This window comes from Lontra canadensis, unplaced genomic scaffold (assembly GCF_010015895.1).
Source record: "Lontra canadensis isolate GAN:19392208 unplaced genomic scaffold, GSC_riverotter_1.0 scaffold3, whole genome shotgun sequence".
In the NCBI taxonomy this organism is placed as follows: Eukaryota; Metazoa; Chordata; class Mammalia; order Carnivora; family Mustelidae; genus Lontra; species Lontra canadensis.
The window spans coordinates 5,320,016-5,380,963 of NW_022630997.1; the positions used below are offsets into that span (position 1 = coordinate 5,320,016).

General features: G+C 37.5%; 1 protein-coding gene across 1 annotated transcript; it reads right to left on the bottom strand.

Moving 5' to 3' along the window:
- Positions 1–15,529: 15,529 nt before the first annotated feature.
- Positions 15,530–56,807, bottom strand: TRUB1 (TruB pseudouridine synthase family member 1). Its single transcript, XM_032879018.1, has 8 exons — positions 56,482–56,807; positions 49,837–49,935; positions 41,134–41,189; positions 31,798–31,879; positions 21,039–21,111; positions 19,217–19,356; positions 17,124–17,180; positions 15,530–16,377 (listed from the first exon to the last, which is right to left on the bottom strand). Exons 1-8 carry the CDS (start codon positions 56,765–56,767, stop codon positions 16,118–16,120), a joined length of 1,053 nt encoding a protein of 350 aa, XP_032734909.1. The 5' UTR covers positions 56,768–56,807; the 3' UTR covers positions 15,530–16,117.
- Positions 56,808–60,948: the final 4,141 nt, after the last annotated feature.

Here is a 60,948-nt window from a genome sequence, read left to right on the forward strand (position 1 = left end):
AGATCCTTGAAACCAAATGTGATCTCCCAGTTCTTTAAATCTTCATGGTACTACATAGATACATAAATCTCCCTTTTGAGATTTTTTTTTTTTTAGTAGTTCCTAGAACCAACATGGGGCTCAAACTCGTGACCCAGAGATCAAAAGTCCTGTGCCCTTCCAACTGAGCCAGCCAAGCACCCCCAAGATGTTTTAAAAGTATAAGATATTTCAAACATGCAGTTAATTGTTATAGACCAATGTTATAGGTATCTTTATTCCTATACCTGGCTTTAATGTATGTTCCTTTTTAATGGTACGTGCTATGTGGTACCATGTTTTTATTATTTCACTTTATTTCCTTGTATTACAAGAAGTGTCTTGAGGGCAGGGGTCACTCTCCCTTTGTATCTTGGAAACAACGTATACAGTGACTTTCACACAATAGGTCGCCCCACATATTTGCTGAATTGACTTGTGTTCTTGAAAGACCCCAGAAACCTTCAGGAAAAAGGAATGTGTGGTAAGCAGCATACACCATTCCTACAGATTTGAGGCTCTGCAGCTATTTTAAGGTATATGAATTCAGAAGGAATTACTGTAAGTGAAAATAGGACAGTGGCTGCATCTCGTGGCATGTAACAGTGAAAATATATTTCATTTGCTGACATCCTTGCCTAATGTTTCTGATTCTGGAATCAAAACCATAGGCAACCCAAATCCCAGCTCTCCCAGTAGGCAGTCAATTTCTGTGCCCTCCTTGGTACTAAGCACATCTGATTTATTAAGAAAGATGGTTAGCCAATAACAATAATTTACTGTCAGCTGTAGCGGGTTTATTAGACAATGTTTACACCCTTTGTTGAGTCCCAGTTGCTTTGTCTTCTGCCCTAACATGCCTCTTACCCGCTACAAATCCAGAAAAGTGGTATATTGCCTGATGTATTAGGATTCCTACCGTGTCACTCCTTGACACAGAGCTACATCAATGACTCATCAGAACCCTCAGAATTCCCAGAAGAATGTGCTGTATATCATAGTAAACAAGACCTTTAATGGAAGTTTCAAGCTTCCCAGTTAGGGTGACAATGGTACTGGGATCGTGCTGGATGGTCCCAGTTTCCAACTGTTGTAGATCAAGTGATGTTTTTAATCACTTAGCGTTCCCTTCTCACTCCCTGGGTTTAGATGGTAAGTTATATGGTCGCCCTATTGATCCCCGTACCTCAACTTTCCATGTCACCTGACTGCCTTATGTGGCTGGACTTCCCTTTTTCTTATTTGTGCAGTGTCCTGACATATGGGGAACAGAACACTCTCTGCGTGGTGAAAGGGAACCACACTAGAAATCACAAACAAGGCTCTATTTCTGGCAAGCTTTACCAACATAACACCAACTAAAATAAATCCGTTCACCCAGATGTTACCATCCCAAGTTGTGATGACAACACCATTGCCTTTCCACGGGGAAAGAGTAAACCACCACAAACAGTAGGAACTAAAACCAATTATGCAGTAAAAATGTTCAGCACTGAAAGTACAGGATTCTGCTGGCTGAATTTAAGTCAAAACCAGCTTAAATTTTTAAAACCACAAAATCTAGGGGGGCTTTTTATTAGACACAGAATTTCTCCCTCTTTTATTTCATCTGCATCAGCTCCAAAACAGAAAAATAATACAACATTGGAATAACATGGAGTTATAACTATATTTTCAGCCCAGCAATTTCAGTCCAATTTCCAGCAGTAACGTTCATTAGAATCAAACATTTCCTAGATGGTTTAAAAACACAATGAAAATCTGGCACTTTGGGAACTTATGTGAATACAGCTTTAACTTCTTATTTTCGAAGAAAAATGAGATTTAACATTAAAAAACTAAAGCAATGTCCCCAAAGCTTCTTAAAAAAAAAAAAAAAAAAAGGAAACTCAACTTGCTGTACACATTAAATAATTCAAATCGGTGATCCTTTTAAGCCCTTAGCAATGCATGAACCAATGGGGGCAAGCAATCTAATACTTCATGCATTTAGGGGACTGCATTAGAAAGACTTTAAGTCTGTTTCTGCTTTTATAAATGCAAATGTATGCAGAGCAGACAGATTGGGATCTGTACAATTTAGCAATGATCAAAACTTGTAATTTTTGAAAATGGGACAGATGTCCAGACTAGTTTTATTAAGATGCTTCTTATTGAGGAAGAAACCAAACAAACAATCCCATTCTACCTCCTCCTTAAAAAGGAAACACACAAACAATGCTACCACCAATTAGGGTAAGTTACATATCATCTTGTTTCTTTCATAGACTCATAACGTTGACAGGCAGCTTAGGGTAGTAGAATAAATATCTCTAGAATGTTATCACTGCATTACTCATCCTTCTGTCCCTAAGACACAGAAATGGGGAGGGGGGAGATATTTCCTCATTCAAGGACCAGCAATAGACTCAAGGTTAACTTAGAGGTCAGCTAGATCTCTGGTTCTGTGTATCATGCTCTCCTTGAACTACAGACAGGAAAGCAACCTAGATGAAAAGCAAACAGTAAATATGTGCTGCATAAATGTCCCTCACTTTATTCACTCAAAACCTGCTGAGTGCCCATCATCTTCCCATCCTTGGAACACCATAGCTCCCAAGGTTTATCTGATGATAATGAGGGCCTAGAATGTACCAGGCAGTGGGGAAATAGAGACAAAAACATAGTTATTTGCCCTCAAAGGGCCCACAGTTCTGGTGGGAAAAACAGGTCTGATTAAAACAGGGTGCTAAGCTACTGGGTATTTACCCTGAAGATACAAACATAGTGATTCAAAGGGGCACATGCACCCCAATGTTTATAGCAGCAACGTCCACAATAGCCAAACTATGGAAAGAGCCTAGACGTTCATCAACAGTTGAATGGATAAAGAAGATATGATACACACAGACACACAGACACACACATACACGCATACAAAATGGAATATTATGCAGTCATCAAAAAGAAAACTAAATCTTACCATCTGCAATAAAGTAGATAGAACGAGAGGGTATTATGCTAAGCAAAATAAGTCAATCAGAGAGGGACAATTGTCATATGATCTCACTGATTTGAGAAATTTTGAGAAATAAGACAGAGGATCAAAGGGGAAGGGAGGGAAAAATGAAACAAGATGAAACCAGAGAGGGAGACAAAACTTAAGAGACTTTTGGTCTCAGGAAACAAATTGAGGGCTGCTGGCGTGGAGGGGGTTGGGAGGGATGGGATGGCTGGGTGATGGACATTAGGGAGGATATGTGCTATGGTGAATGCTGTGAATTGTTTTTTTTTTTTTTAAGATTTTATTTATTTATTTGACAGACAGAGATCACAAGTAGGCGGAGGCAGGCAGAGAGAGAGAGGAAGGGAAGCAGGCTCCTTGCTGAGCAGAGAGCCCAATGTGGGGCTCAATCCCAGGACCCCGGGATCATGACCTGAGCTGAAGGCAGAGGCTTTAGCCCACTGAGCCACCCAGGCGCCCCATGCTGTGAATTGTTTAAGACGATGAATCACAGACCTGTACTCCTAAAAGAAATAATATATGTTAATAAAAAATAAAAATAAAATGGGGTATGTAAGTATGGTAATTAATGTATACATGAGGTACCATGACAACCAAGATGAGGGTGGATTCATTCTGACCGGGCCATCAAAAAGGACTTCATTTAAAAAAAAAAAAAAAAAAAAGACTTCATTATTATAAACTTTGAGTCTTAAAAACTGCTGGGTGGACAAAGGAAATAGCCACCTTCTGGGCAGAGCTCAAGTACAAAGGCACAGAGAGACAACTGGGAGAGAAGAGGCATTGAGCTTGTGTGCATTGGAGCAGATCACCACTGAAGAATGTCTACATGCCAGGCAAGGTGTGAGCACCAGGGAAATAGTAAAAACTAAGATGGTCCTTATCATACTTTATCCTGTAGGTGCTAAGAGTTTAAACAGAGAAGTGACACAATCAGCTGTTTCAGAATAGCTACTCTGGTTGGAAAGTGGAGAATAAAGGCATAAGAGGAGACTGGAGGCAAGGAAGCCCAGTTATGGCGACTGCAATAGCCGTGGTAGGAGATGATAAGGGCCAGGGATACGACAGTGACCCTAAGCTGGAGAAAGGATGTCTGGTCCTGGGATGGACTCAACTAAGCATGTCCACCATTCAGCCTCTGCTTCATTTTCAGACAGCACCGGTGTTTATAGGGTCCATCTTTACACTGAGCTGGAATCAGAGTCATTCCAATTGCCATGTGCTGGCCTAGTTGTGCACTCTGGAAAAATTCAGACATGACAGGTCCTCAAATAGTGGGTCTGTGTTCATGCTTGATTGCTACCAGTGAAATTCAGATAAAATATTTATATTCCTCTACAAACAAAAGAGCAGACTGAGGACATACACTCCAAAAGGTTGTTAAGTCCCCTGCCTGGAGAAGCTAAGGGAGAGAAGATGGTTTTTTAAAATCTATTTTTTTTTTTTTTTTACACTTCAGCTTCATAGATGATTGCTAGATTTTAAAATCTTTCACTTTACTAATTACCCCTCTTCTTATCTTTCAAACTCAACATACAAAAAGGGAAAGTGTTTCTTCATTGAAGAGATCAAGATTTGGCCATTCCAAGGCACCCAGACGTCTGTTCAATGGCCAGTATTTTCCATGAACTAGGGACCAGAGAGGTCAGTTATCAATAGTTTGAACAAACCTACTCTCTGTTCTTGCGCCTTAGAAATCCTACCTTTTGAAACTACCACTAGAGGCCTACAGATCAAATAATTTTCTTGGATTTCTATCTAAAGTTGTAGAGTCCTTCAGCCCAGTTCCATCTCCAATGCCAGAGCAAGATGGTGAACAGACACATACCCCTACACTGCAGGCCTTGGTCAACCAGAAGTCTGTCTATGACACAGTTAGGCTTTTCTGTTCAGGGAGGCCAGGGATTAATAGACTACTGAGTTTTGTTCAGGAAAATATAATTAAAATTTTTTTTATTATGGAAGTTTTCAAACACACAAAAAAGCGAAGAAAAAAGTAACATGAACTCACATGTTGCCTTCTCTCACATTCAACGCTATCAGCACTTTGACTCGCTGGCTTTATTCTCCTCTTTTTCTTCCATCTTTTTTCTCCCTCCCTCTCCTTTTCCTTGCTGTAGTATTTTTAAGCAAATATCTTACATCATGCGATTCTACCCTTATATTTCAGAAGAATTCTAAAAAGCAACATGCTCTTGTACGACCACAATACTATTATTAAACCTGACCGAATGAATAATAATCCTCTCACATCATCTAATTCCCAGTTTCCAGGAAAGTTTTAGAAGTCATAAGGCTAGAGATGTCTATTGCTTCTCTAGAGAAAGGCTATGCCACAGATTGCCTTCATCGATTATCAAGCAATTTTGCTTTATACTCAGCTTAAGTTTTCATCCTATTACTGCATATTATACTCATGAATCACACTAAATAATTAATCTTCCTTTTTAATGTTTACACATTTCAGATATTTGCATACATTTAGCTTGTTTTTCCTTAGTCTTTGCTTAGCTGAGCTATACATATTGAATTCTTTTAATCTTTCCTTATTAATCAATGCCATCAGCCTCTTAATCATTTTGGAGCTTTGCTTTGAACTTCGTCCAGCTGGTTTCCATGAGCCTGGTAATGAGTAGCGCAGAACCAGATGCAGCGTTCCAAGGGCAGTGTCGCCCAAATCAAACGGCTCCCCGTTTCTTCTATGAATGCTCAATCCCAAGCCGCGAGAGCCTTATTTTCTGTCATATTATAACAGAAATAAATGTCTTGTTTTTCTGCTTTTATGCCCAGTTATTTTTTGGCATTGCAGCATGTGTTTCATTCCTCCCACGAAACATCTGTGCTTCAGATCACTTTTCTCCAGATGTAATACAAACAGTATTTGGGAACCAGCTCTGCCAAGCTGGCTATGCGACCCTCTGCGAGTCACGTCATCCTCACGCCACTTCAAGGTCTTCACCTAAATGACAAGTGAAGACTGATCCTTCCGACGTCACGGGGTTGCTGGAGGATCAAATAAGAGGATAGAAATGCCAAAGGTTTACTAACCTGAATGACATGTGTGTTTGTGTTTGTGGGTGTGTAAATATATAGAATTAATACGCCTTAGTACACTTAATATACAAAAGGCAAGCAACTACGTTCTCTAAAGACTTCTACTTGCATCAGTAGCCTAGTGCACCATTTAATCATCTGTACTGTCAGGACTTCTTTGTTTTAGCTCAAGTCTTCCTACCAAAACAGTGTCTTATATAGCATTGTTTGAAATGTATTCTGTGAATTCATAAACTATGAGAATTTCAGGTTTATTCTTCTCCTACATATAAACCAGATATATGGCATTTGCTTCTGTTTACTAAGTTCTAAGTCATGCTAAATGCTTTACTTAAATTTATTTAAGTAAATTTAATTTATTAAATTTATTAATTTAATTATTTTAATTTATTTAAGTAAATTTAAATACTTACTAATTTAGACTTCATAATTCTATGAAGTAGATGCTATTAATATCCCCACTTTACAGAGGAGGAAGCTGGGGCTCACAAAAGCTAATTAACTTGCCTAAAGTTAATAGTGGGTGAAAAGCAGTAGAGCTTGGATAAACCTACAACCACGAGCATGATTTAATATTTAATATTTCACATGATTGCTGCGAATCCTCACCTATAGATGAAATCCCATAAACTTACTATGCGGCAGACACTGGAGAGAAGCGAGACGGCATGGCTCCTTCTAGGAGGTTGTTTGCTCACGACAGATTAAAAAGGAATAAGGCACAATGGTGGTTGTTACCACAGGCAATTACACCAATTACCCAACACCCAAGAAAATGCTACTCTTATACCAAATTTCAGCTTCATTCTCTTTAGATAAACTATCTGATGGCTACTGCTAATCATTTTGCCCTCCAATTTCCTGGCCCTCGACTCTCCAATAAATAAATTGAATAATGTCAATCTCCCTTTAAACTGTTCACTCAAACATCCATTATCTGATGATACTCTGATTTGGAGATCTTTATTATCTCAGTCCTGGATGAGTGCACGAGACTCAGTTCTAGCTGGGCTCTCTGCCTCCTGTTTCAACGTCTTCAGTTCCTGCCACACATCACTGCCGGATTAATCTCTTTAAAATAAAGTTTCCATGTAAACCAATCCCTCCCCTGAAGCTTTACTCATTTCTGGCTTTTAAGGTTCCAAACGACGTAATGCCAACCACAGAGTCACTCTTCCTTTCCTCACTGCATATGCCTTGTACACTGCCCTCTTTGCTGGAACTACTCTACTGCCCTAACTCCTCTCCTTAACTCTTTGAAAATTATCTATTCTTCAAGGCTCCCGTCCTCTTGCACCTATCCTGATCACTGGATATCCTATGTTCTCGCTCCTCTGTTCTCATTAGGAGCTTAACAGATGTTTGCAGAATTATTTATTGCTCCATTAAACATCACTAGCACTTTTTGGGAATACTATTCATTGATACTCATGTATTGTCTTGAACCATAGTTATTTTTTTATATGTAGTCAGTAAGCAAAGTAATTAAGTGAAACTTCTTAAAGGTCTGGATTATGTCTTCAAGACTTCTGTATGCTATACATTGTTTCCCCAGGCAAAGGTACTCATATTTGACAAGTAACATATCTATCTATCTATCTATCTATCTATCTATTTTTTATTTATTTTAAGATTTTATTTATTTATTTGACAGACAGAGATCACAAGTAGGCAGAGAGGCAGGCAGAGGGAGAGGAAGGGAAGCAGGCTTCCCGCTGAGCAGAGAGCCCGATGTGGGGCTCGATCCCAGGACCCCGGGATCATGACCTGAGCCAAAGGCAGAGGCTTTCACCCACTGAGCCACCCAGGTGCCCCAACAAGTAACATATTTAAATTATATAAGGCAGAACACCTATTCATCACCTTTCATTTTTTTTTTAATTTATTTTGACAGAGAGAGATCACAACAAGTAGGCAGAGAGAGAAGGGGAAGCAGGCTCCCCGCTGAGCAGAGAGCCCAATGTGTGGCTCGATCCGAGGACCCTGAGACCATGACCTGAGCTGAAGGTAGAGGCTTTAACACACTGAGCCACCCAGGCGCCCCATCACATTTAATTTTTTTAAAATATTTTATTTATTTATTTGAGAGAGAGAATGAGAGAGAGCACACAAGCATGGAGAGGGGGTGAGGGAAGAGGAAAAAAAGACACTCTGCTGAGCAGGGAGCCTGACACAGGGCTAGATCCCAGGACCCCAGGATCATGACCTGAGCTGAAGGCAGATGCCTAACTGACTGAGCCACCAAGATGTCCCTATTTGTCATCTTTGGATCATATGGGCAATTCCATGAGCCAAAAGATTATTAATGACTTAAGATATCTGGCCTCTAAGTTCTGTTCTTACTAAAGCATTAATTTGGAGTTAGGAAGCTGGAGAAAATATAAAAGCATCACTTAAGGTTCTGCTTGCACTTAGGACACAGCAAGCTTCAAAGGGGTGTCAGTCCCATCCTAATAGCGAGAAAAAGCTGGATAACTTTTAGAGCTTAACAGAGAAGTAAATGAATTCAAATGAGAGACAAGCTCCTCTGACAAGCGATGGGAAACTGAATTGTTTCACTCCTGGCACAGTACAGAAGAGGCAGTCATCAGAAAAGCAGGTTAAGACGAAAACAACTGAAACTGTAATAGATTCTTAAAGGCCAAGAGTGAGAGCTTAGGAATTTGGAGAGTCCCAGACACAAAGGAAGGCACTTCTTAGTTTTACCATGGGTCTCCACCTATAAGCAAGACTCGGGGCTGGGCAGGAGACCTGAAAGAGACCCTGTGGGTGGCACAAAGTAATGACACCCACCCCGTACATGACCCCTTCCCTCACGTGAAGCAAAAGCCATAAGCTTTGCAGGGAGAGACGAGGCCCAGGCAAAGATACATTGCCTTTGACGGCAGAGCAGAAACAAAAGTTGCTTGCCACTGTGGGAAGGGGCAAAAATGAACTTGGTTCAGGATCCTGCGCTGATACTAAGCAGAGATCTGTGACCCCTGGTGAAGCGGCAGAATTGTTGAAAAACTCCAGCCCCAAAGTCCAGGGGCACAAGGCCTAAGACCGTGAGGCTGGTGTGAGAGAACCAAGAAACACTTCCTTGAAGTCCACCGTGTAATAAGTGACAGCAGTTTCCCTCTGAGAGAGCTAAAAAAGCGTGGGTCAGATTCCTTCTGTGGCACAGGTAGAAAGGAATTGTTGAAATGTGAGCATGCAGGGGAAAACAGAAAAACCCTCCCACAATCCATGTGACCACTAAACAAAGCAGCAGCAGCAATTAGAAGGCTGGGGTGTGGATAGTCAGATTAACAACAAACCCAAACCTATCCCAACTACTGACTACAGTGCCCCAACACCCAACCTAATGGCTGGAGAGCAGATGTGTGCCCATTTCCAGATGTAAATACTATGTAGCTCAGGCTGTTTTATGCACAATATTTGGCATTCAATCAAGAAACATGAAACACACACACACAAGTAAGGAAAGACTATGTGACCAAGCAATTAAGAGAACTAGACTAAGATATGGCCCAGATGTTAGAACTATCAGACAAAGACTTTAAAATAACTTTAATATGTTAATGGACCTAGTGGAAATGCACAACATGCATAACAGATAGGGAATTTCAGTAGAAGGATAAAAACCAGAAAAAAATAATTAAATCAAAATACTAGAATTAAAAACATATCAGTGATGAAGAATTTCTTCAACAGGTGTATCACCACACTGCACTAACAAAAGAATTGGTGAACTTAAAAATACGTCATTAAAAACCACCCAAACTGAAATATAAATGTATTGGTGTACATACTATGGCATACAGATATAAATACTGGCACATAGGTTTTGGATGCCTGAAAGAGCAGGGCGTCCAATACCTGTGTGCCAATATCACATGGTTTAATATAATAGTTATTTGAGTCCCAGGAGAAAAAAGAAAGCATGGAGTAGAATAAATATCTGAAAAGATAATGGCTGAGAATTTTCCAGAACTGATGAAAGAAAACAAACTGAAAATGCAAGAAATTCAGAGGCCCAAAGGGTAAATACAAAGAAAACCACACCTAGACATATCAGAGCCAAACGGCTAAACACCAAAAATAAAACCTTGTAGGCAGCCGGAGAAACTACGCAAGTCAGAAGATAATTAAATGACATCATTAAAGTGCTGACTGAAAAAAAATAAAAGGTTAACCAGCCCAGATTTACATACCTAGCAAAAATAGCTTTCAAAAATGTAGGTGAAATAAACATTGTTCAGTCAAAAGCTGAGAGAATTCATTACTGTCAGACCTGTGTTAAAAGAGATATTAGGGGCATCTGGGTGGCTCAGTCAGTTAAGTGTCTGACTGTCGATATTAGCTCAGGTCATGATCTCAGGGTCCTGAGACTGAACCCTGCATTGGGCTCCACACTCAGTGGGGAATCTGCTTGGGATTCTTTCTCCTGCTCCCTTTGCCCCGCCCCCTGCTCACATGCTCTCTCTTTCTCTCAATAAATAAAGTCTTCAAAAAAAAATAAAAGATATTAAAGAAGTTACTCAGGAGGAAAAAGTATGATAGCAGTAGAAATTTGGTTCTATATAAGAAAAATGAAGAACTTTAGGATATAGAGAAATAGGAAAGATTTTTTTTTTTTAATCTCTTAAAGATGACTGTAAGTCTAAAGCAGGGGTTAGTAAGCTACAGCATCAGGTTAAATGTTATTTTATTGGAACATAACCACACCCGTGCATTTGTATGTATTGTCTATGGTTGCTTTCATGCTATACCGGCAAAAGTGAGTAGTTGCAAGAGGAACCATATACCTGCCAACTCTAAAATATTTATAATCACATTTTTTACAGAAAAATTTGCTGAACCACATAAAGTAAAAGCAAAAAACAACAAAAATAAAAGCCCAATATATTATAGGGTTTATATCATATGTTTAAGTAAGATGTATGAAAAAGGCACAAAAGATACTAGGAGATAGGAAATGGAAAGTTGTATTGCAAAGTTCCCACATATGAGGTGGTATAATGAAGATAATTTGTGATAAACTGAAGCTGTATCTCACAAATCCTCCAGCAAATGCTAAGACATTTTTAAAAAGGGTAGAATAAGCCAAAAATGAGACAGAATGAAATATAATGGAATACTAAAAAAAATACTCAAAGCTGAAATCTCATCAAATGCCCATCATTCAGTAGAATCAAGAAAGGGTGGTCTCTATTCACATAATGGAATACTGAACAGTAATGAGAATGAGTAACTTACAACCACAGGCAACAAGATGACAGAATCTCCTCACTGTAATCTTGAGCAAAAGAAGTCAGACATCAAAGAGTATATATTACACACTGTTTATATAAATCATGAAAGCAAATTAATAAGCTATGTTTGAAGTGATTATCCTTTGTGGTAGGGTGAGGGTCAGTGGCAGTGACTGGAAGAGAACTTTGGAGGGCTTTTGGTGGACTAGAAACATCCTATTTCTTGATTTGGTTGCTGGTTACACATGTGTCTGCTTTTTGGAAATTCATCAGTCTATACATTTATGGTATATGCAATTTACCATATAGATATTATCAGTTAAAGTAAAAAAAAACACAAATCGAAACTATATTTAAACATATATGTATTTAAACTAAAATCTGATGAAAGAACAAGATAACACACAAGAGGCATTTTGGGAAAAAGGTGATATTCTGGAACTTTTCTAAAAACGCAATAATCATTAAAATGAATATATAGGTAAAGAGTAAACTAAAATGGCAGAAGGAATTCATTGTCTGGAAAAGATTCCAGGAAATCCCCCAAGCTCCAGCACAGAGGGATAGAGATAGAAAATATAAGAGTAATTAGATACATAAAACAAAAGGAGAAGACAAGACATAATCTAATCTGACAACTGGATGGAAGAGATGCAGTATTCAGAGACGAAGGGTGAGAATTTGATGAACATGAAAATTCAGGTACAAGGAATGAGTTTCTGAACAGAATAAATACACATTTATTTTGGACTCAGAAGCCTACTATTTCAGAGCAAGGGAAATTCTTAGACAAGTCCATCCCTTTGTTTCAAAGATAAGAAAATGGAGGCCCCAAAAGATTGAAGTGATTTGCCTGGATCAAAAAGCTGATTAATAATAGGTAAAGAAGTGATCTTAATATATCTTAAGAGTCATGGATAAGAAGATATAGTTATTTCTGACTTTAACTTTCCTGCTGGTATCACCATTTACAACAGCAATCCGAAATATTCCCATTCATAGGATTTAACTCAAACTGAAAATACGAAGGCATTACTGATTCAAACACCACATAATAAGTATTTAACGAATGATACTTAATGATTAGGCCAGACCAGGGCTGCCCACACATAGTGTAAAGAAATAGTTTTAAGACAAGTCTTCTACAGATTTGACCATCACAAAGGCCATCACAATGATTTCAATACATAAACTATTATAGCCTCCTATTTAAATTTTTCAACATTTTAGAGTGCTTTTTGAATTAGATTTTCTCTATTATATACATAATGACAGAAGGTAAATTACTTTCTTCCTTTGAAATAGAACAACTCACAATCGAAATGAACCTCTAAGTGCCCACTGTAAGTCTGATACAAATTTCAAACTGGTCAGGAGTATAAAATGTACTGAAGACCTGATATAAAGCACTCTTTATTTTATTTTACAAAATTAATCATTTCTGATGATGGATTAATAGCTTGTATTAATTCAAGTATTTAAGAAGAAAAGATTTAGTCAGTATAGGAAAATGTGAGTTTAGCCCTTATTCAAATTTTATCACTTTGAATTAGCAGAGAGTAAAATCTGTATTATTCTAAAGTTCAAAAATTTTAAAATCATAAGTAAAATAATCCTAGGACCACCTTTGATGACTTCTAAGACAAAATATTTTTCAGAAATAAAAAAATCTAAAGTGTAAAAATTAAGTACTTTGGTATGTTCCAGGTTGAAACATTTTCAGGAAGTCCTTTTACTTAAAAGCAAAACAACTTTATCATATCACTAAACTTTAGACCTAGAACTACATAATGAAAAAAAACAAAACAGCTGGTACGTAAATGCTAGACTCTCAGAAGAAAACGAATTTATCGATGAGTCTTGAACCTTTCAGAGGACCTTGATCAGTTTCAGCTGTTTATGACAGTTAAGAATATTTTAAAGTTAAAAAATTTTAACTATTTATATCATAAATTTGACAACTACATAAGGGGAATAGTTACTAAAATTAATTAGCAAATACAGGAAAAATGAAAAATAAAATGAAAATTAAAAAGACAACAGGCCATGAAAATACTTCTACCAAGTATTTACTACATAAATAACTCATACAAATGTATAAACCATTAAGACATTTATTTCTAAAATGAACAGAGTATACGAAAAAGTCACAAAAAAGCAAATAAGAGCAATTCTGAACTTTTATACCTACTAAATTAGCAACAATATATATAAAACCCCTATCCAAAGCTGTAAACTTTTAATGAACTGATATACTCAAATGGTGCCACTGTAAAATGTTGTAACTCATTGGGAAAGTAATAAGGCAAACATATTAAGAGCCATAAAACTGTTCTTATTATTCCACTTAATAATCCCATTCCCAGGAATTGATCCTAATAAAATTGGGAAAGTAAGTGTGCAGCAATAAGGAAATGGCTTAAATAAACTCAATACGAAGTAATATGATTAATAAAAACTAAATACAAATAGAGTCTGATTATCATGAAATGAAAAAATAGTCAATTAGAAAATCTAGGTATCAAGACTGTGATCACATCAACAAAAAAACAGGGTAACAGGAATACAAAATTAAAGCTCTGAGGTCACTGCATCAGGATGGTGAGGACCCGTTGGTCATTTTTCCATTTGGCAAAACTTCCTTCAGTATTTTCAGTATAAAAAAAGATATAATCTCTACTCTTCACTAGTAAATGACATGTTAGTTTTTAAGTCGAGAAAGAGGACACAAATCCCCATCGTTCTCTAAAACTGGAATTTTCCTCTTTTTGACCTTAGTGGGCACTGCGGAAAGAAATCCTGGAAGCCCCGTGGTTCCAGCAGGCCGGAGGCCAACACCGCCACCTGCGGCTGATACGGACGGCAGGGCACGAGACGTGAGTAAGTAAAATTGTAAACTTTCAACTTATAACCTTTTGTGTTTGGTATCTTACGTTACTGCATCAGGAGAGCAAACTCTGTTCCCTATAGTTTTGTGTGTTGTACATACTTAGAATTAGTTTTAATATTTTCATTTGAAATACATTGCTGCGGGGTACCTGGGTGACTCAGTCAGTGAACTTTCGACCTCAGCTCAGGTCTTGATCTCAGGGTTGTGAGTTCAAGCCCCGTATTGGAGCCTACCCCGCTCCCAGCATGGAGCCTACTTAAAAAAATAAATAAATAAAAATAAATAAATAAAATACCAATTGCCAATATGACGAAAATGCTCTGCTGAGACATGTAACTTCTTATATTGAATTTATATTAGACTAACTACAAATAAAATCACATTAGTTTACATGTTTAAATTTCTGAGTTAGTGGTTGCGACAACTTTAAAAAGAAAAGCATTCCATAAAAACCTAGAAACTCCTATTTATGAAATTTCCAACTATTCTTCCTTTAGAAACTATATTTATCTGAATCAGTGAAACAGGATTTGGACATCTCTAAAGCCACATAATATATTGCTTTCCCATAACAAAAATATAAAGCACTCATTATATATGAAATTTGCTATTTTATAACATGACTATGTTTTTAAAATTATGTTAAAAACGGACCCGGAACTTCAGTAAGCTATTTGAAGGAAAATGTCTGAGAGGCGCCTCGGTGGCTCAGTTGGTTGAGCATCTACCTTCGGATCAGGTCGTGGTCCCAGGGTCCTGGGATGGAGCCCCGCATCACATCGGGGATGAGCAGGGAGACTGCTTCTCCCTCTGTCTTCCCCGTCTTGTGCTTGAACGCTCTCTCTCCCTCTCAAATAAATAAATGAATATGATCTTTAAAAAGAAAAAGAAAATGAGAATAGCTGTTTTTAAAATATTTAGAGCAGAAGAGAGTAACCAGAAATTCAGAGCAGCTACCTCAACATCTACAAATGTAATTTGAAACAGCAAACTAAAAAAAAAAAAAAAAGAAAAGAAAAACCAAAAACCAGTGTCATGGGGATTCATGCCCTGTATAGGTATAGGTATAAATACTAAAAAATAAAGAAAAGAAATTCTAAACTGAAGACACATTCTTTAGCTTACTTTTAAAAAATTATGCTACTTAATAACTTGGTACAGGCTGGTTTACAATCTTGATGAATTCATCAGGAAAAGATCACACGGCTGCCAAAATATAAGCCACAGGGCTGTCCTTTGCACTCATAGTAGAGGTGAATCTAATTAAATCTTTAGTCTCCTATTTACATTCTGTTAGTGGTAGCAGCAATAATCTAGTTACAAATATTTATTATAAAAGTTTATTAGTTTCTGAGATCTAAACAAACATACCTATTACCAGGGTAGTACAGCCTTATCAAATAAATGTTCTCAATAACTGTAAACTTCAAAACATGAGTTAAATAATGGCCTTTTCAAACATAAGGAATTCAATACAACAGAGCCACTAGAAAGCCAAAATAAAGTCAAAGTAACACTAATTTACATACACTTTTGTGACACCAAAGAGACACGTAGCTCGAGTTTCCTTTTTCTTTGATTAGAGTATGTGCTCAACTTTTTCTGGGAAAAGACTTTGAAGAAAGATCAAAATTAGAAGATTTGATTTTCCTGAATCCAATCTAACAACATAGTAACATCCTAAAAGAACACTTCATAGTAAAGCAAAGAACCGAACAACGAACCGCAAGCCTATTTATAATGAGCAGATAAAGTGTACACGACAGGAACTGTAAATGATGGACGTTTTTCTTCACACACAAAAAAATCATGCAGGGGACGGGGGGAGAAATAGTTGTCTTTTGCACGTAGCTTGTCATTCTGCACACAGGATTCAAATGTCAACCAAGAAATGATGACAATCCCAAACCAATCTTAAGATGTCTTAATTACATCATCTTCTCCCTTTGTCTCACTCAGAGTTATAGATTCACAGCTCAAAACCTGTTCATTAGACTCCTCAGGTTTCGATTTCTTAAGTGCCAGCTCTGCTGGGAGAAGTGATGAGCAATGTTCCAGAGACTGTGCAATGTCATCAATCGTCCATTTGTCTTCGGGAAGGGCATGCTCTTCTAGTGTAAATGGTCCCTGTTTGGTTCGGGTGAGCTCTAGGACATTGGCACAGGAAGAGAGTTCTACAGCAACAAAAGGGGAAAAGAAAATCCACAGGGGAAATGATTCAGTATTTCATAGTCATGATGAGGTTCAAATGACAGAAGATCTTGATTCAAACCTCTCCAAACCATCCCACATGTAAAACTGTAATAATCTAATCTAAGAACCAAGAGCTTTGAGATTAACAAATGATAAAATAGCAAAATAATATTTAGTAACTCACCTTAGCACTGCTTTACAGTCTGCGAGGAACTGGCACATACTTTTCTTATTTAGCCATGAAGCAAGCCCATGAGGTAACCATTCCTCTCATCTGCAGATGAGGTAATCTGGCCTGTCCAGTGCCACAGCTGCCAGCAAATGGCAGAGCTGGAATTGCAGCCTTCTAGCTGTTTGCAAGACTGTGGCTTCCGGTTTTAAAATTTTTTTTTTACTTATATCAATGAAAGTACCTTTTAGAAGGAGAAATCTTTTCATCTTATCCCTTTGCGTTAAAATATATCTGAAATAATGTTGGTTCTTACACTGATTATTCCCATCTTCATCTCCTGCTCCTCTCTTTCTCTTCTATTACAAGCATTTCACGGCAGCTGGTACGCTGATAATTGTACGCCATAAACCTTCAGTGCTTCTGAAGCTGAAGGCAGCAAGAGTACAGTTCCCTAAGGCCAGCACTCAGAGATATGAAAAATAGAAAATTCCCTCTTCCCATCAAAAAAGAATATTACTCTCTAAATGATAATTCATAATTCATCTTTATGCTTACCTTTGCCAATGTCACTGACCAAGCTTCTGATATAAAAACCTCCTCCACATTCAACATCTGGAATGTTAACAGTGACATGGTAAATTGCTAACCTCCTATGAAATCCACTTTACATAGAAATGATGCCCCAAACAAATGTAAAAATGCACTATGCAAACAATCGAGTGATAAAATATTTATGTGCTAAAACATAAATTATTCATCCAATAGCATATGTGTTTGTGAGATTGAAAAGTCGGAGCGTAGAGAAAGCAAACAGCAGAAACTCATGAACACATTTTAAATTAACTGGCAAGTCACACCAACGTTAATATTACAGCCTTGTTCATTTAATAGGTTTTAAATAGTTTGGAAATCTCAGCTTTGCTATTATGAGCTGTACATATAAAAAATATTTTCAGATTTGTACACCTTGTTCACTTAATTGGTTTTAAATAGTTGGACATCTCAGCTTTGCTATCAAGAGCTGTAGATTTTTATGATATTTTCAGATTTACACACTCAACAAATACATCAAACAAAATCCCTTATCAGGGACAGTAATTATGTTTGGGAAAATACACTACATTGAGAGCTCAGTCTATTTAAATGTTCTCTTGGAAATATTCCTAAAGAAATCATAAAATAACTAAAATTACACAATGTTCCAGAATGAATGCATATCTAAACATCTTCACACAGAATATTACACATTTACTGGTTAAGAGCAAGACTCTGGATTATTTTTATTCATCCACAAGATATCCTGAATTTCCACAAAAAAGAACTATACTCCTGCTGCTTATAGTCTTATCACATAAAAAAAAAGCCACTTGCGGGAATTAACCAGAACTCACTACGTGGGGATTTTAATTCTTTTTCCCCCCATCAGCTCAAGGCTGGGGGCCATGGATGAGATAAAAAATGACCACTGGGATCAAAGCAGGTATATAAACATTCTTGCACTGTATTTGACTTTGGTGAAAAGATAGCTCTTTGGGGCCTTACCATAACCTTCAAGTGAAAAAATAGGTATTTACGACTTAAATGCAATCAGAAAAATTCCAATTTCTCTTCCCTTCAGAGATAATATCTACTGTGCCAACACAGCTACTGCATTTTCATGGAATGAAATATTTTTTAGTATATTTTTCTCATTATTTGTTAAACATTTTAGAGTCAGGACACTAAAAGGAAAGAAGTGACTTAATTTTTTGACTGTACAAAGACCACATTCCATAGGAACTTTATATACATTAAGTAGAATGTCAAAGCAACTGAAGTTAGGGGAAAAAAAGTTTTAGGAAATTATTTCTAAAGGGAATTCTATTTAGTAGGCATTGTGAAATTAAGAGCAGGATCAGTTTAAGGAAGCCTAATTTAGAAAAACTACAGCTTTTAATTCTTCACAGTTCAAATACATGTTCATGACTTGAGCTACTACTTTCTGCAACTAGGAGATCATAAAATTTCCAAACCACAGAGACAAACTTTTTGATTTTTAAATTTATTTCAAATATAGATTTGTAGATAAATTCAAATTAATAACCTGAATTAAAGTTTACTGCATGTCCAAGAATACATTTTTGCCTTACCCATTATTTCCATATCGTCAGGATCCTTAGCAGTAACTTGCAGGTAACATAGAAAGGGAAGAAATAATCACTCCGCTCTTAGAATTTCTTGTCCAAAAACTGAAAATGCTTTGTTTTATAAGGGTAATTTAAATTTTAAAACTGAATGTAAACTACCAGGTACTAGCCAAAATGGGGGAACAAGCATCCATAAGAAAATAAAACACAAAATATAAAATTTTGAAAGCATATACCCCTTATCTACGCTTTGCCATTAGAGATCAAAGGTATGTTACTTCCAACTTCAGAAGACAGTATGATATATAAAAAACTCAGCCTATTTAGAAAAGTATTTCTAAACTTCCATGTAGCTATCAGTTTTTTCATTAAATAGGTATTAATAAATCCTAACCTTACTTAAAATCAAATTTTTAAAAATCTCCAATTCCTAGGATTAAATTAAATTAAATTACCCAAAAGTAGCCAAATGCAGAATAAAGGTACATGTAACTACAAGTGATTTCAAATTTCCCACCTTACCTAATGTGAAAAATGGTGGCTGGAATTTTTGAAGGGAGAGACTGTATACGGTAACAGGCCTGGCGGGTTTTGCTTCTACTACTTCACCTCTCTTCATTAAGGTTGAAAGTCTCTGTCCATCTTTCTTTAATGCAGAATAGCTTGCAAGATAAGAGAGGAAGAGAGGGAGTGAAGGAGAGAGAAAAGGTTAAGATAGAATGACAGAGAATAACTCCACATTACAGCATGGAAAGAAAGGAGGACCAGAAGCCCTTAAATTGAATCTTTCTAGGACATGAACTATTTTTTTCTTCTAATCTACTCCATGATGGCGCCAGAGACGGAGTTCCTAAATAGCTTTAAAGCTAAGCTCAGTCTGCTCCCAGTGAACAGTACTATCAATTTTACACTTTAACCTTCTCTCTGGAGATGGTCTGATCATGTGTTCACTGGTCCTGGTCTGGGTTAAGGGCACGAGGACTCTGGTCACAGTATTCTCTACTGTATTTCCTTTAAACAACTTCCATTACAATAATATTCATTTTCACATAAAATTTAATAAAATATTTCTAAAATGCAAATCGACTTAATAGATCTTAAGCTTTGTGTGATAAAATTTTATTAGATCACAAAATACTTGGAATAATCAACAGAGAAAAAATTTCTAAAACTGCTCTTATAAATAGATATAAATGTGCATGTTAACAATAATGATTAAAAAATAACATTTATTCATAGCTTGCACAATTTTTAAAACCTTCATTTGACGCAAAATTATGAAGACACATTTCCCTATAGATATTTCAGTGTTCTTGAAAAAAAATCAAGATATTAAAGTAAAACATAAATACAAAATTCTAGGGATGCCTGGGTGGGTTAGTCAGTTAAGTATTCAGCTCAGGTCTTGATCTCAGGGTCGTGGAGTTCAAGCCCCACATTGGGCTCCATGCTGGGCACAGAGCCTACTATATAAATTAATTAATTTTTATATATAAATAATATATGTATAAATAAAATATTAAATTCTAAAAGAACTGTCAGTCACCTCCAGACACATGATTCAGCCATTTTTTTAAAATAAAAAGCAATTCGCTTGAAATGGTAATGTGCACAAAAAATATGGTTAAGTGGTACTCAATATTCTTATACTTTTTTTTTAAAAGATTTTATTTATTTATTTGACAGAGATCTCAAGTAGGTGGAGAGGCAGGCAGAGAGAGAAAGAGAGGAGGAAGCAGGCTCCCCACTGAGCAGAGAGCCCGATGCGAGGCTCGATTTCAAGACCCTGGGATCATGACCTGAGCCAAAAGCAGAGGCTTAACCCACTGAACCACCCAGGTGACCCTATTCTTGTACTTTTAATATATTATAACTCTCATCTGTTTCATCTGTTGCAGAGATTTGTGAAGCGGATTCTGGGCCTAAAAGAATGGTCCCCACACTTGAAAAAAAGTACTAACTGGACTATGAATCATAGCTGAGACCAGTACTCTCCTGGACTGGTCCCTTCACAGCAACTCTGGGAAAACCGGCATCTCTGCACTCCAGAACTGCCCTGAGGTATACAGATGGAATCAGAAAGACCGATAAACTCTGGAATAGCATCGATGTCAGGCTGTGGCAACACCCAGAGACAGAGGAAACCACATTCCACTACCTCAGAGAGTGCTGGAAGCTCTGTAACTTGTCTAAATCAGGCTCACCTTTACTTGATCATATGTTATGTCAGATTAAAAGGTGCCTCATGATACATAAAAAGCCCCCCTTTTTTTCTCATTAAAGTGATATTAATCACTGAAAAATAAAAATTAAACATTTATCCAAATTCAATAACTGAACTTACAGGGGAGGTACTTGCATTATATTCCCAGTAAATTTCTGTAGAATGCCTTCAATATCTTCTTGTGTTATTTTATCTGCAAAAAAATGAATAAAAAATGGAATACTATAACAACCACAGAAATATACATGCTGTTTTCACAACACTGAAAGTTCTGGATATTCAATTAAAAATTGAATTTGTATGCCAAATTCTACCTTGTTTAGATGAATAAAATACATATTAATGAGATAAAAGGAGGAGAAAGTCTTGTATTGTGTAATATTAAGACTAAATTTCTTTCGCTTCAATTTTTTCTCCAAAACTGATCCAGTCACCTTGTTACATTTAGTTGGTTCTTACTATAGCCTTTAGAAGACGAGAAAATGTTGCATTAGCTATAGAAACAATACTGTCATATTAAAAAATGAGATCAGAAAGTAAGTAGAGAAATACAGGTAAGTCCTTTTTTTTCCTTAAATTGAAGTATAATTCAGGTGTACAACGTGGTGATCTGAAAAATATACATTACCTAGTGCTCATCATGGTAAGTGGTGATGGGTAAAACAGGTGATCGGGATTAAGAGGTACAGGCTGCCAGTTGTAAACTAAGTAAATTCTGAGAATGAAAAGTACAGCATAGAGAATATAGCCAATAATATTGTGGTAACTTTGTATGGTGACATATGGTAACCAGTGAATATCTGTTTTCCACCTGAAACTAACATAATATTGAATGTCAGCTACACTGCAATTAAAAAATAAATCAATTAGGGGCGCCTGGGTGGCTCAGTAGGTTAAAGCCTCTGCCTTCAGCCTCGGGTCATGATCCTAGGGTCCCGCGTTGGACTCTCTGCTTGGCAGGGAGTCTGCTTCCTACTCTCTCTCTGCCTGCCTCTCTGCCTACTTGTGATCTCTGTCTGTCAAATAAATAAATAATAATTTAAAAATCTTACAAAAAATCAATTAAACTTTTTAGTTAAAAAATTTTTTTTGAAAGGGGTTGTACCTGGCTAGCTCAGTTGGTGGAGTGTGTGACTCTTGATCTTGGGGTTGAGTTCAAGGCCACCTTGGGTGTAGGGATTACTTAAAAATAACATCTTATATAAGTTGCTTAAGTTTCTCCAGGCATCAAATACGATAAACAACTTAATGCAGTATTAAAAAAAGATTATTAAGTATTAACCACATTAAAAATTTCACCTGCTAGATTTCAAAACTGCTCTGTCGTATGGCATAAGACTGACACATTCACATTCGATTCTGTCCCCAAGTAAAGTTGTATTTACTTGTCTCCTTCTGTCCCTTCACTGCTTAGAATTTCTCTGTTCTTTTAAACAAACACTCCCAGGAGTCTGATTTTAAAAAATAAGCCAGTGCAAAAAAAGAATGTACATAGCAAAGATATGATTACTAAGCATTTTTAAAACAATGATTTTAGAAAATTTGAATGGAGACATAAAGCTTTCAGTTTCTGTTAGTCGCATTTTCAGCTTCTATTTAATACTCTTTTCAACAGACTATTTTTAACTATATTAATTAAAAAATACTATCACTATAATATTAAAGTACAGTTCTATGATTTTAACAAGTGAAAACTATAACACACTGAAATTCAGTATTTGGGATTTTCATACATATAGATGACTATATACATATTTCATACTCAATAATTATAGAAATATTCTATAATTTGTTTAGGTTATAGTCAATGGAAAAAAATTATACTTTTTTTAAAAGATTTTATTTATTTATTTGAGACAGACAGCACAAGTTGGGATGAAGATCAGAGGGCAAGGGAAAGGCAGACTAGCCACTGAGCAGAGAGCCCTGACATGGGGCTCTATCCCAGGACCCTGAGATCATAATCTGAGGGCAGATGCTTAACCAACTGAGCCACCCAGGTGCCCCTATAGAGCTTCTTTCTCCCTTTGTAGGAAATTTATTTAAACTTTTTAGTCTAATACATACATGCTACATTTGATTTTATTAAAAAATATTTTCAAAAATAATGTGCTTTGAGTTATCGTTGTAAAACCAGAACAGAGATTAAAAGAGCATGGAATACTGGATTCCGGTTTCAATATCAACACAAGAATCTTTACCTCAGGGTGACCTGGATCCTCAAGTTAAACACAAACAAAAGACTAGAATCTACTAGTCTCAAACAGAGAAGATCTACAGAACCCAAAGAGAATTTCTCCAACATCTAGTGGTCTATGAAGACAGATCTCAGATGGATGTTCTCTTCATACTGTTTTTCAAACAGATGTAGCTCATGATATGGTGAGTTTTTTCCATGAAAAATTTTCACTCTACTGAAGCATTAAAACAATTACTGGTGGCACCTTAGTGATGCAAAACTTCCAAATCAGACAGCCAATGCTACCTCCAAGGGGACCACTGCTAAAGATATGTCATTGCTGAGAACACTGCAAAACTTCATAACTTAGCAATACCTTTTCAAAACAAGACCAAACGCTTTCTACTTCTGCTAGGCTGGTCTCTTTACTAACATTCCTGCCAACGTATACTCCTATTCCTGCTTGGGTGGCTCTCCTTTACTGACACTCCCCAACACAAGATGATAAGATGTGCTCTTTGTCATTCTACTTCTGCCAAGATCTTTCTCCGACTTAACATCTCAGGCATTTCTGGTTTGTGCTGTTCATTCTGCAATTATTCATACACAATGTTTTTTTATTAAAGATTTTGTTTATTTATTTGTCAGAGAGAGCGAGCAGCTGGCAGAGGGAGAAGCAGGCTCCCTGCTGAGCAGGGAGCTTGAAGTGGGACTCAATCCTAGGACCCTGGGATCATGACCTGAGCAGAAGACAAAACTGAGCCACCCAGGTGTCTCAATCATACTCAATTTTTAATTATTACCTACTATATGTATGCAGGTATTATCTTGCCAATGAAACTCTAAACTCCTTAAAAGCAAAGGCAGTTCTTCTTATGTAATGTACACAATTATGGCGGCACTCAAGACATTCCTGCTGAATTAGCTGAGCAGTGACAGAATGTCAAAGTCAAAGGGCATTTAAAAGTCACCGAGGCCAATCATTCATCTGATGTTTGAATCACCATACAGAAAGCCTATGTAGCAAGTTGTTTTGCAATAAAAGTGAACATGATACAGTAGAATAAAACATGATTATTTTTTAACATATGATTATTATATTCACTATATGAGTATGTGTGAACCATGCTGGCTATCTCTAAAACTGGTATTAGTACAATCCAAATAATAATTAATAATAAGAATAAAGACTCAAGGCACACCTGGGTGAGCTCAGTCAGTTAAGCGCCCAACTCTTGGTCTTGACTCAGGTCGTGATCTCACAGTTGTGAGATCAAGCTCCATATTGTGCCCTATCCTATGCTCAGTGAGGAGCCTGTCTAGATTCTCTCTCCTTGTGGCCCTCCCCACACTTGTGTTTTCTCTCTCTCTCAATAAATAAATAATCTTAAAAAAAAAATACAGATTTTACCTACAAAGGATTTAAAAGAAGTGGAGAATAAAATCTCTAAAGCGATTATATCCAATAACAATCAAAAAAATTATATTTGATAAAAGAAGATGGGTATGATAAAAATGTCATAGGACTAGGGTAAGTATTCTTTTCTTAGGGACTAATAATTCATCAGTGTGCCAGTATTCATTTGAAATTAATTTTAAAAAGTCATTCTCATAAAATTAATATATGCAAGATCACATCACACATTATTATTTGCTTAAAATGTGTTGACTCTACTCATATCATGATAGCTGGTACTTAAATGAACTATGGAGTTAAAAGCAATATTCAGCCATGGTAGAGTTAAATGGTACCAGACAAGCATTACCACTATAAGCAACTACTTAACTGGAAAAAAATATATAACACACAACTGTTTTCGAACATTAGACAATAGACAGCAAAGATTATAATCCCTAAGAGAAGGGAAAGAAACAGGTGAGGCCCTTCTGAGGTTCACTTGCTTTCACTTGGAGATGCTTTCTGAGCCATGGTGCAAGGAGGGGAATAAGAGAACTGTGATCTTGCTAGAGTAGGGAGATAGACAGACATGAGCAGTGGGGGAGAAAAGAGGGTGGTGGACCCCCCTAGTCTCCACCCAGAGACCAGCCTATCGGCCTTAGAGCAACCCTTTTTGCTACATTTCTGGAGGATACTTCCCCTTTGCTAAATAAAACCTTTGCTGCTTTAATTCTCTCTCAGGTCTCTCAACAGAATTCTTCCCTTCAAGAAGACAAAAACCAAGGAATTTAGCAATCTCACTGAATAAAAATCAAGAGTTTGGGGAAGCAGCAGCAGCTGGAATTTGAGAGAACCACACAGAGAAAGAGATGTCTACAGGGGTCAACTAGATACTGACTACATTCCAAGCTGCACATAATACAGTGAGTTGCCACAAAATTAACCAAAGAACCACTGTCAAAGCTCTTACAAGGTGGTTCTTACAACCATCCAGAATGAAGAAACTTGGCTGAATACCCAGGGCATCTGAGACCTCAGAGAAGCCAAGTCTGAGAAGTAGGGCTCATTTAGACCCAGAAAAATGTCTACTTTAGATGTCCCCCTAACAAGGAATCTACACAAAAGTGACTCGAATTAGTGAGTCTAGCGAAGCTGAAAGACATAAGACCAATATTGAAAAGTTAACTCCTTTTCTCTATACTAGGAATGAATTATTAGAAAGTGAAATTTTTAAAATTCAACTTGTGATAGCATCAAAAAATATGAAGGACTTAGGGTTTCACATACAAAAGACATGAAAGATCTACATACTGAAAATGACAAAAATAGGTTTGATGTTATTTCAAAATAAAAAGAAAGGTCATAAAGAAATAGTATAAACAACTTTATACTAATAAGTTTGAAAATTTAGATGAACCAATTCCTAGGGTAAAAATTACCTAAAATGACACAAGAAATAAAAAATATTGTTTGATATTTAATAAAGAAGGCCAATCCATTACTAAAAACCTTCCTAACAAAGAAAACTCAAGATGTCTACCAGTAAATTCTACCAAGTATTAGAAAAAGAAATAATACCAATCTACACAAATTCTAGACATTAAAAAAAGAGATGAGAATACTCCCCATCCCATTTTATGAAGTCGGCATAACTTTGATATCAAAACCAGTCAAGGACATTAATAGGAAGAAAAATAGAGGGTAATCTTCACTCAGAGACAAAGATGCAAAAATCCTACATTAAATATTGACAAACTAAATCCAACAATTTATATAAAGGATAACATATCGTGGTCAATTTGGGCTTATTCTAGAAATGTAAAGTTAGTTTAATATGTGAATAAGGAGAAAAATCAACAGATACAGAAAAAGTATTTGATAAAATTCAATGTCTACTCATGATTTTTAAAAAAATACAACAGTTGGGAGTGCCCTGCTGGCTTAGTCAGCAGAGAACGTGACTCTTGATCTCAGAGTTTTGAGTTCAGGCCACACGTTGGGGGTAAAGCTTACTTAAAACAAACTAAGTAACAAAAAAGCAGTAAATTAGGTACAGAAAGCAACTTCCTTACTCTGACAAGAACGCTATAAAAAAACCAATAGAGAAAATCTTTAAAAAAACAGAAAGACTTGCTCTTTCAGATACCAAGATCTATTCTAAAACTATAGCAATTAAGATAGTTTGGTGTTTGGTGTTACCATAAGAACAGAGAGACCAGAGTGACAAAATAAATTCCAAACAAACCCGTATCTATAAGGTGCTTGAGTCGTGACCAAGGAGACAATGCAACAGGGAAAAGTGCTGGGCCATACAGAATACCCATACAGGGTGGGGGTAGAAAAAAGGGTGGATTGCAGATGTAATGTGAAAGGCAAAGCACCAAAACTTCGAGAATATAAGAAAATATCTTCATACTTTTGGGGTAGGAAATTATTTTTTTTTAAAGATTTTAATTTATTTATTTGACACAGAGAGAGAGATCACAAGTAGGCAGAGAGGCAGGCAGAGAAAGAGGGGGAAGCAGGCTCCCTGCCTAGCAGAGAGCCCGATGCAGGGCTCGATCCCAGGACCCTGAGATCATGACCTGAGCCGAAGGCAGAGGCTTTAACCCACTGAGCCACCCAGGCGCCCCATATTTTTTTAACTAGATACCAAAACGACTGGACTGATTACAAAGGAAAAGAGTTGATTAAGTGGACTAAATTAAAACTAAAAACTTCTGTTTTCCAAGACACAATTAAGAGAGGTAAAAGATAGGGGTGCCTGAGTGGCTCAGTAGGTTAAAGAGAGGTAAAAGATAAGCCACAGAATAGGAGAAAATATCCATAAGACATACAGCAAAAGAGCATATACCCAGAGTATACAAAGATCTTGTACAAATCATTATTTTTAAAAAGGCAACTCAATACAGAAAGAAAAAAACAAAAACAAAAGAAGAGGCAAGAGACCTGGACAATACAGAAAAGAATATGACTAAGAAGCCAAAGCACCGATGAGAAAGTGCTGAATCTCATTATAAATCAAATGAGAATCACAATGAAATACCACTACACACATCAGAACAGCCAACATTATTAACACTGTTAATACGATGTGTTGTCCAAGCAAGGGAAAGTCATTTACTGGTGGTAAAAACGCAGTTATACAATTATTTTGAAAACCTGACAATTCCCAGTACAGCAGGATTATCCTGTGACCCAGCAATTCCACCTGGGGGCATAGCCAAGAGAAATGAGTACATGTGTCTACCAAAAACAGGTACAAAACACACATAGCAGCTTTATTCATAAAGCCTCAAACCAGGGTCAGCCCAAATGTGTATCGACAGAAGAATGTTATATGGAATGGGGCTTGAAAGACGTCTCTAAGAATTTTCTATTTGATGACTAGACCGGGAGCTGCAGGGAGGTTTGCTTTGTGATAGTTCACTGAGCTGTAAATTTAAGCTTCATTCACTTGTCTTTATTTGTGTAACACTTCATAATAAAAAGGTTTAAACACAAACGAAAAGGCACCGTAAGATGACCAATGCCAGGGTACACAGCAGCCCTACTAGAGTGTGTGCCCTATTTGTTTAAATCACAACCTGAGACCCAATTCAACTCATCAGCTTCCTCCGAGAAGTGTGGGCAGCCAAGCACGGTCCAAGAGGAGCCTCTCCCATTAGACAGATCAGCTACATCCACTCGAAAAGACCTTGCTAAATCCTGTCTTGGGATCAGGGAGTTGCAGGGTTTAGACCAGAGGATTAGCACGAGATACCACTTTCCTTTCACATTTCTGGCCTCTCAATAAAAAAGCCACAAGAGAGATAGAAAAACCTATTCTTATCACAGAAGCAGTCCGGCCTTCCCAGAAACTTGGCCCACATCTGAGACAGCCTGGGACGCCACCACGGCCCTCGTGTCCTGAGCTCAGCAAAGGGCAGATGAGCACATCAAAGCCAAGTGCCCTCAGAGACGCCAGCAACTGTGCCTGAGACTTAACACCCAGACGTGGGTGAGGAAAGCGCCGCAGAAGGTAGGAAGAAAATTTGCCTTTTGTGTGACTTAGCTGCAGTCATCTCTGCCATGCTTATCTACTGCCTGCTTATTTAATCATGTTCTATGCTTTATCCTATACGCCACACATGGTCCTGGACACCAAGAATATAGTAAGGACTGAAAGAGACATGGTCTCAGCCGCATAGCTTACGGATTAACATGCAAATGTGTATTTATAAATGGTGAAAAGCTATTTAGGGATAAAGGAAGGTTCCATGAAAGAGAATAAAAGGAAGGGTCTTATTACTATGGTTTGAGTTTTCAGTCTACTGAGTCAGACTTGTCTTCTTACTCTTCTAAGCTTTCAGGGATCTGAAACAATGGTTAAAAACAGTATTTGTCCAGATAGAACAAAAATGATGGAAAAGCAGCCATTTGCCATTTACTGCATCCCGCCTTAGTTGCCTTCCCCCTGTCAGTTGTCCTCAACGCGTCAATTAAGAACTGCTTTTTTTTTTTTTTTTTTTTTTTTTTTTTTTTAATCGTTACAGTGATCGGGTGGGGCGGCAGCATCAGCAGCATTTCATAGCTGAGGACCAGGAATGCTGGATATCCTACAATATGCAGATGGGACAGCACGATCCAGTGTTCTGTGCACCACGTAACTTCTGGATGTCTGCCAGATACTTATGTGGACGAAAGCCTGTTTATAATCACCTGAGGCTAGAATCTAAGTCTGTTTTCCACTTAAACACAAAGTATTTTTTGTACTGTTTTTCATATACTGAATTTTCCATTACTGAGTCATCAATACAACATACCTGTATCAGTCTGCCTTTATACTTACGGCATTCATATTTGTATCAACATCTGACTAGTTCATTACAACTCTTAGTGCAGTAATAGCTGTGCATTTACAGAGCAACATACCTAGCTTATTATAAATTACTTTTATTTCTTCTTTATATTCTGTTTATTGTATCATATTGACTTCTTTCCTAACATGTAGGTAGGGGAGAGTATCTCTGAATTTTAGTTCAAGAGAGTAAGGAAGGCATTATAAAATATTGGTTACAGGTCTCAGTACTGAGTCTCAGAGGGTTGAGAACATGGGTCCTAGATTTTCATTAAACAGAAGCTCCTTAAGGACACAGGTTAGGTCTCATACTTATTTATTTTCCCCTTGGTACCTGCTTTGGCAGCTTAAATCGATGACAGACATTTGCTAATTTACTTAAACCACATAAAAAACTCACGTCAATAAGCAAAATTCTCTGAGCTTTCCTTTTCTGGGACTATAAGTACTATTCAAGAAACAATAGGGAAGTCTCCCTTTCCAGTCTGAAGAAAGTTACTTGGTTTCTCCATGACTTATTTCAACATATAATGAGATGATTTTAACAAAGTAAGTTTCCTTTAAAGTAAGTAAGGAAGGTTACAAATTGTACAATACAAAATAGGGTTTTTTAAAATTCCAAAATGCTTAAGGGCAGGCAGGAAGGGAATGTTTAAGTACAGTTGACTCTTGAACAACACAGGAGTTAAGGGGCATGGAACCCCCATGAAGTCAAAAATCCATGTATAACTTTTGACTCCCCCCAAATTTAACTACTAATAGCCCGCTGCTAACTGAATGCCTTCCCAACAACATACACAGCTGACTAACGCATGTTTTGTATATTACATATATTATATACAATATTCTTAGCATAAAGTCAGCTAGATAAAGATGTTACTAAGAAAATCATAAGGAAGGGGCACTTGGGAGGCTCAGTTGGTTAAGCAACCGACTCTTGATTTCGCCTCAGGTCATGATCTCAGAGTCATGAGATCAGCCCTGTGTAAGGCTCCACACCCAGCATGGAGTCTACATGAGATTCTCTTTCTCCTTCTGCTCCTCCTCTCTGCTCACAGCACTCTCTCTCTAAATAAAATCTTAAAAAAAAAAAAAAAAGGAAATCATAAGGAAAACACATTTACAGTACTGTCCTGCATTTAAGACTCCCCATGTATAAGTGGACCCACACAAGACAAACTTGTCCTGTTCAAGGGTCAACTGCATTTTCATCACCTTGGTCTTCTTCAAGTATCCCCTACTCAATGAATTGTATCATCATGTAACCAACTTTAAAACCTAGAAACCTAGATCATGGTTGACAATGCCCTTACTACCCCATCCCATCAAGAAGTCTTACCAATTTTACTTCCTCACCATTCTTCTGATTATGTAGGTACTGGCATATACTTTAGTATACTCTGGAAATCTCAGACATCCTCCTATTGTCCTATGCCTCTTTAATCCCTTAAAAGCTTCCTGCTGAAAATTATGGTTGGGTTTCTATTAAGTGAGGGTCTGCTATTATTTCCTAATAACAATAATTTCAAAGATAATTCAACCTCTATCTCTTTTTAACTCAACATAAATCAGTGATTTATCTTTTGATTATGTTGTTTGATTAATCAAGTAAGATACTAAGTTACATATAAATGTTAACAAGACAAGTGAAGCAAACAAGGCCAAGACGAAGGTTGGTATGTAATATATATTAAGGATGCTCAACACAAAAACAGGAAAGCCAGATGCTGGACTGGCTAAATTAAAAAGAGGTAACATTAAACATAGGCAAAAACAAACAAACAAACAAACAAACAAACCAACAACAACCAGAAAGCCTATAAATAATTCACAATTTGATGACATAATAACATAGGTGAGCCAACCATACAGAATGGCAACCACTGTATTAGGAAGAGCCTCACACCCTGAGAGTTGCTAGGAAACCATTTCACTTATCTATCCTCACTCAAAGTAGTAAAAGGAATGGCAGGGAAATGAAGGTGGGCCCCAGTGAGTTCTGTTTTACTTCCAGAGAAACAGCTTTCCCTCTGTCATATTTTTTAATATACTCCAAAAGCAGAGGAAATGATTAGTTGTAAAGTCCTAAACCTGGTATGTTTCAAAAGCTAAGAAATAGTTGTAAAAAAGTAAGTCAATAAACAATGACAAGACACCGGTAAAATCCCTAATTCTTAGCTATAAATGTTTGTTTGGCTAGAGAATTATCTGGAAGAACTCTGAACGTTAAAAAAAAATTGATTACAGGAAAAGAGGCAATTATGATAAATCTTTATGAACAAACATACGAAATAAGCAAAAATGTGATCAACAACTTTCAATCCTATTAACCCAAGGAAATGTACTAATAACTGTAATAATCACTGGTAATATCCAGTAAGACATTTATTTTAAAAGTCTAAATTCACAGAAACTTTCTCTAAATCTTAAAAAAGGTGACCACATTAGATGAACATCATACCATAAGGTTTTTCTTCTGTTACTTTCCCAGTAGAATCTAGTGTGTCAGTAGCTTTCCCCAGTTCTCCAATGGCAATATACCTCTAGAGGAAGAGAAGCAAGGGAGAAAAATACGTCATAAGGTAAAGAAAAATTGTTATGTATGTCTTAAAGTTTTATACAGAATTTCACCAATACTACCAACTTGACACTAAATTAAAAGCAAAAATAAGACTGCAGTTGTTTTGTTAACTTTTGATATGTGGGGAGCACTTGTATAAATTAAGGAGTATTCACAAACTTCCCACACCAGCCAACATGACAAGGAAAAGCCTGATTTTATTGACAATTATGGCTTATAAACATAGTTATTACCAACGTATTTCTAAAACTAGCTTTATACTAGGCAGTTTTGATTCTGAAGGAAAAATTTCCAAATATACTTATGAGTGGAGAGAATGGTACAATAAATCCCTACATGGCCATCATAAGACTCAACAATTTTACCACACATATAATTAAAATTAATTTAAAAATAAAATCCGTTTACTACTTCTTATATGAAACACTAAAACCAAGCTCAGTAACTTGATTAGATATATAAACAAACGCTAAATATGTAGAAAATGGGCCAAACTCGTACAGCAAGGGTAGTATACTTAATATTACATGAGTTTTCTTAATGAAGAGAAATAGCTACTTCTCGAGCTCTCTGAAAGGAAAAAAGTCACTTCTAAGAACTGATCATTTATTCATAAGTGAAGAATTACAGCATTCATAGTTAACTGAGGCCTATTTACTTCTCACCTCAGGGCACACTTGCATTACATATTCTTTTTTTTTTTTTTTAAGATTTATTTATTTGAGAGAGAGAGCACACAAGTGGGGAGAGGGCAGAGGGAGAGAAGCATACTCCCCAGTGCTGAGTGTGCAGCTTGATGTGGGGGCTTAGTCCTAGGACTCTGAGATCACAGCCTAAGCTGAAATCAAGAGTCCGACGCTCAACTGACTAAGCAGGTGCCGTGTATTACATATTCTTTATACTGCCCTCTTTTGGTCAAATTCAAGTTTTACTTGGAACATCTCATGAAACAGTGAGAAAAATGCAAGGAATATAATCCCCACTGAAAATAATCTGTAGTTATGTGGGCAATTTGTTAAAGAGGAAGCTCAAAATACTTTGCAGAAACTTAAGTTTATTAATGACAAGCTTATTAGGCTATTGGAGGAACCAGAGACAAAAATGAGAAAAATATTAAAACTTCAAATTCCCATAAACAAGCATTTTATACCAGCTTACATACCCATTGATGAAATCATCTTCTATTATATAGCTCAAAATAGTTTGTTTATGATTTTTCATTAGAAAGAGAGAGAAAGAAAGAACGAGCAGGAGAAGGAACAGAGGGAGAGAGAGAGACTCTCCAGCAGGTTCCGCGCTGAGTGCAGAGCCCAACACGGGGCTTGATCCCAGGACCCTGAAATCATGACCTCAGCCAAAATCAATAGTCGCACACTCAACCAACAAAGCAATCCAGACAGCCCAATGGACTACAGGAGGTAATGTTCCAATGTATTTGAATTAACTTTTAAAAATTTCATTAGTGGGGCGCCTGGGTGGCTCAGTGGGTTGGGCCTCTGCCTTCAGCTCAGGTCATGATCTCAGGGTCCTGGGATCGAACCCCATATCGGGCTCTCTGCTCAGCGGGGAGCCTGCTTCCCCCTCCGCCTCTGCCTGCTTCTCTGCCTACTTATGCTCTCTCGCGCTCTCTCTCAAATAAATAAATAAAATCTTTAAAAAAAAATTTCATTAGTATTGTCAGAGAAAGACATATACCATATGATTTCACTCATACCTGGAATTTAAGAAAAAACAAATCAACAAAGGAAAAAAGAGACAAACCAAGAAACAGACCTTTAACTAGAGAGAACAAACGGAAGGTAACCAGAAGGGAGGTGGGTGGGGGGATGGGGGAAACAGGTGATGGGGTTTAAAGAGTACACTTGTGATGAGCACTGAGTAACATACAGAATTGCTGAATCCCTATACTATACACCCCAAACTGATATAACACTGTATGTGAACTATACTGGAATTAAAATTTTAAAAGTCCCCCAAAAAACTCCATTAGTATTGATAAAAATTAGTTTCTTGTAACTAAACATTCAGTCTCATCACTTAATTGATGAGATGCTCCATTCCTGCTTCCATATTTTGGAACAATCGACCTGGATTAAGCGTAATCATGGAGAAAAGTACACACAGCAGGGTGAATGGGAAGAGCGTGGACTCAAAGGTTTGAATCCTGACTGCATCTCCTGAGTAAAGTAGGTCAAGGAAGTCTTTCCTGCTGGAGCCGTGTTGTCCTTAAGATGGAGATGATACTAGTACCTTGGGAGGGCAGAGCTGAGAACAATACCTGGCCATGGTGAGCACCACTGAACAACACTATTATCATCATTATTATTAAAAAAAGAAGAAGAAGAAGAAGATGATGAAGATACAGAATGATTTACAGTAACTGGGTAGAGTACCTCATCTAGCTACAGTGAGTTCCCATAAGAAACAGTAAAGCAAGAAAATGCTCTAATTTTTGCCTTAATTATCTATCTTATTGCATGAGAAAAACCCTGCGATCATGTATACTATGCCTTGAAAATGTTGAAAATGTCTGCACTATTCTATGTAACAAGTTTTAATTTAACCAGGAACCTTTTAATCTTGGAACATGCTTTCAAGTATGCAATATTCATTCTCCTCTTCTTGTCTCCAGACTCCAGGGGTTCTTGCACAAGCTACTTCCCTAGCCTTGAGCTTCCTCTCTTTTCTAAGATTCAAATCCTACCTCCTGTTCATCTTTCAAAGCCACCCTATTAATTCCTCTCAACTTCCAATCACCTACCTGGGAACAAAGCTAAGAGTAAGCACTCAATACAAGTTTCTTACCTAGAAGAAAGGCCTATATCAAACCCACATCATGTATTCATTCATTCATTTCTTTTTTTTTTTTTAAGATTTTATTCATTTATTTGACAGACTGAGATCACAAGTAGGCAGAAAGGCAGGCAGAAAGAGGAGGAAGCAGGCTCCCTGCTGAGCAGAGAGCCCAACGTGGGGCTCAATCCCAGGACCCTGAGATCATGACCTGAGCGGAAGGCAGAGGCTTTAACCCACTGAGCCACCAGGTGCCCCTCAATCATGTTTCTTAAGGGCTGTGAATGTACAAATTATTTTACTAGGAGCTTGTGAGAAATACAAAGATATATATTGATCCTTATCTTCTCCAATTACAAACTGTTAGCTTGGATTTTGCATTGCTGTTCTATTGTGTTTCTTACTAAATGGAAACATGGTAGATATTTAATTAAAAATTTGTTGATAGAATTATATACATGTTGGAGAAGTTCTAATCTGTGAAATTCTTCACATTTCACCATAGTTTGGGACATCCAGATTGTATCTGCCAAGTTTCAAATCCTTCCAGGTTCTGTGCTTACACTTAATCTGGCTACATGCTGCATTTTTTAAAAGGGAAATAAAATACCTAAATCAGCAATCCTCAAACATTGTGATTTAAACCCCTATATATACTTGAAAGTTATTTAGAAGCCCTGGCACAATTTTTTTTTCATATGAGTTCTATCTGTTGATACTTACTGTGGTAGAAATTAAAACACAAAAATGTTTAAAACACTGATATACATGTACACATTCCATTAACTATCAGAGGCATGCTATCAGACAACCTCTGAAAAACTCCACAACATACTCATCAGATTACAAAGCTATGAAAATAGTTTTGACTTCAACAGACCCCTGAAAATACCTCAGAAGTCCCTGGACCATACTTTGTCAACTGCTGAGCTAAATCATAGCTGTTTTCTAGCTCTCCCTTGTTTGGCATCTAATGATAATAATCTTTTAGTTCTAGTCAATGGTCCACAAGCTACTTAGAAAAATCCAGTCAGACAGGCAAGCCCTCAAGAGAAACAAAACCTCACCACCAAGAAGAAAAAAGACATGGGAATGTGTATACACACATCACCATTTTATCCTATGGGGTCAAAAGTATTTCTATTTACTGCCCTAAATTCTACAGAGAGAGATAGGATAGATATCTGATAATTCTGAATTCTGTTAAGGTATTCGTTACAACATAAATTGACTGCAACAAAACAAATGAAGTCCTAAGAATTCTGAAAGAAGTTTCCACTGAACTGTGTGCTCTGTGGGATTCATGGTTTCTCTCTGCTATTAGTAGTACCCTACTTTCTACTTTACTCATCTTCAAGTTCCCGGAACCCCATAGCAAGATATTAGCTAGACAGATTTAAGAGCAAATTGGCTTCTGTACTCTTCAGAAGAAAGGAAAATATTTTTATATTATAGAAAGTATACATAATCATTTCCCTCTCAAGTAAGCAATTGGTTTTTGAGGTCTGATGTGAAAGCTTGTCATTTAAAGTTTCACAAACAAAGGAATATTATTTATGATGAGGAAGAACTTTTTTTTAAAAAACCTACCAAACCAAGAACATGTAACTTCAAATGTCTTCATTAAAAAAGGAATAGCTCTTTATAGACCATAAGTGTGAGCCCTTCAAATTTTCAATATAGTACTCATGAAATGTATGCATGTTAATAGAGTGTAAAGACAAGGTACAAATTGGACTAGACTCTGAAGAAAATGAAAGAAATGCGCAAGTCCTGGAGAGCTGGCTTATACTTCACAGGAGCAATATTCAAGTCACACTTCAGAGCAGCCATTGACTGGTTAACCTCAAAATGCTACTGTACACTTGGGGGAAGGTTACTGTCTTTTGAACACATCCAGGGTGGAAAAGTTCGGATACCCCAATGATAATATTTGTTCAACTGCTGAAGGGATACAAAGCTGCTTTCTGAAGAAATGCTGGGTTTGTCTAGAGGTACCACTTCAGTTTATCTCCACAGAGATAGGGGAGTAGTCTTACATCTGGAAAATGCTAGTCTTTATATGGCATGAGTGATTTCATAATAGGACATCAACCCTTCCATCTGCTCATGTGGTTTCTAAAGCGCATATAAGTAACTGGCTTTAATCAGCAATATAGGACGCTAATAAAGGTAGTACTACAAAATCTCATCACAGTCTGTTACTTCTAAGTATATCTGCTTAGTGATTGGCTCAAAGGAAGTATAATGTAGGGAAGCTGGTAGAGGGATCATTGCAACCACTGCCTTCTAGGTATTTAGAACAAGTTAGGCCAAAGGGATACATTAGCCTAACGTCTCTCAGAATAATCTTACCTAAGTTACATTTTATATAGATCCACTTCTTTATCTGTTGTAAAACGATTTTTGAGAACCACTGTCTGTCATGCAAGATCCCTCACAGTTAGAAATTTCTCACTTTAATGCCCAGAGAAACTGTTTCTCCCTAAAGAATAGGCAGGTGATACTCCCTGTTTCTGATGAGTGCCATGTTTTGCCTAGGTTACCAGAAATCATAGATATGAAAAAGAATGAAATTAACTGTACACAAGATTTCCAACAGAACTTGCTTAGATGACATAAACATCAGTGTTTATGGAACATGTAGTTAAAGAGATCCAATAGGCCTGGAACTCAGGAGAGAGATCCGGGGATACACAAAATACTTGGGAATAGTAATATTACTGATCCTTGTATAACATGGATTCAAACTGCATGGGTCCACTTATATGTAATTTTTTATAGTCAGTACTATAAACGCATTTTTTCTTCATGATTTTCTTAATACCACTTCCTTTTCTCGAGCTTACATTAAGAATACAGTATAAAATTCAAATAACCTATGAAGTATGTGTTAATAATTAACTATGATATCAGTAATGTTTATGATAAACAGCAGGTGACTAGTAAGTTAAATTTTTAGGGAGTCAAAATTATATGGTGTTTTATGACTGTGTAGGGGGTTAGTACCCTTAACCCCTGTGTTTTTCAAGGGTCAACTCTTAATAGTATTTATTGATACTTTTTATACACATTATAAATGTAACCAAAAAGAGCATGCAGTGAAAAAAAAATGGCTCAAGAGAAACATAATCATTGGAAAAGCAAAGAGTACTATAAGAAAGGAGAGGAAGAAGTGAAGAACACAGTAGTTCTTAGATACTTAGTACTTAGTACAATGATCTGAATTGGAAGGAATGCAAGAAAGGAGTTGGGTGGTTGAAATGGTCTCTGGTCTTCAAAGAATGGAACCAAATCATCTGATGGCATAAAGAGTTTATTAAAAAGGTCAGCACTCTACCCATTAACTGACAGTGACTTTATGAAGTGGCATTATGTTGAAATGAATTCGAAGATGTTTCTTGGTTCAATAGTAAAGAGTGTTAGGCCATGTTCAATTAGCAATGTCTCTAATCAGGACTGGATGGTGAGGGAGGGAAGCACTGTGATAAGGTTGTAATGTGAACACTGCATATCTGCCATCCAAGAACAAATAATGCTACTCTTGAGGTAACTCTACCCTACACATACTATAAGATGAATTTTTCTAGTAGCATTGTGATGTAAATAAAATTCGTCTGTAAAAGCAGGAAGTGGAGAAAGAGTAAACATAGGTCCAGTGGTAGGTCTGGTAGGTCCATGCCAGGTTTGGAGGCTGTAGGAACCAATTTTTTTTAAGGAAGTAGAAGCAAAAATATCAAGAATACATTGTACATAGGGTTAAGGCTGTTTAATGAAATTTTTGCTTTTTGTTTTTTTTAAGACTTTATTTATTTGAGATAGAGAGAGAGACCAACCACATGCATGAACTGGGAGGAGGGGCAGAAGATGAAGGCGAAGCAGGCTCCCCAAGCCAAATGCATAACCGACTGTATCACTCAGGTGCCCCTGAAATTTTTGTTTTTTACATGTGTATATGTATATAGGATCACAATGTAAAATGAATTTCTTATTATGGGTCTTGGCCAAAAAATTTTTGGAGGCAATCTATAAGATTCCTTTCAGTGCTAAACACAAAATCTAATTTTTAAAAATTCATTAAAAATTTTTAACTACTTTTGGTAAAAATGTAACATCCCACATACTTAAATTTAAATGACTTAATTTTTTTAAACAGATACATAATCTAAAATTAAAAGTGTAAGAAAAACAAATAGCTAACAAGATAAAAATGCCTATTTTTGAAATGTGAAGAATCCAAGAACTAGGTTTCTGTAATAAGATGCACCTGGGATTTTCTATTTAGGATACAGTCATCTGAGGATCAGTGATTTCACTTTATGACATTCAGCTTCCCGAGCTGAAACCAAAATGGTTCGTGATAAATAAAGCTTAAACCACAGCCAATGATGTATTTACATTTCCGGTCATATTTCTGGAAATATGCCTGGAATTTATATGTAAAACCTTTGAATAGCGTGTCGTATTTCTGGTTTGGGGATGAGGGGAGAAGTGAATAATGAATATTCAAATCAATGCAACATCTTTTATCTTGGAGTAAAAGAACAAATCCTTAATGCAAACATATCTTTTTGTTATTACTATAAAAGTAATTGTTCATTGTAAAGATTTTAGAAAATACTAAATAATGTGAAAAAAGAAAATAAAAATCATCCATAAAGAATCAATGGAACCACTGTCTGTTCTTTGGAAGAAGAAATATTAAAAAGGAACAAATATTAAGCAAATGGCAAAACCCTTTATCAGAGACAAATTCTAAATGCCATGTGTAAGTATTTAAGCACAATGTAAATTTAGTAAAACACATCAAATTCTGCCATTCTAACACAATTCTTGTATTCTGTGATTTTTCAACACCAACATTTTAAAGCTTATGCAGCAAGACACACTGAAATTTTTCCATTTATCTAAAGTATTAAGATCCTTTCCAACTGAAAGATAAAGGTTTCTATTCCAGTTGATAACTAAAATGGGACGTCAAAGACAGTATGTTCTCAAGGGCTTTTTATTTTAAGAAAAACTTACTTAGACCACTGCCACTCAAAGTGTGCTCTATGAGCCAGCACCCGCAATGAGATAAGCTCAGAAAAATGAGACTATTTAGAAACTTATTTAGCAATCTGATGTTGTCATAGCATTTAAATTATATTTTCCAAAAGTCCTTAGTCTGCAATAAGGGGAAATTTTTTTTTAATGGTCTTTGATCATACACACACACACACACACACACACACACACACACACACGTATTTTAAGAAACAATTTAGGGGCACCTGGGTGGCTCAGTGGTTTAAGGCCTCTGTCTTTGGCTCAGGTCATGATCCCAGGGTCCTGGGATCGAGCCCCACATCGGGCTCTCTGCTGGGCAGGGAGCCTGCTTCCCTTCCTCTCTCTCTGTCTCCCTCTCTGCCTGCTTGTGATCTCTCTCTCTCTCTCTGTCAAATAAATAAATAAAATCTTTAAAAAAAAAAAAAAAAGAAACAATTTAGACAAGTTCACTTTACCAACTATTCATACCCCACTTAGAGGAAGGGTTTCAAAACAAATAAAAAGTTAGTCCAGGAACTTGCTGAAATTCTCTACCTAGCGGCTTATTAATCTTCCCTGCACAGGCATTTTCGCTGGTCCCTCGCTGCAACTATTAGAACCACCGCTTCAGTCCCAATTAGAATTCAGCTATGCTTGTCTCCTTTAGAGCCGCAAGAGACCCTAGAGGGGATCAAATCATTCTTCCTAAAGAAAAACTGAGAGGTCCAGAGAGGTTAACCCCTTTGACACACTGACCTCTGTTTCAGTGCTTCTTCTACCTGCTGTTTTGCAAAAGGGTTCTCACTCATTGCCTGAAGCTATCCAAAGATTTACAGCTCTCCCTGCCCTGGCATAAACCTTCCTCTCTCTCCCTAAGTGCCTCAAAAAGTGCTTTTCGATTCAGCCAAGGTTACCCTTACAGACGAATGATGTAACTTATCACCCTAAAGAAGCCTCAGTTGTTTTGGTAAACATTTTATAACCAGTGTACAGAGCAGGTCTTTTGCTATAAAAGTGTATGGGTTACAAAATGGTATTGTTTCTTCTTTTTTTTTTAATGGTATTGTTTCTATAAAATTTCCAAGGTTTAAAAAAATCTGCACATAGAATTTATGATCTTTAAGTTCTCTTTCATCTAAGAAATATAAAAAACAATATAATTTTTAAAACGATAAGCACTGCAGAGTTTTCGCTTCTATAAATCAATTTGTTGAAGCATTTCCAATTTATAGTCTCAATATTTTCAATCTCAGCTATCATGACAAACACAATTAATATTCAGGAATAACACCTGTAAATGCAATGTGCATAATTTTTAATTGATTAAAATCCAAAACATAGGTTATTAAGAAAAACATTCAAGAGAAAAAAAAAAAAGTATTCCAATTTTCTTACCTTGGACCCTGACAACATACTGGTCAACATTTTTGTTCCCCTTCCAATTCCAACCACTATAAATCAAAGAAAGAAATATTATAACACTCTATTCTGAAAACTAGATTTTTGAAATAACTACATATTTGGGTCATAATTTCCTGGCACATGTAACATAAAGTTGGAAAGAACATATATCTAGCCTTACTAGAGGGTTCCTATTATTCCAATCAGTTGAACTTGTCATGCAATTTAGAAATTCTGAAGAGAGGATGTAAGGGTATGTAAAGGGTAAGGATGTAAGGGTAAGGATGTAAAAAAACCTTTTTTTTTCCTCTCAAAGTGTTAAACATGATAGAAACCTCAATCCAGATAATTACATAATGAAAAGTTTTAGAACAATCTCAGAGGACTCATTGGAATTTTATATGTGGATCAGTGAAAAACACATGATACGCTTTAACCAGAGTATGATAAAGTCTTCTGATAGAGTTCATTATCAAACCAAGCAAAAGCCATTATCATAAGTAATGAACCATTTAAAAATGATTAGTGTCCAGCAGTATACAATCAAGAAAACAGAAACGTAACAGATCAACCAAACACAAAGAAGAATACAAGGTAAAATACGAGCCTGGACAAAGTATGTTCACAGACATCATGTGTTAAGTACAATAATGCCCCACCTATCTCTTCAATCTCGAACATTATTTATCCTTATGACAACACATTTCACCAGGAGAGAAGGACAGAGTTTACAATTATTTCTCCACTTAACAGAAAGCAAATTTTTATAAGAATTGAAGAATTTCTCATCAATGGATATAATTTTGTAAAAGAACATAGTATAAACACCACGATTCAGAATTACAAGAAAAAACAAAAAGAAATGATTGACCAGCTAAAAGAATTATCATGAATATTTATAGCATATATCATTCATTGAGTTTACCATGTATCAAATTCCACTCTAAATGCTTTCCATTCATTAGTTCATTTTACCCTTATAACAACCCTAAGAAATAATACAATTATCCCTATTTTATAGGTGAGGAAACTGAGACAGACAGAGACTAGGAACTTTGCCCAACATCAACAAGTAGTATATGGTGGTCAAAATTCAGACCAGACTAACGGAAGACCCCCTCCCTTCCTTTTGATCCTCTGCCACCTTACTTATCTAGGCTTTCTTCCCAATGCCATAAGCCTAAATTACCTAAACCACTACCAGCCTGACTGTTCTACAATCTATCCCTATCTCTTCCAGTTCAATCCATTTTATAACCATTTCTGATTACCTGTACTGCACACTACAAGCCCCCCAAGCAATCCTCAATGGGGTCCAAATGCCTATAGTACCAATTCTCTAGTGTTCAAAATCCATCCTTCGAAACCCAGGTCTAATCTCAACCCCAACATAAAATCATCCCAAACCCTCCCTGAACTTCTATGATAAGAGTCATATTAGCTCAAAGACTAAGATAAAAACAATTATCTGCCTTTAGTGTCCTATGTGGAGCATCGTACTCTTCCAATGATAGCTGCTCATGTCCAGGAAAAAGCTTTATATAGTAATAACAAACATCCAATGCAATTTTTTCCACTCAAGAATCCCCAGTCAATATTTCTGGAGCAGCTACTAAGCACACAGACTGAAGAACGGTATTTTTAATGGAACAGAACATTTCCTGACTTTGAAAGAGTTTATAACCTCATGGGGAAAAAAAAATACAGGTAAGGAAAACTGCAAGCACGCAAAAAAAAAAAAAAAAAAAAAGGAAAAAAAAATTGAAAAACCAAAAAAAAAAAAAAAAAAAAAGGTGCATGAATTAATGAGTGAACAACCCTAAATAGCAATAAGACAGTAAGTGAGGAAGAGTCCAAACGAATACAGAATAAATGCTGTAGGAGGTCAAAGAAGGCAGTACTCTAAACCGCTCAAGAGGCCAGATAATGCTTCATTCAAGCATTTCAAACACAGCTTGAGATACGCCTTAAAAGATGTTCAGAATTTGAACATACAGAAAGGAGAGAAGCATGTTCTAAAAAAGGAACTCATTGCACAAATTCTGATACAAGAATGAGCACAGTGGGTTTATCAACCAGAGTGCAGGTGTCTTAGAACAGGCTGACGTGTTTGACTTTATCGTGGTTGAAACGCTGATTTCTCTGCTAGGTCAGTGATCCAAAATGACAGAATTTGAAACAAGAAGGCATTTTAAAGTTATCCGGCTTAACCTTCTCATTTTATATCCAAGAAAACCAAGGCCTGCTGAAGTTAGCTAATCAGTGAAAGCAGAGTTCTAGGAAGACTACTGCAAGAGCGGTACGCAGGAAGATTATCTGGGGTTGAGGCACAGCCAACAAGTGGCTGTTCATTCAAAGGACAGTTTACTGGACAGAATTTTTACTCAGCTTTTTCTCATTCAGTCGTTCCACATTTTATTCAGTACTTATACAGGCACAGAAATAAATAAGACCTGGTTTCAGCCCTTCTGTGAGTTAAGGTTAGACTAGAATGAAGCTTTACATTAGCAATATAAAAGCACAAGTGGGCAGGCTATCCATGTAGGAGAGAGCATTTCAGCCAAATCTGGAAAGCTCAGTAGGATTTCTAATACTAAAGAAGAAGACAAAACAGTTTGAAAAGTGGGAAGAACTGGGAAAATGAATGAATTACAGGGTTTGCCAAGCACTGTCTCACAGTGACTACTCTCTCCATCTCCCAAATTTTTTCTGTGCTCAAATGTCTCTCTGTAAAAAAAATCCACTATCTCCAAACCTATCCAAATGTCCTAGTATTGTATCCACAAATCATATAGACTTTTTTAAATGAGGAGAGCCACTTCGGAACAGGCAAGAGTATGACACATATAATTCCAAAGCTTTTGCAGATCAAAGTTTCTATTGGCATTTACCTAATTCTCTAACACCCTTGCAACCATCTTAAAAGACCTGTATCTTTCCACTTCTAGAAATCAATCTTAAAAATCCAAAACCAAAAGGAGTTTTATTCATAAAGATGTTCCTCACAAAATCTGTCCTACTAATAACACTCTACTAAGATGAACGATCACATACAGGGAAATGGTTAAATAATTCGTTTTTTTTTTTTTTTTTCAAATTTTATTTATTTGACAGAGAGAGATCACAAGTAGGCAGAGAGGCAGGCAGAGAGAGGGGGAAACAGGCTCCCTGAGCAGAGATCCTAACTGCCCACACTGAGACAGAGGAGGAGCTGGACCCACATCCTTACCAACTCGAGGACTCGGTTTGGATGCGCTGCCGCCAAGTGGAAAACTTGTTTGCCGGAAGGGACCCTACATCGTGATCCTGACCACTCCTGCCGCTCTCAAGGTCGACGGGATTATTCCCTGGGTCCACTACACCCACATCCGGCCAGCTGACCTACACGCCGTTGTCAAGAACTTTGTTCCAGAATGAAAGAGCCAGCTGGACAAGGACAATCCCTAAAGCTGAGACTGTGCCGCTCTCACGTACCCCACTAATGTTACTTATACTATGCCCTCTTCTTACACCAGTACGGGGAATAAAAAGTAACCCTCATTAACCTCCTTCTCCTCCTTACCTTCGAGCCCTACATTATCAATAGATTAGCATCTTTGGTCAAAGACAGAGACAGTACAGGTCAGCTCATGGTACTCAGACAGCAATACCAACCACCAGACCTTGTTGCTGAGACCAGCCTGGACCCATGACTGGGTCCTTCCTTAGGTTCCTCTGAGAGGGGGAAATGTGGAGGCCGAGAAAAATTAAGGCCATCCCACCTCAGGTTTAGCCTTAGCATAAGCACAGCCATCTCAGACCCCTGTGCCCAAGGGCTGAACTTTCCCCTACTTTACTTTAGTTCTAAGGACCCCCAACCTGCTTTAGTTGCAGAGACCCCTACCCTGCTTTAGTAACAGGAAGCCCCACCCTGCTTTGGTTCCAGAAATCCCCACCCTGCTTTAGTAACAGGAACCCAGACATACCCCTGCCTTAACTAAGCTCAGGGTCCAAGTCCCTACGCTGCTGTGTCGGGTATACTTGGGCCCAAGAGGAAGCTTGTTAAATAATCCCTCGTGTGATTGCATCCGTGTTGGCTCCTTGGTGGTCTCTCGGACGCAAAAACTCACAGGCAGAGAGAGAAGGGGAAGCAGGCTCCCCACTGAGCAGAGAGCCTGATGTGGGGCCTGATCCCAGGACCTTGAGACCATGACCTGAGCTAAAGGCAGAGGCTTTAACCCACTGAGCCACTCAGGCGCCCCTAAATAATTGTTTTTGACTGATACGACAGAATATTATGTTGCCCTTAAAAATAATGTTTACTTCCCTCTTAGAACTGCTTTTCCTGCACCCCATAAATTTTGGTATGTTGTATTTCTGTTTTCACTTATTTCAAGATATTCTTTGATTTCCCTTTAACCCACTGGTTGTTCAAAGTGTGTTAACTTCTACATATTTGTGAGTTTTTTAGCTTTCCTACTGTAATTGATTTCTTAGTTTCATACTACTGTGGTTGGAGAATATACTTGGCATAATTTCAATACTTTAAATATACACAATTATATTTGTCAATTATTCTTCAATAAAGTTAAAAAAAGAAAAATCTTTACTGAGAGTTAACATAAATGATGTTAAGTTAAACTTTAAAAAAGGATACAAATGTACATAAAATAAAGCTCAACTTAGGGGCACCTGGGTGGCTCAGTGGGTTAAGCCTCTTCCTTCGGCTCAGGTCATGATCTCAGGGTCCTGGAATCGAGCCCTGCATCGGGCTCTCTGCTCAGCAGGAGCCTGCTTCCCCCTCTCTCTCTGCCTGCCTCTCCACCTACTTGTGATCTCTATCAAATAAATAAAAATCTTTTAAAAAAAGAAAAGCTCAACTTAAAAATTTTGCATAGATATAAAGCTAGGAGAAAATATAGCAAAAATGTCGGTGACTATTGCTGAAGGTGGAAAATAATTTTTACCTCTTTTTTTTATATTTTCTAATATTTTTCAGTAATTTTATAAACTCTGAAGTTAAAAAAAATGTAATTTTTTTAAAGGAGCTTACTTATTTGTCACAGAGAGAGCACAAGCAGGGCGAGTGGCAGGCAGAAAGAGAAGCAGGCTCCCTACTGAGCAAGGACTGGCTCCCAGGACCCTGGGATCATGACCTGGACTGAAGGCAGACATTTAACCTACTGAGCCACCCAGGCGCCCCCCAAAATAATAATTTTTAAAGTGACAGAAACTGAGATTCCATTTCAGGTGATTTATAATAAACGGATGTATTCGTTTCCTATTGCTACTGTAACAAATTACCAACTTAGTAGTTTAACAAACTCATTATCCTACAGTTCTGGACATGAGAAGTCTGAAATGAGTTTTACTAAGCTAAAAATCAGGATATCTACGTGGCTGCAGTCTTTTCTGAAGGCCCTATGGAAGAATCTCTCTAGAGCCTTTCTATAGGAGGTTCCTTGCCTTTTCTAACACGGAGGGCTTGGGGGCCGACATTCCTTGGCTCAGTGACTCACTTCCTCATTAAAAGCCAGTAATCACATCACTCCAACCACTGCGTCCACATCTCTCTCTTCTGGCTCCTCTTCCGCTTTTAAAGACCCTTGTGATTATGCTGGATCCACCTGCATATTCCAAGATAATCTCTTTAGCAGCTCATTAGCAACTTCAATTCCCCCTTGTGATAGAACTTAACACAGATTGTGATAGAACATTCTTAGATTCTGGAGGTTATAACATAGGCATATTTAAGGGGCCATTATTCTACTTACCACAAGATTTTTAAGAATCTTGCAAGTCCTTTTTATAGAATTATATAAGTCATATATATTATATATAATATAGGTTAGTAGAATTATAAACCCAAATTTCAGATTATATCTTACATTATAAACTAAATTCTTAAATCTGTACCATTAATATTACAAAGGAAAAAAAAAGCCCAGCAAAAACAGTCTACATGTTGAAAGTAAAAGTGTATTTTTTCACACAGGTCCAGTTTTATGGGGAAAAAAAAAGACCTTTATAAAGCACTTGACAGAGTATAGCATATATCCATAGGTTATAGATATTTCATATGATATTTCAATAAATCTACTGAAAATTATGGTAGATGTTACTTACCTCTTTCAAGAGATTAAACAAATGGAGATTTAGAGAGGTTACAGATTTTCCCCAGGCTGTGTTTACTTAGTAAGTAAAGCAGCTAGTTCATAAACTCATGATGGTTAGAACCAGTGTTTATTCCACCACACAACAAAAATCAACTTCTAAGTCTCCAGAATTGCTAATTTAAACAATGAATACCCTTTATTCTGTGACAAAATGCCTACTTTTTTTTTTTTTACTTTATTCCTCATTGGGAAATACAGGTATTAGAATGAAATTAATCAATTTGATACATGCATGGATTATATCATCATAAAAGTTCCTGGATGATCAAATGTAAATTAAGCCTCCAAATAGGAAATTATTTCCAATACAATTTCTTCCACTCATACAAATCTTAGCCAAATGCCAGCCTTTCATAATATTAAAATGGAAATTTCAACAAGATCCCTTAGCTTTAGGGTGAAAAATAAACTTATTTATTCACTGCCTTGAATATCACTATTTTCTGCATACAAATGAGTAAAAACCACCAGAAACTAATACAATTGGTCTATTCATAAATAAACAGCCGACTTCATCCTGTCTCTTCTCATATTTTAGGGGCTGTGCCTTGGAAAACAGTAGAACAGAATGGTTACAATGAAGAGCCTTCAACTCAAGGAGTGCTGAACTGATAAAAACCGTGAAGCCACTTTTAGGACCAGCTGCAAAGAACACTGTGACTGCTAGGTAACCCTGCAATGGGCGTAGCAGGAGAACAGGAGGCCCAAGTATCTGCCATGCCAGGATAGGGCAGAAGCTTTGGAACTGAGCAGATCTGGCTCAGAATCCTGACTCTGCCACAAACTATGACAATGCACTCTCTCTCAGGGTCTTCATTTCTTCTTCTGTAAAATGAGGAATCATAACACCTACCTTACGAGGGCTAAAGTATATAACTTATGTATGCCCCAAGCTGGACTTCACACATAGTACACTGCTCATTAAATGATTATCATTAGTTACAGTAAGAAACAGTAACTTTAAGCAGTCAGATTTGCCTATTCAAGTTCTCTAACTCAGGAAAATGGATTTCCTTGTGTTTTTTTAAATCTACTTACACCCTCAGTAAAGATATTTTTCCAAATGAATTAAATAAAAACTGTAATTTTTTAAAATGCAAAATCATATATTGTTTCTAACTTTCTTAAAAAATGGAATTTTCTTCACAAAAACTTTATCCTTTTCTTCTAAATAAACATTCATTTCCTTTGGATAGCTTAGATCAGGTTTGTTGTTTGTACCTAATTTTTTGGCTCCAATAAAATGGACTGGACACCGTAGCAGAGTATTTTATAAACTGTGAATCACAACCCATTAGTGCATCATGAAATCAATTTAGTGGATTATCAACATTTAAAAGGAAAATGAAATAGAATAAAATATAAAACACCAGACCATGTAAAAAAGTAAGTATTGTCCTACAGAACTCTGTTTCTAAGATGTGGAGACAGGAATCCCAACATATGTATTTCTGTGACGATGGATAGACTTATACCAAAAGTTTGTAAAACATAGTCTAGCCTGTGGACACACACTTTAGCAGTTTGTAAACTTTAGAACCTCTACCAGAGGCATTAAAAAAAAAAAAAAAAAAAAAGAGTAAAAAGGGAAAGGGATAAGTGATTTTTCTCCTGTCAATCAATTCCACCAATCTGCCTCCATAAGCAATAATGTTCACTATATCTCCAACAGAAAGTGTGACTTCCTCTCAGGAACCATAAGACCCACGTTCTCAAAAGAGCTGATCCTCAGAGATGAAATCTGAGATAAGCACAAAAAAAAAAAAAAAAAAAAAAAAAGCCAAATACTTTGTTAGAATCCCCAACAGGACACTCCACACTGGAAGATTCATACATGGCTAAGACTCACTACAGTGACATAGTACCATTACACTGTAGGATCAAAAAGGGAAAAAGACACTGGAGAAATCCACACACAGGTTTCCTTATTCTCTCTTCCTCCTGTGACAGAGGACCCTTGAGCTTGCTCCTTTCTCCAACATATAAAAAGCGCGTGCAATGTTCCTACTCGGAAAAGCCTATTAGAAACTCAGAACCCAAAGTTCTTAATAGGAGAGAATGAGGACAGTTACCCAGACACACCTGCACAAGTGGTAGGACAAAATTCCAGATTCCTAAAAGGAAAGCAGGTGTTCGGCACACACCACACTGTTCACACCAACAGCTGAGGCACACGGCAAGCCACCCTTACTGAATAGGAGGGGTGGGAACACTCTCAGAATCCAAGTTCCCAGGTGCCTGTCAAGGGCAAGACTTGCAATCAGGCCTTTCTAAACATAGCAATTTCAGGCCCGATAAGTTAACGCTTTGCTTCACAAATACAAATCCTGTCTTAAAGTCCCATCTACACACAAAAGTGGCTATTTCTAATAGCTTTGTATAGCTTGTACCTTTTAAGGGCTTCTTTAGAAGATGGCATTATAAATCCAGTAGATCTGAAATACTCCAAAGACTGAAAATGGCCTGGCTTTATCTGTTCTCAATCAGTATTTCTTTCTATAATAAGTGGTAGTTACATCAAACTTCCATTCGTATCTCTTACCCAGAACTCCTCGGGCTGCACTGTCTAGCGTGCCTCCATGTCCAATTTTCAAAGTTTGCTTTTTCCTTTTGGTCCATTCTGGAGAAGGCATTCCAGCTTCTATGAGAGTAATTGGATGAGAAATGGCAATTAGAAAGACAAACGAAGTAAGAGCTTCATAAATATGGGGGAAAGATGGATGGAGTATTCAAAACAAAAAGGATTGTACAAACTTAACAGATTGAGATGATAACACTATTAGCAAAGAACAGACTTAAAAATGTACAGACACTCCCTAAATTATGAAGAAATAGTATTACAAAATTAGTTGTGTAGAAACTAGAATTCACTTTCTAGAAATATTTTTTTAATGTGAGCAAATATCCAGGCTAACCCTGAAAAACATAATAAATTCCCAGTAGTGGGCTCTTAAATGATGAAAAGAAGTCAGTTTTTATATAGGCAGGTGGTTTTAGAAGTTCTTGATTTCATTTCTAATTCTCTCGTTTCCTGGCATTCTTTGCTGGTACCCCCAAGCTACCTAATGTCAGGAATACTTTTCAAAGGGCTACTTCTAAGAACACTAAGTTCCCAAAGTATCTATTTTTGTTGCCCTTCTCTCCAAATCAAAACCCTCAATTCCTTCAAGAAGCTAATCTTAACAAAAGGTTATGTGGGCCCAAAACTGCTAGAGCTCATACAGGAATTCAGTAAAGTGGCAGTCTATAAAATCAGTGCACAGAAATCATTTGCATTTCTATATACCAACAAGAAGATAGAAGAAAGAGAAATGAAGGAGTCAATCCCATTTACAATTGCACCCAAAACCATAAGATACCTAGGAATAAACCTAACCAAAGAGACAATCTGTACTCAGAAAACTACAAAGTACTCATGAAAGAAACTGAGGAAGACACAAAGAAATGGAAAAACATTCCATGCTCATGGATTGGAAGAACAAATATTGAAAATGTCTATGCTACCTAGAGCAATCTACACATTTAATGCAATCCCTATCAAAATACCATCAACTTTTTCACAGAAATGGAACAAATAATCCTAAAATTTGTATGGAACCAGAAAAGACCCTGAATAGTCAGAGAAATGTTGAAAAAGAAAAGCAAAGCTGGAGGCATCACAATTCCAGACTTCAAACACTACTACAAAGCTGTCATCATCAAGACAGTATGGTACTGGCACAAAAACAGACACATAGATCAATGGAATGGAATAGAGAGCCCAGAAATAGACCCTCAACTCTATGGTCAACTAATCTTCGACAAAGCAGGAAGGAACATCCAATGGAAAAAAGACAACTCTTCAACAAATGGTGCTGGGAAAATTGGACAGCCACATGCAGAAAAATGAAATTGGACCATTTCCTTACACCACACACGAAAACTGACTCAAAATGGATGAAGGACCTCAATGTTAGAAAGGAATCCATCAAAATCCTTGAGGAGAACAGAGGCAGCAACCTCTTTGACCTCAGCCTCAGCAACTTCTTCCTAGGAACATCACCAAAGGCAAGGGAAGCAAGGGCAAAAATGAACTATTGGGATTTCATCAAGATCAAAAGCTTTTGCAAAGCAAAGGAAACAGTTAACAAAAGCAAAAGACAACTGACAGAATGGGAGAAAATATTTGCAAACGACATATCAGATAAAGGGCTAGTGTCCAAAATCTATAAAGAGCTTAGCAAACTCAACACCCAAAGAACAAATAATCCAATCAAGAAACGGGCAGAGGATATGAGCAGAAATTTCTGCAAAGAAGACATCCAGATGGCCAACAGACACATGAAAAAATGTTCCACATCACTCGGCATCAGGGAAATACAATTCAAAACCACAATGAGATACCACCTCACACCCATCAGAATGGCTAAAATTAACAAGTCAGGAAATGACAGATGCTGGCGAGGATGCGGAGAAAGGGGAACGTTCTTACACTGTTGGTGGGAATGCAAGCTGGTGCAACCACTCTGGAAAACAGCATGGAGGTTCCTCAAAAAGCTGAAAATAGAGCTACCCTATGACTCAGCGATTGCACTACTGGGTATATACCCTAAAGATACAAACGTGGTGCTCCGAAGGGGCACATGCACCTGAATGTTTATAGCAGCAATGTCCACAACAGCCAAACTATGGAAAGAACCTAAATGTCCATCAACAGATGAATGGATAAAAAAGATGTGGTATACACACACACACACACACACACACACACACACACACAATGGAATACTATGCAGCCATCAAAAGAAATGAAATCTTGCCATTTGTGACAATGCAGATGGAACTAGAGGGTATTATGCTTAGCGAAATAAGTCAATCGGAGAAAGACAACTATCATATGATCTCCCTGATATGAGGAAGTGGAGATGCAACGTGGGGGGCTTGGGGGGGTAAGAAAAGAAAAAAATGAAAGAAGATGGGATCAGGAGGGAGACAAACCATAAAAGACTCAATCTCACAAAACAGGCTGAGGGTTGCTGGGGGGAGGGGGGTCGGGAGAGGGTGGTGGGGTTATGGACATTGGGGAGGGTATGTGCTATGGTGAGTGCTGTGAAGTGTGTAAACCTGGCGATTCACAGACCTGTACCCCTGGGTAAGAAACACATTATATGCTTATAAAAAATTTTAAATTAAAATTAAATTTAAAAAAAAGATTAAATAAATAAATAAAAATTAAATAAATAAATAAAAATTTTAAAAAAATAGCTTTTGCACAGCAAAGGAAACAGTCGACAAAACCAAAAGAAAACTGAAAGAATGGGAGAAGGTATTTGCAAATGATATATCAGATAAAGGGCTAGTATCTAAAATCTGTAAAGAACTGATCAAACTCAACACCCAAAGAACAAATAATCCAATCAAGAAATGGGCAGAAGACATGAACAGACATTTCTGCAAAGACATCCAAATGGCTAACAGACACATGAAAAAGTGCTCAACATCACATGGCATCAGGGAAATACAAATCAAAACCACAGTGAGATATCAACTCACACCAGTCAGAATGGCTAAAATTAACAAGTCAGGAAATGACAGATAGATGTTGGCGAGGATGCGGAGAAAGACAAGCTGTCCTACACAGTTGGTAGGAATGCAAGCTGGTGCAGCCACTCTGGAAAACAGCATGGGGGTTCCTCAAAAGTTGAAAATAGAGCTACCCTATGACTTAGCATTTGCACTACTGGGTATTTACCCCAAAGATACAAATGTAGTGATCTGAAGGGGCACATGCACTCCAATGTTTACAGCAGCAGTGTCCACAATAGCCAAACTATGGAAAGAGCCTAGCTGTCCATCAACAAATGAATGGATAAAGAAGATGTGGTATATATATACCTATACACACACACACACACACACACACACACACACACACACACACACAGGAATATTATGCAGCCATCAAAAATGAAATCTTGCCATCTGCAATGACATGAATAGAACTAGAGGGTTTATGCTAAGCGAAATAAGTCAATCAGAGAAAGACAATTATCATATGATCTCACTGATGTGTGGAGTTTGAGAAACAAGGCAGAGGATCATAGCGGAAGAGAGGAAAAAATGAAACAATAAGAAACCAGAGAAGGAAACAAACCATAAGAGACTCTTAATCTCAGGAAACAAACTGAGGGTTGCTAGAGTGTAGGCAGAGGAATGGGTTGGCTGGGTGATGGACACTGGGGAGAGTATGTGCTATGGTGAGCACTGTGAATTGTATAAGACCGATGAATCACAGACCTGTACCCCTGAAACAAATAATAAATTATATGGTAATTTAAAAAAAGGTGGGGGGGGGGCGTTATGTGGGAAGTAGGTACCAGTTAAATTGTCTCAAACTCTGAAGCATTTAGATTTAAAAAAAGAAAACATCAACCTGGGCCATCTCATCTTCCTATTATAAAGATAAATTGAAATAATGTTATTTGAAAGTGCTTTGGAAACTACATGGCACTCTGACAATAAGTTATTATTACTATCATTATAATTGTTATATATATATATATATATATATATATATATATATATCAATACACAGACAGAACATTGGCTACTGAACTTCAAATGAGAAGGGAAAGAACAGCTGTATTGATCTACATCTCCCAAACCCATCAAACTTCCCTTATAACCACTGACATGGTGAAGATAAAAAAAAGAGCAAAAGAAACGAAAAGAGAGGACAGAGAAAAGAAGAGAAGGAAAGCAGAGCAATAATGGAGAAGCCAGAATAGATGTCCAAAATGATATGGTGGGTTGCCTGGCCTGACTGCATAATTACAGAACACCATCTGTCTGGAACACGGTCCCCATGGCACTCTCTGATTACATGGAATCAGCCTGCTTTAACACAAACCCGTGAGAACAGGCCCAGGCTTCAAACCTTTCACCTTTCACTTGTAATTCATTATGGGCCTCTCATCCATAAATTTATAGAAAACTTCTGGAGAACTCTCTGTATTTTTCAACCTGACACTCCTTAGAATACGAAGGCCCACAAACCTGCTTCTTTTCTTTGTGTCCAAATTTGCCCCTTTCGAGTTCGAAGACAGGCCCATCTACTATATTGGAATTTGGTTCATCCTATTGGTAACATTGATGGAAGAATATCTCTTAAGGTCTTTTCTAGCTATAAAATTCTGATGTTTTGGGCCTTGAAGGATTCAGATAGAAGACAAAGAAGAGCAAGGATTTCAGTATAACATGAATCAATACAGGGAAAGGCCAGAAGTGTTAATAGAGGCTATGGCCATTAACGGTGGCCTGAATCAGTGGGTGTCAAACCTGGCCAGCAACAGAACGTGCTTCCTTGAAATTTGTATCTTTTAGAACCCTCTCAGGTAGCATGGTCTAGCTAACAGAAATATAGAATTAGACCAATCAAAGCAATTCAGAAATGGAGTAATGAGAATATCTACATCTGAGCGAGGGGCTTCTAGAAGATGGCCTAGCAACAGTCTTGAAACAATGTTTTAACCAAGTTTCAACAAGAAACTTCAGCTCTTGGACTCTTGGAGGCAGATTAACCAGAAGGCCAGGATATGGCTTTGATTCCATCAGAAACCTGTCTGAGAGGAAGAATGGTAATCCTTACCTTGAGAATCAAAAAAACCATAGTTCAGCTAATAAATCAGGCCCAATGAAAGCAGTTGTGTGTAGGAAACAACTACACACAAACGACACCACGAAGCTTGTTCTTAATGCAATTCCTTCCTTCAACATCCCTGTATGCCCCATTCTTACAGGCAACAAAGTATAAGGGAAGTATAAAAAAGAATGAGTAGATATAACACTGGGATTAAACATCTACAAGAGTGTACGTATTAAACATTAATGCCATTAAACATTTGAATCCATATTGTGTCAATTTTAATTAACAAATTCCTGCCAGAATTACCTGTTTTTGCATTTTAAAAAAGTATAATAAAGTTTGCCAAGACACACTAAACAATGTTAAAAAGAAAGTTCCTGCAGCACCTGGGTGGCTCAGTCAGTTAAGCAAACTCCTGATTTGGACTCAGGTCATGATCTCAGGGTTATATAATCAAGCCCCCCTCTTTGGGCTCCATGCTCAGTGGGGTAGTCTGCTTGAGAGTCTCTCCCTCTCTTTCTGCCTCTTCGCCTTGCCTGTGCGCTCTCTCTCTCCCTCTAAACTAAATAAATCTTAAAAAGAAGAAGGTGGAGGGGGAGGGGGAAGAGAAAAGTTCCTGTACTGTATTTTTAATGGAAAGACAGGCCAGGGTCAAATTCAGGAGAGCCCTGAATACACAGCTAAATAGTTTTATCATCAAAGTCTGCAGAAATGTCTATGCTATGGGCTCAGTTAAGAGAAAAGACAGGATTTTTCATCTTCCCGTCTCTATAAACTACATCTGGCTTATTGTAGGTGTCCAATAAATCTAAGGTTCCTTGATGTCACTGTCCGAAATAATCTACTGGGAAGATGAACTGAGATATCCTCCAGGCTCTTCTAATATGCTCCCAGTGTACATGAAGAAACAAAAAAGAATGCTCTTAAATTATAATTCGTGTTCCTCAAAATGTCATCCAAAGGCCACTTACACCAGAACCACCTGGAGGAATAGTTTAAAAATGGTTTCCTAAAAAACGCCTCAGAACCTCAAAATCACAATCTCTGGGAAGGCAGAGATCCGGGATCTGTATTTGTACAAGGGACTCTAAATAATTCCTATGCCCACTCTGTGAAAACCACGGCATTAAAGCCTTGGTTAATTAAGTAATATCTGCATCCCCAAACTATTTTTAAGACTTCAACTTTGGGGGTGGAGAGCCAGTGCGTCCTTTAGGAGGGGTTTACCAACGTGAGCCAAACAAAAGTCTCCTGGGCCATCAAATTACAGAATATTAGTTTGTCTGCCCAAGGGAAGGGGTTTATTTGTGTTAAGTGTGGGCGTTTTGTGTTTTCTTCTTCCCTGGAGACGAAAACTGTCAACTAGGCTACAGGAGTTCACGTCAGGGCAAGTCCAAGCCCGAGATGCCCCAGATTTCTGTCCAGAGCTAATTCAGGGGTCATCCTCCCATTCCCCTCCTTTTACTTCTCGAGCCACCGGCGCGCAAAAAAGCCCATTGGCTCTCTGCAGCTTCCGCTCTCGCGGCGACCGCCTCAGCCTGGTCCCCACCCGGGCTGCAGTACCTGCTAGCAGCTTCTCCTTCAGCCGATTCAGCAACTCGGCTGAAGTGGGCCCTTTGGGCTTGTGCACGGCGAACACGCCGCTCAGGGACAGCAGCTTAGTAGCCAAAGCGGCCTTGGAGACCCTGGCTTCGGATCCGGTTCTGGCAGCGGCTGCAAGGGCCGCAGCTGCAGCCGTCGCTGGTGGGGTGGCGGCCGTTGCTGCGGCTGTTCCGGCAGTTTCAGGGACCAGGGCTCTGTCTGTTTCCAAAGACGACGACGATACCACCGCCGCCTCAGCAGCTGCCATACTTTTGTAGCCCAGACCTGTTTTGTATCTGGAGTCGCACTCTAATGACGCAACAGGAGAGCGCCCGGCGTCCCTCCATCTTTCCCATTCTTCGAAGTCGGGCTGGCAGTGGCAAGGGCGTTTGGGAGTTGTAGTTCATGGCCTTCTGCTGTAGGCTGAGATGGCTGTACCTTCTGGGGGCTCTGATAAATTAGTGCTTCTTCTGTAATCCTGTCTGCCTCTTAGGTCGGGTTAGTTATGTACTGCAGGTGTAATTTGGAATTCCAGTCCTAAACTGCTGAACCCAAACACGAAATCTGTGTATATATTGGACGGGCAATCTCTTTACATCCCACTTGCCCACCCCACCCCCCTTTCCGGAACTAAGAGGATCCAGCTTCCAAAAATAGAAAATTGAAAATACCGATTTTGCTGAGGTTTTTGAAGAATCGTGGTTCCTCGGTTCACTGCATCATTCGATTTATCGTGCCCTTGGATTCACGACTCAGAATTCCAGTACACATAAATGTAGGCTCTTTAAATAAAGGAAACTACCTGTTCACTGCTGTATCCCAGTGCCTCACACATAGTAAGCGCTTAACTAAATATTTCGGAATGAATAAATGGATACAAGTTCTTCAAATTCCCAAAAGAAACTTGTAAGCCAAGCCAATGTAAATCACTTGAGCGTACTTTGAATTCGTTCCTGTCCACCCCACGCCCTACGACCCCAACTGTAATTCTTAATAAGTTTAAGATTTTTAATACTTAAAAAAAATTTTTTTAATACTAACTCTTCTGTGGATTGCATCCCTTAGTAAACCATTGCTTAGATTCAAAAAGCATTATTGCAATTCATAATATTAAACTTTACTTTTGATTTGAGGCTTTCTCTGTGGAAGTTATTTATGCCCCCATCAACACTCAGGAACATTGTTCTGATCCTGGCACAAGGCATAGTGGAGAAAAAGTCTTCATTTTACTTCGCTTCAGATATATTAAATGATTTTATGAGTGAAACAGGTAAAGTTTGTCTTCATTGTTTCACCAAGTTTCCTTATAGCCAAGCTTTCTCCTCATCATCCTCTTGCACTTTAAAACCTACTATACTGCTGATGCCTTTCTGCTGCTCAAAATTATGAATTATGGAACTTGCCCCATTCATTCAACAAATACATGATGTTTCAAATGAGCAATGTTTCAAATATAGAATTTATTTCTATATTTTCATCCTTCCCCATTTCAGTCAGATCGCCAGATTCTCATTAAATCTTTAGGGTACACAACAATGTAAATGTACTTAATGCCACAGAAACATACACTTTAAAATGGTTAAAATTGAAAATTTTATGTTATGTATATTATAGCATAATAAGAAAGACCAAAAAAAAATCTTTGGGGAGTTTTTGCAAGGTGGGAAGCTAAATTGGAAGTGGAAGTCATGAACTCTTATTATGGTGTATTCTAAAAGTCTAAGCTAAATGAAAATATTGTGTATGGGAGTGTGTGGGAGGCCAGAAGAGAATAGAATTATTTTGAGAATAAAGAGAGAAAGTGAATGATTTGCAGATCCCATGGTTACCTGAGTGGATACTGGAGCCTGCTTCAAGATTTTTCCTTTTCCAGGAAGGTGACACAACTTCCGAAGGGAGGAGTGCACCCTGTGAAGGAAAGCATCCTTTAGCCTCAGTACAGATTTCTGTGCTCTCCTCTTGGTGAGAAGCAGAGAGCCAGGGACTTTAAGAGAAAGTTTAAAGCAGGATTGAACAATAGCAACTTGGAGATTAGAGAGCCTTTCCCCAGGGGTCTAGACATCAGTAAGCTTCCCTAATTATTTTGTGACTCCAGGATGGAGGGAGCAGTGGGAGAACAGAAATAGAGGTGAAATATAATGCTTCCAATTTGAGTTTTCCACAGTGCCAGTGCAGAGTCAGAGTTAATTCAATTAAAAGAAAAACAGAAGAGCCCTGGGTATCTTACGGAAGTGAAAAATCACTAAATCCTACACCTGCCACCGATTTTACCGTATACGTCAGCTAACTAGATATAAATAAAACTTTGAAAAAGCTCCAGAAAAATGGATATTTCTTGCACATTTTATTTCTGGAATGCTAGGGAACAGCAAAATTAATTCTACTCTGCTACCAAATCTGTACTCTTGGCATCAGAAGCATCAAGCTCCAATTTTCTGAGGTAACCAACATCTCCCACATAAAGTAAGCCTTGAATTTACAAGTTATCTTACTTATTATGTGTATGAGTTAGGATTCTTTGGTTGGGAGTGACAGAAACTGATCCAGTTTAAAATGGCAGAAGGATTTTTATAAAAGGATTTATCAGACGTATACTGGACTGTTATATAGAACCTGAGAAGTTCTCTCTCAGGCTCTCTCTCTCTCCACCCACATTCTCTTTTTCTGCTACTCTCTTGCGTCTTTGTGCTTCTCCTTTGCTTCTAACAGGCTTTTTTTTTTTTTTTCCTTACTCCTCATTCCACAGTCTGGGTTTAAACCATCCTGTTTTGATCTAACTCCAAAAATATCCTGGATGAAGTCTGTCTTGGCCACCTACGGAACATAGGGCTTCTCTCACTTTGTCCCTTCATCTTTTTTCACTTTCTTGCTTGATTTTTCTCCATAGCACGTTTTATGTGACATATCAAATATTTACTTATTTCATTTAATGTCTTATTTCCCCCCATCAGAATGCAAGCTCCATAAGAAATTTTTTGTATATCTTATTCATGGCTATGTCTCCAGGGCCTGGAAGAGTGTCACACATAGCACCCAATAAATAGTTGTTGAATAACTGAATCAATAAACATGGCCACTCCAACAGAAACCATGTAAATACGGGGCAATTAATGACAGTTTCCAGAAAAGCAGAGTGCTGAATACATAAAATAATGAGGTATCTTCCAAGTGCAGCCTCAATGCTTTTGTTTCCATTTCTGTGTGTGTACAGAACTGGTGCAAAGAGAGAATATGATCACCTCATGCTATATAAAAAAACGCCAACTTTCTAGACCAGCTTCTGTGCTGCCCTCAGCTAGCCAGTCACCTCCAGGATTGTTAATTAATGAGACCTAAAAATTGATAATCCTCTTGGGTTTGATGCCAAACCTGTCACAGTCTCCACAACGAAGGCATTCTTGGGGCACTTCTTTGATCCTTGACATAGGCATATATGCCTGGGAAAACTGTTCTTTATAAAGTCTTCTCCAATTGTTGCTCATCTGTACAACTTCCTATAGACAGTAGAAGCATAGAAAATAGTGCTTGGGGGCGCCTGGGTGGCTCAGTCGGTTAAGCTTCTACCTTCAGCTCAGGTCATGATCTGAGGACCTGGGATGCAGCCCTGGTCTGGGCCCCTGCTCAGCGGGGAGTCAGCTTCTCCTTCTCCCTCTGCCTCACACTCATGCATGTTCTCTCTCTCTGTCTCTCTCTCAAATAAATAAATTAAATTAAAAAGAAAATAGTGCTTGATGTGAACATCTAAACCATATAATGTAAGACCCTCATTTTAAAACTGGAGCACAAAAGGGTGTTCCTGACAATGAAGAAGAGAATGCTGGAGATTCTCAAATCTCTACCATGACCTTGAGAAAAGCATATATATTTTTTTAAAGTTCAGAGAACAGATAGGCATGTTTCATTACATGAAATTTGAGAGAGCTAAAAAACTCTCCCCCACCAAAAAAATCTTCTGTCCCTGCCATTTCAAATTATCCTAATAGAGAAGGAAATTATCCTCATAGGGAAGGTAATTAAAGAAGCCAGTGGTTACATAAGAACCTCTGCTGTGAACCAGGTTATTTAAAGGAAACACAACTGTGGTTTCTTGAGAGTTAGACTTCTTTAAAAGAGTTTTATTTTCTAAGGTATAAATATTTTAATGTTTTAATTTTGATCATAAGTTTCCTAATTAAGGAAAAATAGTGGTAATAATGTAAAATTTTTAATTAAGCCAAAAAAAATTTTAAAGGAAGCATAGATAATATCACAAACATCTAGTAAGGATAAGTTAAAGTCTAAAAGATTTGGGGATAGGAAAAAAAAGAAAAAATTCCAGAGACATTAAAAGAAAACAAAACTGAACTTTTAAAGATAACCAAGAAAGATCAGTTTACTGCTTGAGGCCAATCAGGTGAAAAAGCTCAAGCAAAGCTCCTATTTTGCCTGACTTCTCCATCAAGGAGATGA

Bases quoted from the DNA above. Each gene is read 5' to 3' on its own strand.
- TRUB1 (XM_032879018.1), bottom strand. From the start codon at position 56,767: ATGGCAGCTGCTGAGGCGGCGGTGGTATCGTCGTCGTCTTTGGAAACA. The intron at 31,880-41,133 runs GTAAGAAAATTG...CTCTTCCTCTAG, and splicing joins GTATGTTGTCAGGGTCCAAG to AGGTATATTGCCATTGGAGA. The intron at 21,112-31,797 runs GTATGATGTTCA...ATTTTTTTGCAG, and splicing joins AACAGAAGAAAAACCTTATG to ATAAAATAACACAAGAAGAT.